This window comes from Mercenaria mercenaria, chromosome 19 (assembly GCF_021730395.1).
Source record: "Mercenaria mercenaria strain notata chromosome 19, MADL_Memer_1, whole genome shotgun sequence".
Classification (NCBI taxonomy): domain Eukaryota; kingdom Metazoa; phylum Mollusca; class Bivalvia; order Venerida; family Veneridae; genus Mercenaria; species Mercenaria mercenaria.
The window spans coordinates 2,055,208-2,127,296 of record NC_069379.1 but is presented as its reverse complement, the minus strand read 5'-3'; the positions used below and the strand labels follow the sequence as shown (position 1 = coordinate 2,127,296).

The 72,089-nt window shown below is 35.6% G+C and overlaps 1 protein-coding gene across 1 annotated transcript; it reads left to right on the top strand.

Annotated features, from left to right (window-relative positions):
- The first annotated feature begins 38,567 nt into the window (after nucleotides 1-38,567).
- LOC123544261 (neurogenic locus notch homolog protein 1-like) lies at nucleotides 38,568-63,037 on the top strand. The gene is made up of 13 exons (XM_053531484.1): nucleotides 38,568-38,636; nucleotides 38,927-39,006; nucleotides 39,547-39,618; nucleotides 40,863-41,016; nucleotides 41,854-41,948; nucleotides 42,764-42,838; nucleotides 43,480-43,564; nucleotides 45,257-45,502; nucleotides 46,640-46,699; nucleotides 49,397-49,531; nucleotides 54,146-54,157; nucleotides 61,464-61,581; nucleotides 62,619-63,037. Exons 1-13 carry the CDS (start codon nucleotides 38,591-38,593, stop codon nucleotides 62,785-62,787), a joined length of 1,347 nt encoding a protein of 448 aa, XP_053387459.1. The 5' UTR covers nucleotides 38,568-38,590; the 3' UTR covers nucleotides 62,788-63,037.
- The last annotated feature ends 9,052 nt before the right edge of the window (nucleotides 63,038-72,089 follow it).

Here is a 72,089-nt window from a genome sequence, read left to right as displayed (position 1 = left end):
CAGTACACACTGTAAACACCTCTCACAACTGCAAAGGTGTGTACATTATCCACACATTTTTTTTTAAAGCAGCTGGCCGAGGTGATTGAAAAAAGAATGAGAACTAACGCTTTATGCAGAGGAAAGCACCCATTTTCTGTCTTCGAGGCTCTTTATCTTACGTAAATCTACCAAGTACGAAGAAAAATTTAGAAGAAAAAAATAGCAAAAGGTTCCCTTTAACCGGACGTTTCCTCCGTATGTTCGGTATCCAATAACCACGTAGGTCATAGATTTATATCTTCTTTATATTTAGCACTATATAACATGTCTCTTTGTAAGAGGTAAATAAAAGCAAGGTTGTGTAAAATAAACCGATAGGGTTAACTTAAGACGTATTAAAACGGCTGCACTTAATCTGATTTTAAAAGGTACATGTGTACTTGATTATTTTTTCTCTCAGATGTCATAGCATGGGTTTTATCAAACTTTTTTCGAGCCTGTTAAAGAGAAGAAATGAAATTATCATTCCTAACCTGGCCTTGTAGCCGACTTAAGTGGAATTCTACTTAAGTGCTTCAATGGGTATTAGTATTCAGTTTAATTAGACTTGCTTATTTAAAAAATTGCAGGATGAGCTGTTAGTATAAATGAATTGTCGGGCGTCCTTCGCGTTACCGTTTACAGATATAGTAGAGCACAAACGATAACAATTCCGCACCCAAACTTTCTTAAGTGGACTTTAATCACGATCAAAATACACTAAGTATACACTCATCGACTATATATTTATCATCAAACGTACCTGTTGTTGCACAGTTACTTCACCTTATGCAGTTTACATTATGTAACTAACGGGTTTTTAGTTACTTTTGTAGGGTTTAACGTCGCACCGGCATAATTATAGGTCATATGACGACTTTCCAGCTTTGATGGTGGAGAAATACCCGAGGTGCCCCACCGTGCATTATTTCATCACGAGCGGGCACCTGGGTGAACAACCAACCTTCCGAAAGTCGGTTAGTTATAATACTCGTGTATATGGTTGCATGTTTCTGCCGGCCACCTTTTCATTTATTTATGTAAACAGATTTCTCTAAAAATGCCACATACCCAATTAAAGCGATAAAACTCTTTATCTACTGTATGTTTCTCCCCTGGCGGCAAAAGGACTACAATAACCTTTACATCGTAAAGTCCATCAATATATCTAATTAATTTATTTGTATGCTAATGAACAAAGATATAAATACGTTTTGAATAATTAATAGTCTTGTTAATTCTGTTAGTAGTATTTTGGAAATTTTATCAGAAAGAATTTATACTGAACTTCATATGACCGTTTTCTTACACCATTTCCACAATATTTAAATCATTTCGTCTTTTCATAATTTATTAAGTGTATATTAGTATCTACATGTACCTTTGTAGGAAAAACCATTGTATTTTTTTTATTGTTGTTGGATATTGTTTTACATTTGATATGTATATATGTCGCCCGGAATTATTCATGCTTTTAAGACAAGCGAGGTATCAAATTTATATCTATTTATAGATATAACGTCTATGAGTGATATAGCGCCGTGTTCCTTTTATTCAATAGATGCATACGTTCAATTTGCGTAGAAATAAGGAGATTGAAAGGAAAGGAAATTATGTCTTAAGTTACTTTATTTTCTTTGAGTTCTTAAGCGACCAAGGAAAGCCAAGACGTAGTATAATAGTACGTGTATATTATTACATACTGCCAAATTATTATATTTTTTGCACGAAATTTCCGTGGTTTTGTTACGTGGATATATGTATTTTGTAGATGTAAAAAAGCGAAAAATTATATTTGTTCGTTCGATTTTAATTTCATGGATTTACTCGGGCACAAAATTCATGACGATTTATCCTACATGCAGTACATTACTGCATAAACGGCTTAGATAAAAATAGTAGGGAACTCTCTTGAAACGTACACATTAATATGATCGTGCTAATATTTTTGACGGTGAAGATCGTAGTGATATCTATGATTGCAATCCTCCTAACGAAATCTGCCTACAACATATACCTGGAACGACCCATAAATGGTGAGTTTGCCTTCATTATTTTCACATATCAAACATCTTTAAATTGTAACATTTGTCCGTTTGTGAGTATGTGTGTGCGCGTGAGCGTGAGCGTGCGTTTATGTGTACATGTTTGTGTTTTCTTTCAAAATTGTAGTAAAATTGTTCGTCTGTATAAGGCTGACATTTGCATAAGATTGTAAAATATTTTTTTCCTGCTTGAAATCCTCGACATTCGCTTCGAGAGCCAGAGAACTACCACTGGATTTTAGAGGAGTCCATCAAATTAGGTGATTTTCCGTCTTCGATTTGCAAGAAAACAACCAATAATACATTGTATTTTACGTATCATTTTACAGGCGTCAAGAGGATACTGGTAGATTTGTTTTTTATCTGAACTGCTTTCATTTTTGGGTCAAAAATCAATATTCAGTTTCAGAGTTCTATAAAATATCCATTTTTTCATGAATATATTGCCTTAATACTTACCTGATTTTTTATAAGAATAATGAAAATAACACAAATTAAATAAATTAATTAAAACGCCATTAAGGCGATAGTAATAATAATATGAATACCTTCTACTCGCCCATAGTTCGGTTGAATTTTTTTCTAAATGGCCATTGCAACCAAGTTTGGCATAGAATGTATATATGACATTGAAAAAATTGGGGTGAAAAGAAAATTCACATTTTGGTAAAATGCATAATGAATGTGAATTTTCTGCATTATTTCAAAAGCGTCGCAACAGTTTACAACTTTGTTCACAATAGTTTTCATTATTTATAAGACCATCGTGCAAAAATCTTATGTAATTCATTTTGTACCACGAATCACTTCCACTATGTATGGATTTTGGAGAAATCTGTGGGTTATTCCTCCGTTTTAAGTATTTCTTCAGTAAGGCATTTAGGTCTTTATCAAATTCTACCGATATGAATACTGTTTCATTATAATATTCTAGCATTTATGCAAACATCACTTCAATGAATTAATCAACGTGCAAGGATACAGTGTCAAGTTCCTTTATAAGAAAGCAAATACATACTTTAAGTATTTTTTAGAAAGAAAAACACCACAAAGTTGCATAGGCCTATAGTGTACTTAGCGGTCGAGAAATATAAAAAAACTTTATTCTATTTATAGAAACAAATGGATGTGAAAATAGTCCGTGTATGAACGGCAACTGTAGCAGCACGGACGGTGGATACACATGCACCTGTGACGACGGATGGACTGGTTATAACTGTTCCAAAGGTATGAATATATCAATCGAATGCTAGTTTAAATAAAAGCGATCTCTGTTTCACCGTTACCTTAGTGACATACGCCAAATTCTTTTATTTTTACATCTCTATTAACGATGACGAGAAAGTTGGTTACTTATTCCTTATTCCATTTTTTTAATAAGGAATAAGTAATTAGGCACCTTTTGTTATTTATTCCTTATTCAAATGCGGATAAGTAACAGACGCATTAACACCAGAAAAAGTCTCATCTCCTACAAAAACGTGTTCTGAACACATCTCATATCTATTTTGCCAAGCAATGATCAAAGTCGAATAAGGAATAAGTAACTGGAAAGAGATTGTTGCAAGTTTCTTCAAAATGGTTTTATTTTAATAATGACTTAATAATGAATTCTTTTAACCCTTATCATGCTGGACGCGACTGATTCTGCCTTTGCAACCAGTGTAGAATATGATCAGCCTGCACATCCGTGCAATCTGATCATGATCTAAACTGTTCGCCATTTAGTCGGTATCATTTTGGTAAACACCCCTTTTAACAGTTAATTATACAGTCTAAATTGAAAGGGGGACAAGTTCATTATAGAAATTTAGCAGATTAAAGGTTAATCACATATTAAATGTTTATATCTACAGGCATTCGTGTTATTGTTTTTGTCGTCTTTTTTAAGGCATTGACAGTTGTGAGTTTGATCCGTGTATCAACGGAAATTGTAGCATCCTTCTTACCGGATACACGTGTCACTGTGAGACAGGATGGACCGGAAATAACTGTTCCTATGGTAATACACATTTCCAGTCCCTCATTACTTCATTATTGTGTAAATATTCAAGAAGAAAACCTCATTTTTTTTCTGAATTTGCTAAAAATATCAAGATATACAGCATTATGCTAACTTTGTAGGTGGGTGCTTTCTTTTAATGTTGCTTTTCCTGGTGGACCTTTGTCCTTGTTTTTTTTAATTAGTTAATTAGTTACACTATTTTAATTGTAACAAGTATTTGAAACATATCTACATTTTCTGTGTTATAAGATTAACAACCTATCATTAATATGACGCAGGTATCTAGTTCCCTTACAGTATGTTTATGGTACAGTTGCAATATGCTCCGCCTATTTATATTGGCAAATCAAATGAAAGTACCATAATTAAAGACTGACAGACTTTTCAGGACTCCTGTTTCAACAAGCTAATGTTTTAAAAATTGTTCAATTCAAAACAACACCTATATCCAGGCATCGTTTTGTAGACAGAAAAATGAGTGTAAGTCCGACCCATGTGAACATGGAACATGCAACAACCTGGTTAATGCATATTTATGCCATTGTTATCCTGAATGGACTGGGCTAAACTGTTCCATTCGTAAGTGACATAATTGGTTAGGTCATTTAATAATAATGTATGTTGCTATAAACAATCATTTTTCTCTCCTTGATAATAGTTTAGTAATTCTGGCTTTATGTTTATTGAAATTATTTTATATGTAAACACTTATTAATTTATCGTTACTTCATTATCTAAATTAAAACAACTATTTCTTGTATAACTTCGTCCGAGGATGTAAAACATAGTAAGGAGGTAAGTCTTAAAACGCAACAGTGTGATTGGTTGATTCTGAACGTTAAAATTGACCAATGATAATGCTGCATTCTGAGCGCAAAATGTAAAACTGTCCAATGAAAAAGCTTTAATCTGAACGTAAATTTAATTTGACCAATGACATGGCTGATTTCTGAGCACTGACCAAAGACAAGGGTGCATTCTGAGAGCAAAATGTTATTTAACCAATGGAAAGGTTGTATTCTGAGCGCAAGATTAGACTGACCAATTACAAGGCTGTATTTTTAGCACAAACTGTAAATTTGAACAATTACAAGGCTGCATTTTTAGCACAAACTATAAATTTGAACAATCGCAAGGCGACTTGTCGAGATACCCATATTGATTATGTTGAAGAATTAACACGTCACACTATGTACAAGGTAACCGTAGATTTTTAGAATTGTTGTTTTCTAGCATTATTCAGATCATGTTGCAACTTTTAAACTTTTAATATTGGAGGAAAACTTCAGGTATCCCTTTGCCGTATATTTCTAACAAAGGAGTATCAGGGTAGAACCACCGTCTTGCAGATGGCATTTACATAAATAAGGAGTCGGCGGCCTTAATCACTCGACCACAGAGGCCTCTTGGAGTTTCTGAAATCTTCCGATATTCACATAAAAAGATATATATGCATATAAATGAATTTATTCCTGTAAATATCAACACAACCTTTAATTTATTCCTTTATTTTTCAGAAATCAACAATTGTGAAATGAATCCATGTCTTCACGGAAATTGCAGTAACCTAGTTAATTCTTACACCTGTAACTGCCATTCAGGATGGACAGGGTATAATTGCTCCGAAGGTTTGCATTTGAGAAATGAATTCATTTTTACACAGTTCATGCAAAAAGAACTACAACATAATAATTGTCACACTAGCGCAATTCATGGATTTGCCGATCACATTTTGCTGTTCGTTTTCCTCCGAAAAACTCAAGAAATCATTTCATATGTTTACATTTACTTTCTGTTCTATTTGTTGACATTATTTTTCTACATTGCACATATTGTATTTAACATTAGAATCAGCTTTCCAGTCATTCTTTCCTTGGACAAATAACGATAAAACCATAACTGCAAAGTCCTATGTCGAAGGAAGGTGGATGCTGCAGGATATTGGAGAAATCATCCAGTGGACCAGGATACAGAATATAATTACTGTCAAGGAGCGTCTAGTAAAGTGCCTAGGAAAATGGTTCCGGGACTCGCTCAATGATAAGCAGAGCATACAAGACAGCATGACTCAGATGGAAGACTGGCTGAAGCAAGTTGACAAGTGTGGATTGCCAGGAGAATTCAAAGCCAGGCTATACCAGCTCGGCATCCTACCACGCTTACTGTGGCCATTTTTGGTCTACAGTGTACCGTCATCAAAAGTGGAAGCAATAGAGAGAGGACCATAAATTCCTTTCTCAGAAGATGGATGGGCGTGCCCAAGAGCTTTACCAGTCCAGGACTGTATTGTACGGGGAGCAAGTTGCAGGTGCCATTGAAGTCCTTAACAGAGGAGTACAAGGTCACAAAGGCCCGCGAAGATATTATGTTCCGGGACAGTGGGGGTGAGAAGGTTCGAGATGCAGGTGTCAATGTCAACACTGGAAGAAAATGAAAAGCTGACAAGGCAGTGAGTGAAGCAGAGGCCCGTCTCCGGCACAGTGACATCGTTTGAAGTGTCGCACAAGGAAAACTGGGGTTCGGGTACATCACACGCTCACGATGGAGCAAAGCCAGTGAGAAGGAACGACGTACCCTAGTGCAGGATGAAGTCCGCCGAATGGAAGAAGGAGGCCAAGCTCACCAAAGCTGTAACCCTCAAGAAGTAAGGAAAATAGATGAACTGGGAGAGAATACAGCAAAGAAAACTGACATGGAATGAAATCTGGATCATGGAAGGCGACAGGCTTAGTTTTCTTCCCAAGCCCGACAAACCTAAAGACTTGTGGCCTACCCGAGAGTCCAGACTGTAAACTCTTTGGCAGACCAGCGAACCAAGAGCACGTACTGAGTTCGTGCTGGACAGCCCTATCAGATGGCAGATACAGATGGCGCCACGACAAGGATTTGTCATCCATAGCAGAGCACTTGCCAAGGCGTGCACAGTAAACGGTTAATAAAGACCCATCATCCATTTCCGTCAGAGTTAGACAAGAGGGAAGAGGAACCAAGAGTACTAGTGGGATCCTAGGCACTGCCAGTGACTGGAAACTGGAAGCAGACCCGAAGAAACAGCTTAAGTTCCAACATGAGATCATGTAACCAACCTGAGACGAGACGTGGTACTATGGTTAGCTTCAACGAAGCAGTCGTCATGCTGGAACTGACAGTACCATGGGAAGAAAAGATTTAGGAAAGCTTTGAAAGAAAGCTCACAAAGTATCAGGCCATCACAGCTGCATTGAGAGAGGTTGGAGGTCATGATGTTTTCCTGTGGAGGTTGGCTGCCGTGGATTTCCGGCACAATCACTGTGGCGCACATTCAGTAGACCGGACAGTCACGAAAGAGAGCGCTATCGGCTATCGCCCGAGAGACTGAAGCCGCCTCATTGTGGATCTGGCGGAAGAGGGAGGAACTGTGGATTGGTGGCCAAGCATAGACAAGAGACAGACATCCACCGAAACTTTGCAGATGAGACAGAGGTAGCAGAAGCTTACTATCTCCAGGCTGGAAACTGATCTCTTCCGGTCGGCGCACCATAGGAAGACGTTGTTGGTAAGCGCCGAAACGTCCGATGCATATTTATTTATTTATCTGGGTTTTACGGCGCACCAACACAGTATAGGTTATTTGGCGCCAAACAGGACTACAAATTTTGGTTTCACATCTCATTTACATCCCACCTGATGATAGAGATGGTAGAAGGCACCAGTGCTGTATGTCACAACTATACTTACGTCTGGATAACGCACGCTTTTCTTGGTAAAACAACATATACAATGTGCTATAACACGAAACAGATATGTGTTAAAATGAGTATTATGTCGATAAGTTTTACGTTTTAACTTACTCTATTCGCCATTGAATGCGCATATATAAAATGGTGTTTAACACAACCAGATCTTGTTGAAACACATTTACTCATCTGTTGAAATACCACCTGAAAACAACATTAACATTAACATTAGTTATACTAGAATGATTAAAATAACTTACAAGATCATAGTTAACATTATTTTGACGTTATCTATAAGACTATAAGTCTATAAGACTCAATCACATCTCTAAGGGGAAATAATATATAAATATGAGTAATCGACTGACCACCAATTTTTAGAATAATGCATACTACCAACATTACAAATCGTGTTACGTGTATATTTCAGAGATTGATGAATGTCTTACAATACCGTGTACCCATGGCAACTGTACTGATCTTAAAAACGCGTATACTTGCCAGTGTGAAGCTGGCTGGACAGGACTCAGCTGTTCTGAAGGTTCTATGTTTAATCATTATTTGCTTTTGCTTTTATAGCAAACTTGATTTTAAAATTTCAGTCTGTTCTTCTTTTTGGAGATTTTGCATGAATAGCTAGAATCATACAGTTTAATGTAGCTCTAAAGAAGACATATTTACTTCCATGAGCTGACACTTAATTTTGCATTCAAGTAGAGTCTCCAAACAAAGAATCTTACAGTCATACCAATCCTCATAACGTGGCTACGTAACACCAAGAAAAACACAAAAGGTTTCCGGTTTCTCATGTTCCAATGATAAATCATCTACATGTATTCATTTAGGGGTTTTAGATACTTTGAAGGATTTTTTTCTGGTGTCTTTTCATTTTGTTTGTCTTACTGTATCGTTTATGCGAAACTAAAATAAGCATACATATAAATCGTTGTTGATGCGTGCATGAATCTGCTACACTCGCACGAGGAATTTTATGTGAAACAATTTTACTTTGTTCCAGCAAACATGTTGTTTTTGTTGAATTTGAAGAGGAACAGATACAGTAAACAGCAAAGACAAAGAAATGACACAGTGTGCCCATCTCAATACAGATGAAAGCAATATAACGCGACATTGTTTTCTAATTCATTGGATACATGTATAACCTGAATATCATATGGATTGGTCAAAGAACTAACAATATTGGTTTTGTATTAAACATTTACAGATATAGATGAATGTGAAGCGAACCCCTGTATCCATGGTACCTGTAACAACTTGCATAACGCTTATTCGTGTCATTGTTCCCTCGGATGGTTGGGATTAAACTGTTCCCAAGGTAACTGTAGCAACTTGCATAACGCTTATTCGTGTCATTGTTCCATCGGACGGATGGGATTTAACTGTTCCCAAGGTAACTGTAACAACTTGCATAACGCTTATTCGTGTCCTTGTTCCCTCGGACGGATGGGATTTAACTGTTCCCAAGGTAACTGTAGCAACTTGCATAACGCTTATTCGTGTCATTGTTCCCTTGGACGGATGGGATTAAACTGTCCCAAGGTAACTGTAACAACTTGCATAACGCTTATTCGTGTCATTGTTCCCTCGGATGGTTGGGATTAAACTGTTCCCAAGGTAACTGTAACAACTTGCATAACGCTTATTCGTGTCATTGTTCCCTCGGATGGTTGGGATTTAACTGTTCCCAAGGTAACTGTAACAACTTGCATAACGCTTATTCGTGTCATTGTTCCCTCGGACGGATGGGATTTAACTGTTCCCAAGGTAACTGTAGCAACTTGCATAACGCTTATTCGTGTCATTGTTCCCTCAGACGGATGGGATTTAACTGTTCCCAAGGTAACTGTAGCAATTTGCATAACGCTTATTCGTGTCAGAGCTCCATCGGATGAATGGGACTTAACTGTTCCCAAGGTAACTAAAGCACCTTGCAAAACGCTTATTGTATCACTGATCCCTCGGGTAGATGATTTTTAGCTTTTTTCCAAAGGTAATTTAACTCATATTCGTGTCATTGTTCCCTTGGATGGATGATATTTAATGTTCCAAAGGTAACTACAGCAAATTGCATAACGCTTATTCGTGTCATTGATTCCTAGGGTGGATGACATTCAACTGCTCCCGAGGTAACTGTAGCAATTCGCATTACGCTTATTAGTGTCATTGATCCCTCGGATCGATAGGATTTAACTGTTCCGAAGGTAACTGTAGCAACGTGCATAACGCTTATTCGTGTCATTGATCCCTAGGGTGGATGATATTCAACTGCTCCCAAGGTAACTGTAGCAATTCGCATTACGCTTATTAGTGTCATTGATCCCTCGGATCGATAGGATTTAACTGTTCCGAAGGTAACTGTAGCAACGTGCATAACGCTTATTTGTGCCATTGATCCCTCGGATCGATTGGATTTAGGGACATCCGTGGCCGAGTGGTTAAGGTTGCTGACTTCAGGTCACTTGTATCTCATCGATCTGCGTTCCAGCTTCACACGGGGCGTATAATTTTTCATGTGAAAAAGCCATTCAGCTGGCTTACGGAAGGTTGGTGGTTCTACCCAGGTGCCGCTCGTGATGCAGTAATACACGGAAGGGGTCCTTGGGTCTTCCTCAACCATCAAAGTTGAAAAGTCGCCATATGATCTATAACGTTAAATCCAACATATAAATAAATAAATCGATGGGATTTAACTTTTCCCAAGGTAACTGTAGCAACTTGCATAACGCTTATTCGTGCCATTGTTCCCTCGGATCGATGGGATTTAAGTGTTCCCAAGGTAAATGTAGCAACTTGCATCAATCTTATTCATGTCATAGCTCCCTCTGATGGAAGGGATTCAACTGTTCCCGAGGTAAATGTAGCAAATTGCATAAATCTTATTCATGTCAGAGTTCCCTCTGATGGATGGGATTTAACAGTTCCCGAGGTAAATGTAGCAACTTGCATAACGCTTATTCGTGTCAAAGTTCCATCTGATGGATGGGATTAGACTGTTCCCAAGGTAAATGTAGCAAATTGCATAAATCTTATTCATGTTATAGTTTCCTCTGGTGGATGGGATTTAACTGTTCCCGAGGTAAATTTAGCAAATTGCATAACGCTTATTCGTGTCAAAGTTCCCTCTGATGGATGGGATTTAACTGTTCCCGAGGTAAATGTAGCAAATTGCATAATTCTTATTCATGTCATAGTTCCCTCTGATGGATGGGATTTAACAGTTCCCGAGGTAAATGTAGCAACTTGCATAACGCTGATTCGTGTCAGAGCTCCATCGGATGGATGGGATTTAACTGTTCCCGAGATAAATGTAGCAAATTGCATAAATCTTATTCATGTTATAGTTTCCTCTGATGGATGGGATTTAACTGTTCCCGAGGTAAATGTAGCAAATTGCATAACGCTTATTCGTGTCAAAGTTTCCTCTGATGGATGGGATTTAACTGTTCCCGAGGTAAATATAGCAAATTGCATAAATCTTATTCATGTCATAGTTCCCTCTGATAGATGGGATTTAACTGTTCCCGAGGTAAATGTAGCAACTTGCATAACGCTTATTCGTGTCAGAGCTCCATCGGATGGATGGGATTTAACTGTTCCCGAGGTAAATGTAGCAAATTGCATAAATCTTATTCCTGTCATAGTTCCCTCTGATGGATGGGATTTAACTGTTCCCGAGGTAAATGTAGCAACTTGCATAACGCTTATTCGTGTCAAAGTTCCCTCTGATGGATGGGATTCAACTGTTCCCGAGGTAAATGTAGCAACTTGCATAACGCTTATTCGTGTCATAGTTACCTCTGATGGATGGGATTTAACTGTTCCCGAGGTAAATGTAGCAAATTGCATAAATCTTATTCATGTCATAGTTCCCTCTGATGGATGGGATTTAACTGTTCCCGAGGTAAATGTAGCAACTTGCATAACGCTTATTCGTGTCAGGGCTCCATCTGATGGATGGGATTTAACTGTTCCCGAGGTAAATGTAGCAAATTGCATAAATCTTATTCATGTTATAGTTTCCTCTGATGGATGGGATTTAACTGTTCCCGAGGTAAATGTAGCAACTTGCATAACGCTTATTCGTGTCAAAGTTCCCTCTGATGGATGGGATTTAACTGTTCCCGAGGTAAATGTAGCAAATTGCATAAATCTTATTCATGTCATAGTTTCCTCTGATGGATGGGATTTAACTGTTCCCGAGTAAATGTAGCAACTTGCATAACGCTTATTCGTGTCAGAGCTCCATCGGATGGATGGGATTTAACTGTTCCCGAGGTAAATGTAGCAAATTGCATAAATCTTATTCATGTCATAGTTCCCTCTGATGGATGGGATTTAACTGTTCCCGAATAAATGTAGCAACTTGCATAACGCTTATTGGTGTCAAAGTTCCCTCTGATTAATGTGATTTTACTGTTCCCGAGGTAAATGTAGCAACTTGCATAACGCTTATTCGTGTCAAAGTCCCTCTGATTGATGGGATTTAACTGTTCCCGAGGTAAATGTAGCAACGTGCATAAATCTTATTCATGTCATAGTTCCCTCTGATGGATGGGATTTTACTGTACCCGAGGTAAATGTAGCAACTTGCATAACGCTTATTCGTGTCAAAGTTCCCTCTGATTGATGGGATTTAACTGTTCCCGAGGTAAATGTAGCAAATTGCACAAATCTTATTCATGTTATAGTTTCCTCTGATGGATGGGATTTAACTGTTCCCAAGGTAAATGTAGCAAATTGCATAACGCTTATTCGTGTCAAATTTCCCTCTGATGGATGGGATTTAACTGTTCCCGAGGTAAATGTAGCAAATTGCATAAATCTTATTCATGTCATAGTTCCCTCTGATGGATGGGTTTTAACTGTTCCCGAGGTAAATGTAGCAACTTGCATAACGCTTATTCGTGTCAGAGCTCCATCGGATGGATGGGATTTAACTGTTCCCGAGGTAAATGTAGCAAATTGCATGAATCTTATTCATGTTATAGTTTCCTCTGATGGATGGGATTTAACTGTTCCCGAGGTAAATGTAGCAAATTGCATGACGCTTATTCGTGTCAAAGTTCCCTCTGATGGATGGGATTTAAATGTTCCCGAGGTAAATGTAGCAAATTGCATAAATCTTATTCATGTCATAGTTCCCTCTGATGGATGGGATTTAACTGTTCCCGAGGTAAATGTAGCAACTTGCATAACGCTTATTCGTGTCAGAGCTCCATCGGATGGATGGGGTTTAACTGTTCCCGAGGTAAATGTAGCAAATTGCATAACGCTTATCCGTGTCATAGTTCCCTCTGATGGATGGGATTTAACTGTTCCCGAGTTAAATGTAGCAACTTGCATAACGCTTATTCGTGTCAGAGCTCCATCGGATGGATGGGGTTTAACTGTTCCCGAGGTAAATGAAGCAAATTTCATAAATCTTATTCATGTCATAGTTCCCTCTGATGGATGGGATTTAACTGTTCCCAAGGTAAATGTAGCAAATTGCATATATCTTATTCATGTCATAGTTTCCTCTGATGGATGGGATTTAACTGTTCCCGAGGTAAATGTAGCAACTTGCATAACGCTTATTCGTGTCAAAGCTCCATCGGATGGATTGGATTTAACTGTTCCCGAGGTAAATGTAGCAAATTGCATAAATCTTATTCATGTTATAGTTTCCTCTGATGGATGAGATTTAACTGTTCCCAAGGTAAATGTAGCAAATTGCATAACGCTTATTCGTGTCAAAGTTCCCTCTGATGGATGGGATTTAACTGTTCCCGAGGTAAATGTAGCAAATTGCATAAATCTTATTCATGTCATAGTTCCCTCTGATGGATGGGATTTAACTGTTCCCGAGGTAAATGTAGCAACTTGCATAACGCTGATTCGTGTCAGAGCTCCATCGGATGGATGGGATTTAACTGTTCCCGATGTAAATGTAGCAAATTGCATAAATCTTATTCATGTCATAGGTCCCTTTGAAAGATGGGATTTAACTGTTCCCGAGGTAAATGTAGCAACTTGCATAACTCTTATTCATGCTATTGCTCCCTCGGATCGATGGAATTTGATTGTTCCCAAGGTAACTACAGCAGTTCACACGAGAGGACCTCCTATTTTATATCTTTTCCACATTTCATATATTTTATGCAATTTTATTATGCATATTTCAGAGGTAACAAATGTGGCCATAAACAAGGCTACAGCAATGTCTAGTGTATACGAAGGGAACCCTACCTTATATGGTTCAGATAAAGGTGTAGATGGAAACAACAACCAACAAATGTATCCAGACTTTTCATGCTTCAGAAACTCGGAGAATGCGGAAAGCGACCCCTGGTGGCGAGTTGATCTAGGTGGAGTTTATAACATCCAAACTGTGAAATTATACAATCGTCTTGATTGTTGCAGTAGGTTCAACGCTTGTTTGTTAATAAAAACTTTAAGGGCATAAAATACATAATTCATAATAAATCCAAACACTCAGATTACATTGTATAAAAATGAATATACTCATATTTGTGTTAACATTTTTGGCATCTGTGGTCGAAACCCGATCGGAATAAATAAATCCTCAGCAGGAAGACAGAAACCAATCTGGATGGATTACGAAATGTCGGTAGTTCAACCTAGTTTCCTGAAATAATATCTTGTTGGAATCCTTAGATCTTCTTTTAACATTAAACATGAAGTTACTGTTAACCTATATTAGATCGGTTTAATTTGATTCCCAATAAAACTTTAACTATTAACCTTTAGCCTGCTGGTGGCAAATTAATTTGCCTCTGCGACCAGTGCAGACCAAGACCAGCCTGCACGTCCGAGTCGGCTGATCATGTTCTGCATTGTTCGCTTTTCAGTCAGTAACTTTTCAGTAATAATAATATGCAGTACTGTCCAAACACAATGATGGACCAATCCATTTTAGAAATTTAGCAAAGTAAAGGTTAATATCGAATGCATTATATCTATTTCAGGCGATCGGGCAAAAGATATTACTTTGACACTCGGCACATCCTTGGAAAATATGAGTTTTGCTGGTTTCGTGAATGGTCAGATTGCTGATACTGAGCATTTTATCTTACTGGACAATGTGAAAGCTCGATATGTGCAGGTTTCAATGAATGGTACAGACCATTTTCATCTTTGCGAGGTTGAAGTATTTGGCATTCCTGGTTAAACTGTGACAGATTTTCAACATGACAATAATGCGAACTGTCTTTAAAGTTGAACCCTATTTTACCTTCTTTGTTTTGAATAATGTAGGTTGTGTAAAAAAACGATCTTTTAAACTTTCAGAATATACTTAGAATATTCGGCAAATAAAAAGATGTAGTGAAGTGCATGATATTTTGCTGGACTGATTTGAATATTGTCAGCACTATGCAAAACAAAACAAGGATAAATATCAAACAGAAAATGCCACGTTTCAAAAACCGCAGTTTCTCTCATATGAAAATCACTGCACGCAGATGTGCACACTACAAAGACACACACTCGTATACAAAGCAAGTCTTCATAATGGATATCGATGGAAAATCACAATTCTGACGAAATTTTAGCGATTACAGAAATTGTTCTTTAATGTAAAATTTAATAAAACAGTTATGCATAAAACATTGCCTTTTATATGGTTTATTAAAATATTTAGGTAGCAGTAGCTATTGAGATATTTGTGCATAATCTAAAAAATCCGATTTTTTTTTCAAGCGGTCCTGACGGCATTACATATTTTACGTGTCAACAATTTTGTTATCATCTTTTTATCTTTATAACTGTAAAGTCAAAAAGAATTACATTTATTTACATGATGACTTTCTTTTCCGTATGCCGGGTCCAGGTTTTTATTCTAAACCATACGGAGAAATGACGTTACGTCAAGACGTTTATCAAACGTGAGAATTACCTTAAGCAAGAAAAAATTATGCGAACTGTCTAATAATATGTTAAATTCAAATGACCTCGGCATTTCTCGCATTTGATTTAACAAATGTTAATTATACACAAAAATATTAATAGACTGAAGCATAAAATGACAAATAAATGCAAGGAAAAATAGCCTTGTTAAAAGTAAAAGTATAAAACAGCTATCAGGCAATTTAAGATGAGACATGATCAGTGTAGCAAATGGCTACATTGAACTGCTCATGGGTTGGAAGGTGGACAACAGCAGTAGGGAGATAATTCCAGTGATATACTGTTCTGGGGAAGAAAGAATACTTTAAGTAATATGTAGATGTTGTGAATATCTTGTAACTAAGGTAGATGATATTTTGTTGGAGGTCATTTATATATGTAAAAAAGAGCAGGGTCCAAGGACGGACCCCTGAGGAACAGGTATGGCATCTCAACTAGTGCCATTAAGGACAACTGATTGGATTCGGTTATCAAGGAAACTTTTAATCCACTTTAGAATTTGACCACTGACTCCATAACTGTGCATTTTCAGTAAGACGTTCTCATGGCTGACCTTATGGAAAGACTTACTGAAATCTAATAGTATGAGATCGACTTGTTTCTTATCATAGACTGAGATTATCAGGTCATTTATCAACATTACTGGTTTAGTAACACATGACCTTTTTTCACGAAACCGATGTTGTAGGTGGTTGAGGTTACTGTGGCTGGTGAAATGTTTTACAACTGAGGGGGAAACATCTAATCAAAACTGCAATATTTATCTTAAATTTCCTTTGTGTTCATAGTGTTTATCTTAATTTTCAAGTTTGTCTAGGAGTATTCCACTGCTTTGTAGTTATTGCCTGTAAAAATTGAAATGTTGAAATTATATTTAGTACATTCTGTTATATTTAGTACATTCTGTCATGCTTTTAAAAGTTCCAAAATGACTAGAATAATACTAGTATTCTTCATTTTTTTGTCAATCAAGTTAACATATACTTCTTAAAGCCGTCTGCTACTCAGTACAGTAAGACGTGTGGTCTAACGATCAGCGGTGTATTCTATCTATCGGGCAGTCTTTTAGTTCTCCGTGACTATTTGAAAACGTAATTTTGTGTCATGAAATCATTAGTGCCTCCACATTGTATATCTCAGTGGGGAATGGAAGCTTGCGTCCCTGCTATTGAAGGAATGGTTTTACGGGTACAAATCGGAAATATTTGTTGGTAATGCACAGCCGTTAATGACAGAAAATACTGTTGAAAAAACCGTTTTTAAACCGCAATGAAAACGAAACTTCTTAAAGCTCGGTTTGCTAACACTAACAGATCGCACTAACTGAACAGAGTTGTGTGTTTCATTGAAATTTCATCTTCAATAATAGTAACATAGAATGTGTTATATATATTATAGGCAATCTCTTTAGTTTACAGGAGAAACTACCTTAAAAGTAGAGGATTTTTTGTCATGGTAACATTCATTATTTTAAAAGAGCTGGTCCTGCCAAACAATTTGGTACCTATGAAAAACGTCAAGGGGCGGGGATATGGAAGACGTTGCTGCCCCCTGCCTATCTGAAAGTCCGAATGTGTCACATTTTACTGTAAATTGTTGAAATATTTGTTGTATGCATACAGCAACGCTTCGAGGAAAATGAAAATGAAAATATGCATGTTTGACATATTCAGAACCTTTTTAAATCTGTTTCCGCTAATTTTGTAAGAATCGAATATTTTACAATACAATCTAGATTGTATTCTCCCTTTTTACATTTCACCCTAGTCACTTCTCATTCTAAGACAAAAATTAAATACTTCGTTCAAACTTTTTTAACAATGTAAATGTTAGTCTTTAACATTTTCAATAAGGTCGACTATAATTTATTCATAATTGTTGACAACTCATTAACTTTGTTTTATTCAGTATTGAAAAAAAAACTTCCTGTCTTAAAATGTTGAAAGCTTCCTAATTCAAATCATAATACATATGCGAACCCATGCGTTTCACCACTCTATCTCTCACGTGTAAAGGAATTCAGTTTGCCCTGTTGGCTAATAACTTTGTCTAAAAATTGTTTTCTTCTTATTGCATTTAAGCAAATTACAGATTAAATGTGTGTTTAGAAAGAAAATATAAATCGCAGTCAGCGTCACTGCAGTATTCTTATGCCTTACTCTACAAACGAACTATGCCAATGATCAGTTGACGAGTCTTTCCTATTAATTTAACAGACCAAATGTTTTAAGTGCGAACCCATATAGACAATCAATGTATGTGTGTATAAGAGTGAATTCCACTGTTTTCTTTTAACTGTATCTGTATCTCATTGACTCATTTTTATCAGATAAGGCAAGAACGACACTATCAAATCCCAAGAACCCGCTAAATTATATTTTTTTTGTATATTTCATATGCAAATAAATTTGTTCAAGAGGGATGGAACTATTAGTCCCTGATATAGAGGAAAACATGTAGGCCGTTATAACATTTTTCTTTCAAAATGGCTTTACAAACTGCAACAGATAAACACATAATTTGTAGGAGCACCGCCCGCCGATATCTGTATCTTTAGTTTATGTTCATGTAGTGGAAATGCAAGCTAACATCCACGCCCACTACCCTTGGTTGGGCAGATTTTAACATTTTAACATCTAACAAGTAATAAAATACCATTTAGAGACATTTACAGATGTGTTCTTCCGACGGTTTACATGGAACATGGTCCCATGTTATAATACAAGGCTAACCCTAAAGGAGAAATATGGGGCTTAATCAAACATGTTAGAATTTCGAGAGGGGATCAGAGGTTATGGAGCCTGCATATCACAGAAACTGAAAAGGCTAAAATGCAGGCACCATATCAAAATGGTGATTAAACAATACGACGAAAGCTACAGTATTAGAACGACGAAAGCCGAATGTTCAAGCTAAAACATTAAACAGGAATAATAAAATATAAATGTTGAACTGAACGATCTGAAAAGATCGCATTATAACAGCTCTTATAGAATGAACGTGGAGACTTCTTACAGCTACCACACGGCACACATGTACAACGCATTTGTTATAATGAAATAGAAAAAGAGGAAATACCACAGGTCTACAAACAGGATAAAAGTGCCAGTATTACAAGCGCAGTTTGATTGAGCCTGTTCCTGGATAGTAGTGGAAATCAGAGAAATTATAAATGGGTTTAATGGCTGCAATTCAATCTCTTTTGAACATTTAAAAAAAATGAAATTTCGAATCGGATTAGTCCTGTAATAAGAAGTTATCATATCAAAATGTATGTTGTAGTGTTTTAAAACCGTGATATTGTAAAATTTCAAAACAGTTCAACAACGTTTTAACTTCATACTTGCATTAGCAATTTATAGACTACGGTTAGTCCACACATTATTCATTGGGAGCATGCAAATCCAGCAATGGTATGGTTTTAGAAATTTTATGTGACCTGGAAAAGTCCAGTCCAAAGTTTACTGTTTTTCTGTTTTCCTAAAATCAATTCTTCACTGACTTTCAAATGCTTTGAAAAACATAACTACTAGTATTATAATATTTCTAAATATTTGTTTTATAGACCTGCTCCAGTCTTACCTTTCAACCTTAAATTGTCACTTAAAAAGCATGAAAATCCTGAAAAGCCTGTCAAAATAGAGTCTATTTAATATAAAATTCAATATAAAATACCTGTGGTTTTGCGTGCTAAAGTGTTGCGCGTGGCCGTTAACAGTGGGCGCGTTCGGCATACATACTCAAGCTAACCCGAGTCACCCTGGGTATTACTCGATTATAATTCGTGTAACCCGGGCGATAGTAGTTGTGTCACCCGAATTCTACCCACCTCCTGAAGCTGGGAAAGGCGGGTGATCGTATCCGAATGCATTAACACTTTAAACATGGCGTCGTTGGTAGACTGGTAAAATTTTGGGTGCAATTACTGTCAAGGTTTTATCTCAATAACCACAGATGTTATTAAATTGAAACTTCAAACAAGCCTTTCCTCTCATCAGACCTACGAAGATAATCAAGTTAGATAACTCCTTATTAAATCTAATGTAAATTATGGGTCTCATTTATAGACATATTGCTTTGAAACCTATTAGTACTTTTTAAGGTCATTAACTAACCGCAGATGATCAAGTCCCATTACTCTTATATGTATTTTGACAAAATTATGCCCCTATTGGACTTAGAAAATACAGTTTTAGGTTTTACATGCAAGTTAGTATATCCAATATAACTAATGCAGATGTTTGGTCAAAACTTTACACATTTCTTCGGGTCTATAAAATAAGGTCATTTCAACATATCAAAAGCCTCATAACTCTTATTTGAGTCAGACCCCTTTTGGGGTTAAAGTTTTGCATGCAAGTTATTTTTTTAAACTCATGCAGATACTGGGTTTAAACTTCACACATTTCTTCCATGTTGTAAAGGACATGGCTTCAACTTTCATAACTCTTACTTGAACTTTGGCCAAGTAATGCCTTACTGTTTAAACTTAGAAAAAGCTGGTTAAAGTTTTGCATGCAAGTTACTATCTCGGAAATTAATGCAGATATTGGATTGAAACTTCCATACATGTCTCCAGTGATGTAAAGGAAGGTCAAAGCATCAATTCTCATAACCTTAATTTTGGACAAGTTATGCCCTCTTTCTTGTGCATAGATATTGTTGTGTTTGCATGCAAGTTACTATCTCCAAAACTAATAGGGGCATCGGGTTAACATTTCTCACATGTCTTCAAGGTTGTAAAGTAAGGTAAAAGCATCAAGTTCCAGAACACTTACTTTAATTTTGGCAAAGTTATGTCCCTTTTTGTAGTAAGAAAATGAGGGTTAAAATTTTACCATTAAGTTGCTCTTATCAAAACTAAGGACTGTACTAGGTTGAAAACTTCTTATATCTATTCAGGGTTTTAAAGCGAAATCATAGAATAAAGTCAAATAATCATTGAATCATTATTTCAGTTCTAGAATCGAAAATCATTCATATTGACAATTGCTTCTTACAGCAACATCCATGTCAAGCATATTTCGAGGGTTCTCGACCCGATTCTTAAAGCTTGTAAGTTTTCTTTCTAGGTTCACAAGGGACAGCTTTGAGAAAAACATCTAGGCTTAGGACACATAATGAGTGATAAGGACAAATAATCCACAAAAGAAGCCACACATTGATGTTGAAGTTATAAGTAAAAGAAATCAACCTCCCTCCTTGCCGACAAACCTTCTTTCCACAGACACATGTGGTACTGTTGTCTAGTTAGCTCAGTAGTTGATGCACTGTTCTGCCGGTCCATAGGTCACGGGTTTGATCCGGTTAGCGAAGAAATTCCTTCCATGGCCATTTGCAATCTATCTCAATTCATATGAATGTAGAGCTGTCAGTTCCTTATGAAAGTGTGCTGGTAAGTCACTTAGGTTGCTAAGCTTGCCAGAGAGAGAGAGAGAAAATGTATTACCATTAGTGACTGTCAGTCATATATGGCAATACGATTGTTGGAAATAGTGTTGAACCCAACTGAACAACATCAAGAACTGGTACTTGGTGTTTTAAAAGTCAAACTAGCATTTAGCACATTTCATGGCTGTACTACGTACAAAGTTTGAAAAAAAAGCATACTGTTTGTTATGTGCTGTTTGTGAGCATGGTGAATTCAATTAAGTCATTTTAAACAAAGACATTTTCATTAAAGAAGAAATTAATTAGCAAGGGGGAATAGAGACAGCAGAGTTCAGCTTATTCATTTTCGTAATGTATTGCTTCAATGGACATGACTAAGTGATATCAACGTCCCTGGCTAAAGGGTAAAGGTTGTGTATTCGATCACCTGTCAAGATATACAAAATAGTTGAAAATGGTAAATGTATCAGCAACTGTCCCTGGCATTCAGCTCAAATGTGGAAAATGGATTCTCTCACACCTGCGTGGCAATGGTTACCGTCCAATATTATGCCCATAGGTCTTGGCAAACAGTGCAGTTTGAACACCGCAAAACAGATCATGTGATCAGGATCTCCACTGTTTCCTTAAATGAATTTTAGTCACAACAATGAAAAAAAAAAAAAAAAAAGAAATAATTATACCAAACACCCTTTCAATTTGAAATGGTTTGGGGTAGTAGAGTCATGTGTAGACATAAGAGGATTAATATAAGTTGTAACTCTTGCTTCAGAAATAATTTAAAGTATAAATTAACATAAAATAGAAATTTCTAGTCTATTAAACATTATGAACTGAACATTTATTTCAAGTGTTACTTGATACCAGAATCTGAAAAGTCGATTGGTAATAATCCAGTCTGATTTTTCACTCTGACAGAAGTCGTACCGGTTCATCCCTTATAACGATACCAGACTGTCTATCCTCACTATGGTCATCAAACATATCTATTTTAGGTTCTTCACAAAAATCATTTATTTCATTGTCATTGAAAATTCAAACATTATTTAAGATACACGCAGCGGCAATGTAATCAACTAACAACACTATGTCGCATACATAAATATATAGTCCACTAATTCAACATAATTTCTGATATGAGGGATACTGTCTCGTCTGATCAGCTGTTTATTTTGGAAAATGAAGTCATTATGTGTCAAGAGTAGCAACCATTCTTTATTATTGTTACAGCTCAGAAGCTTTTGAACTGTTAGCATATAGGTAACGTCCTCCATCATTTTCAGTTACTCGATAAAGCGTTCGGACTACAATTGTTACTCGTGTCACTCAGGTGAACTCGGGTGATCTGGCCAGAGTTAAACGGGTTTGTATGCCGAATGCGCCAAGTTACTGTTACCTGTTGTAATCATGGGTTGCATACACACAATAGGATTTGAATAGCCGCGGAGCAGGGCTTTAATAGAGAATAGTTTGTTTGAATGCACACACATGTCCATGCAAAACAGTCTTTTTGTTTCGTTTTATTAAGTTAGAAGTTAACTCTACATGTTAAAATTCCAAGAAAATTTCAAAAATGATCTTTTAATACTAGTATGTATTTTTATCAAAATTTGTCGTATTGAGGTAACACTTGTATCATTTTTTAAGCATATTTGCTTAAATAAATAATAATAAAAAAAAACTGTACCACAAATTATCAAATTTTAGAAAAATCGCTTCTTTCAAATATTCATAAACATAATTCCCCTTCACATATCTTTATTCAGTTTATGAAGCTCGATGTTCTTACTTCTATTTTAACAAACTGACCTATGGCCCCGTGTTCACCAAAACATCTTCTGTCTCAGCTGAGTTTGATAATCAAAATTTATTTGTCATTTATATCTAAATAGCATGTTTAAAACTGATTTTTAAGTTAATAACTACTTTCAAGTGGCTATTCCGTACGGATGGTCAGTCTAAGTTGGTATTTAACCTTGGAGGGAGTTTAAGTATATTTGATATTAAAATTTCAAACTGAAACTCCGCTGAGACCGAAAATTGTTTTGTGACCACGGGGCCTGTTTGTTTTTGTAAATCTGACTCACTTTCATTAGGATATAGTTTCAATGTTTGATTGATCTCCACTGTGGTCGCAGCTTTTGAATCCCGGTAAGATTTCCTGTGAAATAGAATAATCGACTTCCCCATGTATACGTGATTAATGCATCATTTATGTATTGGTGTTTATAAAGATATTGGACTCCTCTCTGTATAGGTAGTAAATCAATCATTTGTGAAAGTAACCCTGGCAACACGACAATATTTCTGCGAATTCAAGATGTTTCTTTTTAGTCAGTCATTTTTTGAAGTCTCAGGTGATAATCTTGTATGATAAAGTTACAACAATAAATTGAAATCACACATGACTTATTTCTATGTATCCTGTTAAAACAGCTTTTGAAATAAAACTGTGTCTTAACATACATAAGAATTCTTTCAGGGTTTTAATTCTTTTTTGCACGGTTGCAACGATGGATAAATAATGCGAAACAAAGAACCGTATATATTCGCTTATTAGACGCAATATTAGGAGTCATATTTCCAGTTCAAAGAGTGGTGAGCGTCTTATAAGCATGTACTACAAGAGATTGTTGGATGAATCGTATTAGCGAGTGCGTCTTATAAGTTAACATATACGGAATGCTCTTAAAAAGCTATTAATCGTTTTGAGTGACAAGCCAGATATGTTGTGAATACAGACTTCATTTCCAATATCATACTGAAATGCTTTTCGATGTTGTTTACATATTTTTGTGATCGATTATTTTCGATGACATGATGCATATTTAAAACAGAATTTTGTTTCAATAATGGTAAATGATATTTCTCTAGTGACAGTCGTACACAAAAATGCAATTTCAGCTGACAATGTCAGCGATTTAATGTACGATTCCCAACTTGTTTCGCACAGAGATTTCTTTGAGATTACCTGATTGTCTTCCAAGACTGGTCAAATTATATGGGTTCGACTGAAAGCATTTCCACCAGAGGGCTTCACTTTTCGATTAATTTATGAAGTGGATACCTAAACATTTGTCTTTTCAGAAACAATCTTCCGGTCAGCTATCTACATGATTTATCATCTTTGGCAAAGGATCAAAGGATACAGATTATTCAGCGAAAATGGCCACCAGAGCCAAACGCACAAATTTGAATTAAAACAATTATCACACAGATGTTCCTTAGAAGACGCTCTAGCAAGATTTTTCAAAGTACTATGAAGTGCTGTGTGGCGGCAGTAAATCGTCGCCCCGACTTCCTATCAGTGTTGTTATATTTTCTGGTCCTTCGGGACCATTGATTACATTGATTACAACTCATTTAGATTTGAAGATTGAATACTGGTTAAGCCGGTGCTAGGGGGCGTGGGCAGTGTTGCATTTAACATTACTGCTCATGAACAGACTCAATCAAACTGGGTCTGCAATTTTCATTGTTTGCCTTGTTCTCGGTGCTTCCGAGAGAACCTATTTTCCAGATTGTATGACAAGCATGACCATGGTTAATAGATCTAATTGAAAAGCATTTATGTACTGTTATGATGCATATGAAATTTGGTGTTATAGATTTAGCAAAAACTTTAACGATTTAAGAATTGAAGAATTTTATTCCATTGTATAAATGAAGGTTACATATACATAAAAGGGTATGCTCAGTTTGCTTGAATAAAGTTGAGAATGAATTGCATCTAATTATGAACTGTGAATTATAAGATGCCATCCGCTATGACCTATTTCTGAAGGCCAATGAGGTTTAACATAGCTTTAACATGTCTGAAAAAGAAAGTTTTATTTTCATCTTTAGGCAATTGGTTCGTTATACTGCCAACACCTGAATTTTATTCCTTACAATAAGAACTAATTTTAATTCTTGAAGCTTTTAATATTTTATAAGTGTAATACTTTATATAATTTCTGATAGGAGTAATTGACCTCCTCTTTATAGGAAGTATCTACACATTGTATGAGCAACATTGTTAATATATGTCTTAAGTGTTGATCTGAATATATATAAAACATGACGTAAGGTTTTAAAAGTTTGTCATCAAATTACATTTTAGAGGAATTTTACTGTAATTGAAATTTTCTTTGAATACAACATTCAAATACAACTTAATTCAAAATAATACCTCATTTAAGAAGTTTTGGACATGATCGCGCGTGTGCACGCACAGTTATAATCGTCTGCATTTTGCGCACAACAATAACTTCAAACGGAAGTTAAGTATTCTTCCAAATTCGTGACGTCACCGCACGTTAACATGACGTATTTTAGCGTAAGAGTGTCTTAACAGGAAAAGCATACTAGAATATAAGATAAAACCGTATTCGGGTTAATTAAATTCTCATTTTACGATAATGAAATATATATCATTCAAAAGATAAATTCATTGAGAGTTAGAAAACGCTTGCACCTAAAGTTTCATATAAAGGATTCTATGAAATAAAAAGAAATGTTTTACTATACGTACCTATTACACTTACAAATTTCATTTTGAAAAAAAGGAGAAAAAAATGATGGTAATATAAATCGTAACGTGGGTCAGTAAAAGTTCAAAATTCATTGTAAAACTAGTATGCGATGAAATAAATGTTGAAAATTAATAAACTTTTTGCACGTAAGGATTCTTATTTTTAGTAGATCTGCTATTTAGTAAATTGTGTACAAGTCCTTATTATCCCTCTATATAAAATCTAACCGCTATCAATTATTGCTAATACTCCAGTCACACATAGGGCGCGGATAACTACGTCCAGCCACGGACAGAAACGTAGTAATCCGTATCGATCTGTACCTGAGCCGTACCTTAAAGTAGTAATCCGTGTCAATCCGTACGGCTCAGGTACAGATCGATACGGATAACTACGTTTTTATCCGTATGTAGACGTAGCTATTCGCGCCGTATGTATGACTGGGGTATTAGAGGAATATTCTTCGGAACGACACAAAAATATCTCATCTTTTATTGCAAGGCTTTGGTTAATGGTTTTGAAAAGGTGTAACTATCACTAAATCAAATTTCTAACAACAGGACCGGAGCATCACGGGTTACGCAATATTCTAACAACAGGACCGGAGTATCACGAGTTACGCAATATTCTAACAACAGGACCGGAGCATCACGGGTTACGCAATATTCCAACAACAGGACCGGAGCATCACCGGTTATGCAATATACTAACAACGGGACCAAAGCATCACGGGTTACGCAATATTCTAACAACAGGACCGGAACATCACGAGTTAAGCAATATTCTAACAACGGGACCGGAGCATCACGGGTTATGCAATATTCTAACAACAAGACCGGAGCATCACGGTTTACGCAATATTCTTACAACGGGACCGGAGTATCATTGGTTACGCAATATTCTAACAACAGGACCGGAGCATCACGGGTTTCGCTATATTCTAACAACAGGACCGGAGCATCACGGGTTACGCAATATTCTAAAAACAGGCCGGAGCATCACGGGTTACGCAATATTCTAACAACAGGACCGGAGCATCACGGGTTACGCAATATTCTAACAACAGGACCGGAGCATCACGGGTTACGCAATATTCTAACAACAGGACCGGAGCATCACGACTTACGCAATATTCTAACATAAGGACCGGAGCATCACGGATTATGCAATATTCTAACAACAAGACCGGAGCATCACGGGTTACGCAATATTCTAACAACGGGACCGGAGCATCACGGGTTACGCAATATTCTAACAACGGGACCGGAGCATCACGGATTATGCAATATTCTAACAACAGTTACGAAATATTCTAACAACGGGACCGGAGTATCACGGGTTACGCAAGATTCTAACAACGGGACCGGAGTATCACGGGTTACGCAATATTCTAACAACATGACCGGAGCATCACAGGTTAAGCAATGTTTTAACAACGGGACCGGAGCATCACGGGTTACGTAATATTCTAGGGTTTATTCGTTTATTAAAGTCTCGTCATTGTACAACATTGCATTATACATTTTATACAATTCCTACCATAAAAGTACAATGTCATTCAATAATTGAATTATAATAGACTGTTTACCATGTAAAATAACAAGTCTTACACCCACATCTTGACACAAATGTACAAAACTAAAAGTTTAGAGACAATAATAATTCAGGAATAATAATAATTTTCTGAGTGTAGTTATGCCTGAAATTTTCATGAAATTAAAACCTGTGAATGGTTATTTCTTTATTAAAAATATGCACATAATTAAGAAATGATTTCATCTACAATAAAAGATTAATAATTGTCTCTAGGCAGACTTAAAAACTAAATATTAAGACTTATTTATAAACCTGCTTAGCAATATGTACATATTAAATATAAACAGTTTAAAACCAGCCTATCTAATAAATATATAAATGTTCATGTCTTCGTCTTAAAATATTAAAGCAGGTTTTGGCTAGTATACGAATATGATTTTGACTAGAAAACAAGTACTGAAATTGGTCAGAGTTAGACAACCTTGAACAACTTTCATTGATGAGCATATGTGACCGGAGCATCACAGGTTACGCAATATTCTAACAACAGGACCGGAGTATCACGGATTACGCAATATTATAACAACAGGACCGGAGAATCATGAGTTACACAATATTCTAACAACAGGACCGGAGCATCACAGGTTACGCAATATTCCAACAACGGGACCGTAGCATCACTAACAACAGGACCGAAGCATCATGGGTTACACAATATTCTAACAACAGGACCCGAGTATCACAGGTTACGCAATATTCTAAAAACAGGACCGAGGCATCACGGGTTACGCAATATTCTAACAACAGGACCGGAATATCACGGGTTACGCAATATTCTAACAACAGGACCGGAATATCATTGGTTACGCAATATTCTAACAACAGCACCGGAGCATCACGGGCTACGCAATACTCTAACAACAGGACCGAAGTATCACGGGTTACGCAATATTTTAACAACGGGACCGGAACATCACGGGTTACGCAATATCTTTACAACAGGACCGGAGTATCACGGGTTACGCAATATTCTAACAACAGGACCGGAGCATCACTGGTTATGCAATATCTTTACAACAGGACTGGCGTATCACGGTTTACACAATATTCTAATTACAGGCCCAGAGCATCACGGGTTACGCAATAGTCTAACAACAGGACCAGAGCGTCACGGGTTATGCAATATTCTAACAACAGGACCGAATCATCACGGATTACGCACGACTATATCATACACATCAATGCGCATTGTTTCAACTCTTTTGTTAAATACACCAAAGAGAGAACTTATATATCTTAGCATAATGTACCTGCATTCATTGAACCTCCATGCATACAATACTGGGTTAACAACACACATAAATAACATACAAATAATGGAGATGTGAGTGTTCTTTAAACCATCTTTTTTCAAGTTTAGAACAGACAGAGAAATAAGTAACGGTATATGCACGAGTTGAAACACGATGACAATGCATGTGATATGTTTTGTTGATTCAAAGGCACGTGAACTAGAAATCGTGTTCCAATTTCAGCGAATATCCTCCACTAATTGCATTTGTTTCTTTACTATGAAAAATGTAGCAATATAACAAACCATGTTTGTGACAAGGCATATCGCAAGAATCCAGACGATTTGAGATAAATCTCGTGTGTTCTTTACAAAGTCAAAAGCCTCCTGTTTAAGCAATGGAACTAGCACGTATCTCACCAACAACTTGACACAAATGATGGTACTAATAGAGGAAACCACAAAAATTGTAATGTTTCTTTTGTTCGCTTTCCTTGAATACAGGTACGGCTGATATAAACAGAATACCCGTTCGAGGGACAGAACTGTTACAGCGAGCCATGAAATGACGACAAAGATTCTGCCAATTACGGTAAAAGTAGCCGTTGAAATGTCATTTCCACGTCTCAGGAAGAATGCTAAGATACAGTTAGAAAGATATAGTGAGTCGCATAATAAGGTTATACACGTCAATAACTTTGCTGCGAATGGAATTCGGTTTGTTTTTATAATGGCAGCACAAGTGATAATGTCACAGAGGAGCGCCACAAATGCAAATGTTAGAAACAGAGCTCTTGAAGTATTTCCAAAGGCACGTCCAGCAAATACATTAGAAGCTTCCGTTGTAGTACAATTTTCAGATTGCTCCATCAATTTAAAGAAACTATCCACTTAATACTCCTTTATTACAAATGAATAATTCATTTTAAGAAGTCTCTTGGTGATACGAAGACTTGTGTAAGCACGAATATGAAGAATATTAGAGAGACAAGGTTTATATACCAAAACAGTTTAGTTGTTTACTTTGAATAAGGTTGGTGTCATTTTAGCAACGAAGCTTAACATCAAATGGAACGAATACATATATATTAAATGTAAGAAATCATTAGAACGTTTTTTGTTTTTTTAATAAGCCGACAGAGAGGCAAATAATTAACTGTGGATACCGCACCTGTCTATCGGAAAGCTATATACAAAGTTCCTTTATAAATATACTTCATACAGAAGCAAATCGCCTGTAATAAGATGTATTCCCAAAGGACACACAAAAAAAAACACCAAATTTCATACTTTATAGATAACTAAGTTTGGTAAGAAAGGTAAATTGATTATTTGGACAGCTATTGCTTCGGTCAGATTTAATATAACTAATTGGAAAATATTTGCTTTTGTCTGGCGATACATTCTGTTGAAAGGTGCCATTTAGATACATGTAACATTGCAATTAATGGTTTACCTATTTGTAACCTAAATGAAGCTACTCTCACTGCTCATACGCAAGTCACCTAGCAACGGGATAAGAAATGACGTTTTCTGTTGTAATAGAAACATTTAGTTGGCCCACAATGTCACTGGCTAGCAAATGGTATTCAACAACAAAGATTCATATCAAAAACCACAAAAAGTAATGTTGCGGTCATGTCCAATGCTAAATTTCATTCGAATAAACGTTTGTCTGTTAAAACACTCTTACGCTAGAATGACGTCACGTTAACGTGCGGTGACATCAATGTCACTGTTGCGACAAAGAAAGAGCGCCACTATATTTTATCTACTGTTTAAGGGCATATTAGAATCGAAATAATTTATAGCAAATCCGTGTTTAAACACTATTCATAAACTCGGGCGGTAATACGTCGTACAAATAATTTCACTCGGAGTGCCCTTATGAAAGTATGGAGCTCGACCTATAACCGCCAGTCGTGCAAAAATAGTGTTAAAACACTCTTTTGCTATAAATTATTTCTTAAATGAGGACTTCTCAAGTGCAAAATTATAAGGTGAAAATGCAACCAGTGTGTCAAAGTACAGACTTTGTATGTGGTTTCAGCAAGAAATTGAACATAAAAAGTATAGAAAAAAATGGCATTCTTAGCAACACCGACAACTTAATAAAATCCTGAAAACTATTTCAATCCACCATTATGCAACCACCATTTGACTCTATCTCGCTGTTATGGAATTGCATACCTGTTGCATAAGTTGATACCTGAAAATAATTCCTTTAATGTTCATATTACTGACAAACTTGCATTCAATATTTTGTGTGCATTGAACTTTTATTCCGCCCCCCCCCCCCCCACCTCCCCCACGCAAACGATTACATACGTCATCTCATGGTTGTTTTGCGTGCTAAAATATCACATATTACATAAATTTGATATCATCTGCAGTCACTCCTCGTCACAGTAAAACATCCATGGTTTTTTGTCTGATATCAAATTAAATTTGCTAAGCGTTTGATAGTAATTCAAATTTTTTATTTAAAAAAAAAATATTTGTAAGTGTTTGTCCTTAAAAATGTCCGGCCTGTTATCATGAAAAAAGATTCAAAATCAATTAAAAAGTTATGTCCTAAATTGATAATATAGTAAATGATCGAAGGTCAGTTGCGAAGTGTTTTTATATTAATGTGAATGACTTGTGCTTAAGAGCAAAGTGTTTGAGTTTCAGAAAGATCAATCAAGGAATAAAAATGTTATAAGCACGGCTGAACTTTATGACAGACGGACATAACAAAAGCAGTTTGTCCGCCTGATCATTTGAACTCGGGGCATATAGATACTGGTTAAAGGTGAACATTTTCTGAATTAAGTACAACTCTGTTGGATGAAGCAATTTCAAGACAAGAGGAAACTGTCGTTCTAAAGATAAAATAACAAAAATTGTTGAGTATTTTCTTGTCAATGTTACACTAGGTCCGCCACATAAGTATTAGTGGAGGAAAGCTTTCAATCGCGTATTTAGGTGCCTTCGACTGTATCCAGCTTGGGGACTTGTAAATACTTTATTGCATTCCAGATGTGTTTTAGAAAGAAACATCAGCTTAACTATAGGAGACAACAAAAGACTAGCATGTTTATGTATATCCAACTGTGAATTTCAAAGGTCGAACTTCGAATACTCCGAACACGAATATAGGGACAAATGTCGATTGCTACAATATTTTACTACATTTGCAACCAGTGTAGATCATGATCAGCACTGTTAACTATTCAGTCAATATCTGTTTGGTAAGCACCCCTTTTAACAGCTACTGGGACTGTCCAGATTTAAAGACGGACAGTCAAGTTAATTCTAGAAATTTAGTAGGATAAGGGTTAAAGCAAAATAAGCGGGAAAGTCGGAACAAGTTTACTGAATGTTTATTTTCTATTTATTTCTTATCGTTATTGGATGTAAACAAGATTGTAAACTTAAGCGAAGTTTTCGTTCATATAATTAAAAAAATTCTAAGTTAATTAATACAAAATGCCATTTATTGAGTGTTTTCGTAATGGTAGACAATGATGGTGATTCCCTTATTGTGCAGATATTTATGACACGAACTGGATTACACTGCATGCTTGCGTCAGTATTGATTGATCAGCAAATTAGGGACAAGGAAAGTGCAGAATAGAGAATTAGAGTTTCATAGCCAAATTTTAAGACTTTAATCCGTACAAAAACTTTTGTCTTTTTCGCATATTACCTAAAGGTAGTAATAGTAGCACACCAATGTGTACGCAAAATATATCTTTTCTTTTTTGTTTTAACGGTTCTTATGAAGTTGACATGATGATTTCTTAGTGTAAAAATTGAAATGATAAAACCAGTTCCAAAACCAAAGAATAAAACAACAAAAGTCAATCCAGAGTAAACATTCCGTGAGATCTGACACACTGCATATAGACTAAAGCATGCGTTCAAAAGCATTCTGTTCAACTTGAAAGACAAAAACTGCTATAGTGTATTCCTGTTGTATTTATATTGCAAATATATTTTTATATATTTTTACGCGGTAAAAAATATTCATAATTGAAAATCGCAAACAGTAACAAAGGCGGGGGATGGGATTTTGTCAGCATTGGTCAAATTGACTAGTGGGTGTGACTAGGGGCTGTGGCTTACACTCTGGGGTAATTTGCACGATTTATTATAGACCAAATAAAAAGGATATATAAACGATGCATAAAACGGTGCTTTTCTTTCAAAGCAACTTTAAGTATTTGTTCTTTGTATAATGTATTTTGAATGAATATGCCGTAAACATAATAATATATGCCCGTCTTATATAAACACACTAGAGGCCAGTTTGATTCACACTATATTCACATTTCGTGATATATCTTTTCTTGTTTTCTTTTTTTTATGCATTATATACACACTTGAAGACATATGGAAAATGTGTTGAAAATACCGACACGTTTCTATATTGCAGTTGTGATCAAAGGGTCTATAGACAAAGAGAGAGAGATATATATATAAAAGAAGTCCATTTCACTACTTATGATATGATTGGCACTATTATATTTATGAAAGAAAGAAGAGACCAACAAAATATCTTGTTTTAATTTTATTTATTCATATAAGAGAAAACGTAGTGCCTCTCTCTCTCTCTCTCTCTCTCTCTCCACTCTCTCTCTCTCTCTCTGTATATTTGTGTGTAAATAACTTGAAAAATTACTTAATCCGCCTATATTATTATGCGTTTCAATGAAAAAAAATGTCTGTGCCTGCAATTAAAGCTGATGTGTACAGGTGGTACTACCTCTGAAGAATGACCTACAAGAAATTACAACCAATTTAATTTCCTTTTTTTTTTGTTTTTGGTCTTTTTTATATTTTTGTTTTGTTTTCAATGTACACCGCTTTCATTTCTTACCTTAGAGATAATACTAGTGAAGTTTACTTTGCATAACAATTAAAGAGGGGGGTCCCAGTTAGGTGTCTGCGCAAAATGTTTTTTGATTTTATTTATACTTTGTGGTAATATACCTACATGTATTAAGTTTCATTAACAAGTATTACTGTTACCAGTTTTGACTTACTTCTATAGATATTCACATTTAAAGTGGGTGGGGTAATCTAACATGTGACCAGCCAGGAACACAATTTCTGTTATTTTTTAAAAAATGGTTCAAACATTTTACCTGAAACATTCATGATAAAATAACTATGCAATGGACATTCACACAAGATGTTACATTTTAAATTGCACTGAATACTTTTTTCATCACAGAGCCACAAAGTGGTCTAATCAAATTTACTGATTTTCAATGGACGAACTTCACCCAAAAGCTAAAACATTTTTTACTAGTTGAGATATTAAGGTGTTATTTTCAGCAGATATTGTAAACTAAATAAACATAAAAATGACAGTATATCAGTATACTCTGATTAAAACTGGAAGAGTGGGACACTCTCAAACTGGGTAAAAGTGGGTCGGGTAAATAAATATTCGAAGCAACACTACAGAAATTGTGCAGTTGTTACAAATTGGCCTCAGATTGTCTATTACTATCTTCATTGTGCCCCCATGAGTGGTGGGGGCATATAGATTTGGTCTTGTCCGTGTGTCCGTCCGTCCATCCGTCCGTGCGTCCGCCCGAAGCTCGTGACGCGCCTAGCTCAAAAAGTATTTGATATAAATTGATGAAACATTGTAAGAGTCTTTATCATGATATGAACTTGCGCACCTTCTATTTTTCGTCTGGCTCCGCCCCCTAATTTTAGAGTTACTGCCCTTGAAATAGTAAAAATTGCACATTTTCACCTTGTGACACGCCTAGCTCAAAAAGTATTTGATATAAATTGATGACATCTTGCATGAGTCTTTCTAATAATATGAACTTGCACATCTCCTATTTTTCGTCTGGCTCCGTTCCCTGTTTCTAGAGTTATGGCCCCTGAAATAGTAAAAATGCACATTTTCACCTTGTGACACGCCTAGCTCAAAAAGTATTTGATATAAATTGATGACATCTTGCATGAGTCTTTCTAATAATATGAACTTGCACATCTCCTATTTTTCGTCTGGCTCCGTTCCCTGTTTCTAGAGTTATGGCCCCTGAAATAGTAAAAATGCACATTTTCACCTTGTGACACGCCTAGCTCAAAAAGTACTTGATATAAATTGATGACATCTTGCATGAGTCTTTCTAATAATATGAACTTGCACATCTCCTATTTTTCGTCTGGCTCCATTCCCTGTTTCTAGAGTTATGGCCCCTGAAATAGTAAAAATGCACATTTTCACCTTGTGACACGCCTAGCTCAAAAAGTATTTGATATAAATTGATGACATCTTGCATGAGTCTTTCTAATAATATGAACTTGCACATCTCCTATTTTTCGTCTGGCTCCGTTCCCTGTTTCTAGAGTTATGGCCCCTGAAATAGTAAAAATGCACATTTTCACCTTGTGACACGCCTAGCTCAAAAAGTACTTGATATAGATTCATGAAACCTTGCATGACTCTTAATCATGATATGAACTTGCGCATCTCCTACTTTTAATCTGCGTCCGCGCCCTATTTCTAGAGTTATGGCCCCTGAAATAGTAAAAAATGCACAGTTTCACCTTGTGACACGCCTAGCTCAAAAAGTACTTGATATAAATTGATGAGTGTTTATCATGATATGAACTTATGCAACTACCCCATGTGTTCTAAAGACACATTCTAGTTTTATTAAATACAGACTTGGCTGATAAATTTTAACAAAAAAAAATCTCTTTAATAAGACTTTATACATGTGTGCCATGGAAAAATCAATGCAGAAAATTTAATGTTAATTTGAACAATAGCTTTCCTCAAAATATACTGCCTGAGGCAAAACCTTTTGTTAAATACTTTGAGGTTTCAGGATTAATTTGGTTTGTCTACATGTCATGTTTAAGGTCCATGCTTTTTCCATGACACACATGTATAAAGTGGGAAATTTTTTGTTAAAATTTATCAATCAATGCTGTATTTAATAAAATTAAGATAGTAATAGACAATATGAGGCCATTGCTTAACAACTGCACATTTTTTTGTAGTGTTGCTTCGAATATTTATTTACCCCACCCACTTTTTCCCAGTTTAAGAGTCTACCACTCTTCTGATATTAATCAGAGTGTACTGATATACTGTCATTTTAATGTTTATTTAGTTTACAATAACTGCTGAAAATAACACCTTAATATCTCAACTAATAAAAAATGTTTTAGCTTTTTGGTAAAGTTCGTCCATTGAAAATCAGTAAATTTGATTAGACCACTTTGTGGCTCTGTGATGAAAAAAGTATTCAGTACAATTTAAAATGCAACATCTTGTTTGAATGTCCATTGCTTAGTTATTTTATCATGAATGTTTCAGGTAAAAAGTTCTAACCATTTTTAAAAAAAATAACAGAAATTGTATTCCTGGCTGATCACATGTCAGATTACCCCACCCACTTTAAATGTGAATATCTATAGAAGTAAGTCAAAACTGGTAACAGTAACACTTGTTAATGAAACTTAATACATGTAGGTATATTACCACAAAGTATAAATAAAATCAAAAAACATTTTGCGCAGACACCTAACTGGGACCCCCCCACCCCCCCCCCCCCCCCCCCCCCCCCCCCCCTTTCGCATATATAACAAGACCCTTTTCTTAAATAAAACGATACACAATGTATACGCGTTTAAGATCATGTGACATTCAAATGGCTTGTATATGTCGATATGGGACGTTTTTCTTATCTCATGAACCTCTAGCTTATCTTCGTGGCATGCTTAACTAATTATTTATACTTAACCTTGCCGCATAGACAGGTACGATTTTAGACTCTTACATAAAGTTAGAAACATTTGTTTTTTTTAAAAACGGCTGGTTTCAGAATCCATGTGGCAGTTTTTATCTCACTTTGTTTTTGTTTATCAAGACTTTAAACACATTGAGAATGTATGGCTTGATACTTAATTATTTATCTCATGGTTTAACTCAGAATTACTCTATTACTGTAACTAAAAGTTATGTCAGCTTTTTGGTTGTTGTTATTGTTGTTGTTTGTTTGTTTTGTTTGTTTATTGTTTTTATGCAAACAACTACAAAAGCATATATTTTTTACGCATTGAGAATAAACAGGGAACAGATTTATATAAATACAGATGTGTTGCCATTAAATAAAATGTGTAAAAAAAGATCCTTTGGAAGCAAAGAATGCAACCAAGAAAACTAACAGCAGACTCGGTTTGACTGAGTCTGTTCATGACAGGAAATGAAATATGCAAAATCCCTCACGCTCCGTAGCACCGGCTTAAGTGGAACTCTATAAGACATATGTTGAATTAACTCCATGATCCCAAAGGACCAGAAAATATAACAACACATTAACCGAATTCGATGTTAGTAAAATATTGATATATACCTTAATTGTTAAGTTTTTTTTATCATACTTCTCTAGAAATTCTTGAAACTTAAATTGAACTATCTGTTTGTTATTTTGAATTTTGTACCAAATTTACAGGGAGTTTTAATGCTTTATACTTTATGATTTATATTCATTTGTTACGCTCGTACTTACATCAATTTGTCTTAGTCAGTATGGTGCCTTTTCCGAAATACTTTGATTCCATGCGCCTCCCAGTTGAAGACATATGCCCATGCTACAAGCTTAAGAGAAAACGTTGGCTTAAATGTGTTATCAAGCCTTCAAATAAGACCAAAATAATACAACTATAAACCAAACGGCCGTGTCGGTGCAAGATGTTATGCATCAAAGTTTAAAATCTCACCCGCCACCTTTTCTACCCCTTACACTTTCTTCCCCCTCTATCTATATTTTGCATAAAATTAAAATGTTCTTGTTGGATTTTTGAGGCAACCAGTCTATAGTTATTTTTCCGTTACAGGTTCTTTTTGTTGTGGACCTACTTTGCAAATTCTTGGCTTTGAGGCTGTGTTTGTAGTGCATTGTGCTTTCCGATGAATTTACGTAGCCTAACCTATTATATTTTGAATATTATTTTTATGGACATGCATTTCTCGGTTTTATAAATATTATTACTACTGTAATTATTGCGTCTAGATTATCACTACTAGAAAATAATGTTCTGTGTTAATGTTGTGATATGTAACTGTTACTCATGATGTGCAATGTGATGGTACTCAATATGCATATGAGAAACATGTCCGACTGTTTTAAACAAACGAAAAGTGATGAAAAAAGTGCATATTTCTCTCGTAATTATTTATCACCGGCATTTTCGTACGTGCGCGATCTCGCACAGGGTAAAAATATTTCCGTGATTTTTATTTTTTACGTGATTTACGCAATATTTTACGATTGTGGGAACACCGATAGATACAGGTACAGCAGGGTTATTGTAACAGAAGCTCGATCTGGGATGCTGTATTTACTTCTATTGGATTTTTGCCAGATCGGATCTCACGAGGCGCGCAAGCGCCGAGTGTGATCCGACCTTGCAAAATCCACGAGAGCCGAATTCAAAATTCCAGTTCTAGCTACTGTTACAATGACCCTTCTATTATATACCTCTATCTTTATGATTGTTCTTTTATAATTGAACGAAATTTTCAATGTTTATCATTATTAAAAGGGAACTTATTGAAGTGTTTTATGTGCGCTGTTTATAGAACTGTGTCAGGTCATGCATATTAATGAATGTAGTTCGGCAGCATACAATACAGAAGGAACAATACGGATTATAAAATGTACAATACAGATTTTTTTTCTGCCTGTTCATATTTAATTATGAAATACAAACCGATATTTTACAGAATTTATATAGGTATATAATAAATGTTTATATTTAGACAAACTTTCTGACAGAAAGTAAAAGGCATATGTAAGCATTTAAAGGTAACTACTACGCAAAAATCGGGACAAAGCGTTCATTTTCCAATCTGCTTACTATTTAAAAAAAGCACATATTTTTATTTTTTTCTCATTAATACATTTTCTAAAAACTTTTTCCGTCAATACATTTGAAAAAGTGCCCTACTTTTACATAAAGCATTGATATATACTTTCGAAAAATAAGCATTAGAAAACTTAATAAATGGGCTAGACAAACGTCGCACTGATGAAGTTATGTTATAATATGTTGGACTAGACAGCAAGCAGTATACAATGCATTATACTTACAGACCATTTGAGCGAGAGAACAATATGCTAACTATAGTTGTGACAGTACTGTCTTGGCAGATTGTTCAAGGTCAGTAGGACATAACTTTGCTTTATCTAATTGTATATTTATAGTTGTTTGCAGCATTTGTAAAAATGCAAGTTGTTGGAACAATTTTCAAATCAATGGACTTGATGTTATCATCATGTATTCTTAGACAACTCATCGATAAAAGATACAGTACAACTCACAAGAAATAGTATGCAAACCATCGTAACGTTATATCTCATTTGCTGCTTGTAGGACAGTCTTTTGATGACTATAGTGGTGTAATATGGTGTAATATAAATAGAAATTTCAATTTGTGTATTTCATTTCAGCTGGATTGCAATGTCTGAAATGCACAGATGCCATACTGCCAATTAACTGTGAAACAGTAATTACATGCGGATCCCACGAAGTTAGTCTTGATTTGCTCATAAATCAAGCAAATTACATGGCTGCCTTTAATATAATAGAATAATCTATCACTGGTTCTATCTTCAGACGGACGCATCCATTTCGACATTAACTGTGTATCTTAACTTTATGATATTTCGTTAAATATCTTTTTTCTGAACCAAGAAATAGAATGTGAGGAGCAAAGACTATCTTTTTGATTTTATTAGAATCTTACAAAAACAATATATAATCACAATTCGTTAACTGTAATTAACAACACGTTATTAATCGGGCATGGGTGCCAGATTAATTTTGTGGGCTTAGGTAGAATTACATGAAATGCCTTACTAGGGTGCAAGAAATCATTTCCATGTAAGAGACAGCGGAAAAGTTGAACTACATCTCAGGTAGTATTCCTTCAAATACTTTATAACTAGGCTCGTTATTACAACTAATAACATCCGCAGGCTTTCTTGAAAAAAAAATTGAATTTACCACCATTTTATATAATTATGATATTTTAAAAATTCTATATCTTACGTAAAAATAATATTTTCAGAATTGCTTTGTTGACGCTAAAGTTACACCAGCAGGGGAGATTCGGTATGACCTTGGCTGCAGAGACATACTGGTAAAACATTTCTCACATCTTTAGATACCAGCGTGATCTCTCTATCTGTGCTATGATATCGGCAGTTGGCAGACACATAACGTACGCTATGTAAAACGCCTTTGAACGTGGTTATCATGAAAAGGGCACTATATAAATCTGGTATAACATATATTCACTATGATCTGATTTGTGGGAACATACTTTTGACAATGATCTTCGATCGTTGTCAAGATCCCAACAAAAGAATGTTCCGTGATACCACGTTTATCTAAAGACTGTTACTGGAAGCTTTAATTGAATATTCGTAATGGAGCATCCACAACAAGATTAAGTGAGTAACAGAATAAATCTTGCTTTCCAACACATATGAACAGATAACTCAAAAAGCTAACACACCAATCAGAACATAATTTACAAAAAGTAAATGAACCTTTTTTTGAAATGGAAATTCGAATTAAAAATCCTACATGTCCATAGCTGTGTAACATATCTCATAATGCGTATTAGAAAGGTCGAAGTTCACTTAAGCCTTTTACGGCGTACATGAATATGAAAATTTCTGAACAGAAAAATTAAAACATTGTTGGCTTTCAGAACAAATTTCAATATCTTATTTTTTTTTTTTTTTGAAACCGACTTATTATCTTATTATTTTATTCAGAACATGCTACTGAATGTTGCTGAAATCATTTTTTTCAGCATGGATCTTTGAGAAAATAAATAAATATTTTTGTCACAGTCAGGTCATTTGGGAATAATTTTAGACATGAGGCTGAGGGGTGGGGGGAGGGTGCGTGAGAGGTGTTGCACATTTCATTACCTCTCATGAACAGACTCAGTCAAACCGTGTCTGCTATTATTTCTTCTTGGTTGCATTGTTTGTTTCCAAAGGATCTTTTTACAGATTTTATGAGCACAGTCAAGAACCATAAAAATGTTTAACCATAACTCACAGAATGTATCATTTTAGTTGTGGTCGACAGCTGTGTCAATACTGAAAGTTCAGATGTGTTTAAAACTCAGTTGCCGAATGAAGGTTTCCAAACCTGTTATGTGAAAAATGTTTTCATTTACGTCAGATATTTTCTTCCATGATGAACAAACATACAGTTTGATAAAACAATAGTTGTTGACGAAAGGTAACTTGGAAATTGCTCTTTTATTGTTTACGACATTTTTTTGCAAAAGTGAACATTCTCCTTTCTCGCATTCGTTTTAAGTCATTTCTGTCTTAGAAAATATGTTTTGATTATATTGCGCAGCAATGTAATACATCCCATACCAGTAAACGAGATATCCTTCCTGTAACTGAGATGAAAAACCTGTCGGTATTGAAGAGAACATCAAACGATTCGTTGACATGTAGCGAGTGTTGTAGCAATGACTTTTGTAACAGCGCAGGATGTGGTAAAACTGGTAAGTTTTTACGGTGCCCCTAAAGTGACACGTTACGCACTTTTTTTCCACTTAGGTAATGTGAGACTTTTTTTATTTCGTTTAAACGAAATCATTTCGTTTTAACGAAATAACTATTTCGTTTAAACGAAATAACTAATTCGTTTAAACGAAATGATTTCGTTTAAACGAAATAAAAAAGTCTCACATTACCTAAGTGGAAAAAAAGTACGTAACATGTCACTTTAGGGGCACCGTAAGTTTTCAAATTAAATCGCTTTTTCTGGTTTGTGTACTCCACTACCTGTTTAACGTGGGTGAACTGTTATTTACTGGTGTCATTGTTATCAAGGTATGATTGTTTTTACACGATGGAATATTGATTTATAAACGTATATGCACTTACCGTATATTTTCGCTTATAAGATGCACTCGCTTACAAGACGCTGGACATGCAATCTTGATTTCTTTTTCTTTTAATTCCCCTGTAGTACGCACTTATAAGTTGCTCCCAACTCCCTGAACTGGAATTACGACTCCTAAAATGTGTCTTAAAAGCGAAAATGTACGGTACAAATATCACATTATAACAATATAAGTGACCAGTGTTGTGAGGCAGCGTTCCCATAATCATTGTCAGGTCATAAATTTTGTTTTATTCAATAACCCGTAATAAAGTGCCGTATTTTGAAACAGAAGCTGAAACATTTACCAATCAAATATTTTAAGGTACTGTACATGCATTTATATGCTATGAATCCAAACTGATAAAAATATTTTTAACGGCACTCTTTCTTCAACAGTGTATTAAATTTGGAAAGTGCTCGACTTTTAATCATCATAAACTTATTGCTAAAGGTTATCCTTCGCCCAGAGGTCCACTGTGTTTCAATTGTCCACAACAAAGTACACCATCTGACTGTAGTAAAATCACAATGTGCGGACAGGACGAGGTTAGTAGAATTTTTGTTTTCCATAGCAACAGAATTCAAAGTGTATCTTCTGCAATTTGACCCCATAAACTCATGTTAAGACACTTTTGAAAAGATGAATAAAATGAGCATATACGTATGCTTAGCAATATTTTAGACTTCGTTCCCATTATCAATGTAACTTTTATTGCTTTTATCTTGGTTCCCATTATTAATGTAACTTTTATTGCTTTTATGTAACCTGGATTATGCGACCAGTGAATAATGTATAAACTGTCGAACAATTAATATCAGGATTTGCAGAATGAAGTAATTTGGTTTGTTGGCAGAAAAATAGAGAAAGTAAGTCTTTGATGAAGGATAAGGTTATATGTTCTTCTTTAATCTGAACAGAAATGCACAACTTGGTGAAGTGTTTGATCCAATATATCTTTATTTATCTTGTTGTTTTGAAGGATAGTCTACACAGGTGTATTACAGTTTTTAAATGAATTAACCCATTCTTGAATATCATCACTTGTAATCCAGTTTGGAAGGAAAAGGATACCTAACAGTAACTGACTTATGTGTAACTCTTTTTCCAACAATTTAGGGAAGGTTTATGGTAGAAGTTCATACTTAATGCCTCCAATACTACACAAAAATTCTAGCTCATTTGAAGTTACAAGGTTATCATTATGTGATACAGGTCATGTATGCTTTCGACGATTTGGAGAATAATCGTGTTAAAGCAAGGCGCCTTACCACTGCTTGTGTTTCTTTAATGTTATTTGTAGTTTTCAGTTTTAGAACTAACTATATCGAAGGACGTGTAATAGTATGTTTGATCATTTTAGGCGTGCATGCTTCTCAGAACATCAGATCCAGTCACACATAGATTCAGATATCAAACAAAGTGCGAAAACGAGAAGGTATTCAATAATTATTGTATTTGATTTTCTTTAAGGGGATATACAGGTAGAGAGTAAAGGAAACATAATAATAGTTAACCTTTACCCTGCTAATATATTTTAAAATGGACTGGACCATTATTCAATTTGGGCAGTGCCACTTATTATCCAAAGGGGTGTTCACTTAAAATGGACTGACTGCATAACAACCAGTGCAGACAATGATCAGCCTGTACGGATGTACAGACTGATCTATCTTGGTCTGCACTGGTCGCAAAGATAGATTCACTAGCCGACAGCTGGCTAAAGTTTAAATTATTATAGAAATTACATATACTATTGACATGTTTAATTATACTATTAAGTACCATCAAATCTTAGTTTGGCATCATGGGTGCGTGCTGTTCAATTTTTGTTTACCTTGCCTTCTCTACGTATTTCAGGTTAACATAACACCTTAAATATACTGTAAAATGTCATATAATACAATGTCTCTTATAATGTTTCTATTTGTACTACAAATAATAGAGTTTCGTTATCAGATACATGATTTGACGATTTTTCACATGGACACAACTGAATTAGCATGGTATGATGTTGCCCATTTGATCAAACATTATGCGTTGAAATGCTAACCTTATCTACCATAATATATACGACAGACTTGCAATGACGAAATGTCGAAATATAGACCAGTGTCCTCGACATTGGTTGGAAAAAGGAAGAAAAAGGAATCATTACCAATAAGTAAGTCTTTTCATTCTTGTTTCTTTTATCTCCCGTTTTGAAAATAGCATAATAAAATAATATTTGTACCGAGCAACCTCAGTCCGCGAGACAAACGTTACGAGTCAAGTTTAACGAAGACAATGCTATAACTTAATCTTAACAATATTGCGTATTTCAAATTGGTTATGCAATTACAAGTTCCATTTACCTATGATACTCTATGCCATTTCGGGCCCAAAGTTGGCGTTACTTCACTCGAGAAAGATACATCAATTTACATATTTTGAAAAAAATTTATTTCCATGTGTATGTAAAATTATTGCTGCAAATGAAAAAAAAGTAACTTATTAGTTCGGTGTATATAAAGGACATGTTGCAACTAAATAATTACAAATCAAACTGCATTCATTTAAAGGCGAAATTCATTTTTTCGTTCTCCATATGTTAACTTTTGACTTGTATGTGCATAAATTGCAAATTGAAACTTTTAGATGTAAAGTTAATACTCTGATAATTCTCATTTTATATTCTTTATGCACTTTCGTACTGTAGCCCTTGAACAATTTGCCTGTGACCTAGTAGTGTTTCCAAGTTTCTAAAATAATTGACATGTTATTACACTTGTTCGATTTCCCATGACTTGGGTGTATCCATGCTTGTGAACAACATATATCTTGACATGTAAATGAGAGCATGTTTTATATCTTGGGTAGCCCTAGGGTCAGGGCATAAGAGGTCACTAGTTAATTGAAAAGAAGATTATATCTTGATCATGTCTGAAAGGCCTGAGACTCTATCACAAATACACATTCCCGTTTTATATTATGCTCGTATATGTATATGTTCTTTCGACCACGTGATACGAATTTCAAATACTAGGGTAAATCCTAGTTTACAAGCCATCTCATATAAGAACGGTTAATGGTTACTTAAAACGTTAAGAAAAATACGGGTACCATGTAAAGTGTTTGATATTCTGCCAAATTAAATATGACGTTAATATTCTATTTTGTCATAACGAGAATGGCACTGAAGCCGTCGAGAAACTCGTTATCGTACGTAGTTGTTTAAATTTGAGAGAAAATGCGTTACCATGGAAACACGAGCAGACTCCTACGGATAACTGAAAAGTGTAAATATCCATACGTTTCTTCTTCATTCAATAGAAAATACTTTTTGAGGGTCAAAATTTGCTCTAAACCTAGATGAAATTTGTATTTGAAGGGAAAGAGATAAACTTGAGACTGTAGCAGCTAAAACATACATTACATTGCTACGGTTCAATTGATTTGAATCTATCATAGTGATAAGGTAAACTACTCCCTGCCTGCTAAATTCCTAAAATGGACTGGTCCATCATTTTATTCGGGCAGTACCATTCATTATTTGAAGGGGTGTTTACTGAAAATGTACTGACTGAATAGCGAACAGTGCAGATCATGATTAGCCTGTACGGATGTGCAGCTTGATCTTGGTCTGCACTAGTCACTAAGGCAGAATAACTTACCGTCAGCAGGCTAAAGGTTAAACGAGCCTGTAAGTATTTTGCCTGCTTACCGTATATCTGAAATTATTTTGAGGAAATTGGCCTATGGTTGGGCTTTTGATGTCGCATTTTATCAATAGTTTGAATCTTTTCTAAAAAAGACAAAATTTCTAAAATTTCTTCATAAGTGTTACTTGTACATTGAGAACATCAAATTCTTTAAGGTGGCACTTGCGTTATTCAATGCTGTAAAGAAGACTTGTGCAACAACATCTGCAGAAATACCTCAGTGGGGGCATTCAGCAGCATCAACACTACCACAAGTTCACAATCTTCAGTTGCAATTACATCACCAGCACCAGCGGATCCATGTTTATCAAATCCTTGTCAGAGCGGGAAATGTTCTCCTTACAATGATACGTATAGATGTACGTGCGATTATGGTGTACACGGACGTAATTGTGACACAGGTATGTTTATTCTGAGTGATATTCTTGAACTTATCAGATACATTTTACCACATTAAGTACACGAAAGACAGACACGGTACGTGCGATTATGGTGTGTACGGACGTAATTGTGACAAAGGTATGTTTGTTCTGAGTGATATTCTTGGACTTATCAGATACATTTTACCACGTTAAGTAGCAGAAAGACAGACACGGTACGTGCGATCATGGTGTGTACGGGCGTAATTGTGACAAAGGTATGTTTGTTCTGAGTAATATCCTTTATCCTTGGACTTATCAGATACATTTTACCACGTTAAGTAGCAGAAAGACAGACACGGGACGTGCTATTATGGTGTGTACGGACGTAATTGTGACAAACGTGTTTGTTCTGAGTGATATTCTTGGACTTATCAGATACATTTTACCACGTTAAGTAGCAGAAAGACAGACACTGTACGTGCGATTATGGTGTGTACGAGCGTAATTGTGACAAAAGTATGTTTGTTCTGAGTGATATTCTTGAACTCATCAGATACATTTTACCATGTTAAGTAGCAGAAAGACAGACACGGTTGTGGGTAAGTATCTATATACATTGTATAACTTTGTAGACTGATTGAAAATCATTCCTAAATATTGTAATTGAATTCAGATAAAAATTGTTATAAATAACATTTTCCACAAAATTATACAGCACATTTTCTTTATTATTATTATTATACCAGATTTATATAACGCCCTTTTCATGATAACCACGTTCAAAGACGCTTTACATATAGCAAACGCAGGACAGAGTGAGATAAAGCCTCCAGAACAGATAGAGAGAAATACTTTTAGGTACAGGCCTGTCCGGCCAACTTAGCCTAGCTCTTTGCGAATAGACCGTCTGGTTCTTTCACGCGTCTAGTGTATAGCCCCGATACACGCGAAGCCGTCTTTCCTGGGAAGAACCAGTACAGGCCTCTTGGTTAGGTGGGAAACACTCAAGAGCATTACCACCAGACTAGAAGTTATGTATGGATTTAAACATTATATGTAACGAAGTTGCTTTTGCTTTTGTAGATGTAGTTTTTTACCTGCCTTAAATATATAACATCCGTTCATAAACTGCCATGTGTATATGTATATTTTGTAAGATATCATATTTTACAACAGCATCTGCAACTCTACCGATGTCAACAACACATGCAAGCCCTACGACTCGTGAAAGTAAAAGTAAGTTAACATTCATACACAGTTTATTTACGCTAACTTCGTAACAAGTTAAAAACAAACTTCTGCGGATTTTGGGATACCATGTTTTGTTTAATCAAAAACAGCAGTATTTCAATAAATAGATCAGTTGTACATTGTAAATTAATACATTTCTAAAAATCAGTCAGAGAAAATAGAACAAGAGCTATCGAAGGACAGCAACGCTCGACTATTCAACAGCCTTGACAGATGAATAAATGAAAGTTGAAAAAAGGGAATCATTTTGTGAAATTGCAAAACAGTGTTATGGAACCTGTAAAATGCACATCAGGTCATGACAGTGGACAATGGTGTGAAGTTTCAATCCATTCCCTTTAGTGGGTACTGAGATGCCAGCTTACATACAAGAACTTTACCAAAAACTGCTAAGTCGAAAAAGGGGCATAATTTTGTAATAAAATACAAAGTAGAGTTGTGTAACCTGTGCACTGCATGTCAGATCATGACAGTGAACAAGTGTGTGATGTTTCAATCCATTCCCATCAGCGGGTACTAAGATAACAGCTTACATGTAAAACCTTAACCAAAAATTTCTAAGTCGAAAAAGGGGCATAATTTTGTAAAAAAATAAATAGAGTTATGGAACATGCAGTGTAAGTTTATCCCAGTGAATAAGTGTGTGAAGTTTCAAACCATTCCAATAAGACATTTTTCCCCGGGAGTTTGAAGACAAGTTGGTGGTATTCCCATGGGAACAAATTGTGCACCCCTTGTCGCAGATTTGTTTTTATATTGTTATGAAAGAGACTTTATGTTGAACCTTTCTCCAGATACGCAGGCAGATATTATAACTGCATTTAACAATACATCACGCTATCTGGATGAAATTCTTAATATGGATAATCCGATTTTTTTGGTCATTTGGTGGGTACTATTTATCCTAGGGAACTTCAGTTAAATAAAACTAACAATTTGGGTACTACAGCTTCTGTTTTAGTTTTACATTTTTAGTTTTACATACCAAAATTCAAGACAAGATGGCTGATTTTGATTTTAGCATTGTAAATTTCCCCCATTCCATTTCGATGAGGCTGTATCTCAGGCTGCATCTTATGGGGTATATATTTCACAATTATTTCGGTTTTCCAGAGCGTGTAATCATTTTGAGGATTTAATGAACGTAATCAATATCTTACAAATAAACTTCTTCTGCAAGGCTACCGTTATTACAAATTGCGTAAATATTTTTCTAAATTTTAATTCTGATTTAGTTTTAAAATTCAGTAGTAATTTAAAGACAATTCTACGAGAAGGTATTTCAAAACCCGGATTTTCTGGGGAAATGATGTGGTTTACAAACTTTGTAATATTTTGGGTCATGGTAATTTTCCAACTAAATTTTAAAACGTTTTATAAAAAGAGGTTACGACCCAACTGTATTGAGACACACCGCATGTTTAGTATTCAGTCCGTTTATAGTAGGACGCTACACTTCCCTCTTTACTTGTATCTGACTGAAGAGAGGGGAGACTCTGTTAAATCCCACAAGGCCTGAACTGTTTTTATTCCTGTCTTCTGGCCTGTTTCGTCGGGCCTTTAAGGGTGTTTTTCTTGATGCTCTGTCTTCTACAAAGGCAACGAGTACATGCGTTTTGGTTCTCCATGTTTGCTTTTTATATAATAATACAGGAGCATATTTTGTGTTTAAACATGCTCTTGTTTCCATTGTGTGTGTTAAGAGATTCATCTGGCGACGGTATTTTTATACTGTCCTGTTACTTTGGAATATGGTTGGTGTAAAAGTGAGGTCGGTGCGCATCATAACCGGTTAAAGCTACCCAGTGGTATTTTTCCCACCGACCATTCCAATGCAGTGCCCAACTGTATTCCTTCATTTGTACGTTTTGTCCTCGTGTTTGCTTTGTATGCAAGTGTGTGTGTGTGTATTGGTAGTGTGCACATCTGCGTGCTGTGAGTTTCGTTTTTGGGAGGCTGTGTTTTTGGAACGTTGCATTACCTGTTTGATATTTATTCTTCTTTTTATCTGCTGATGCCATTTCTCTTTTTCAACGGTGTAACTGGAAATTTCATCCGTGGTGTTATATCAAGAATGTGTTACTAATTTTCGCAACTAAGTATCCTTTCTAAGTGGAATTTCAATTTCCTGACGCGAGAATTAAGAACGACATGCGATAATTAAGACCAAAATGAAAATGGTGCAGGCTCAGTTTGATTGAAACCTCGCGAGAGTGATAAATTGTCGTATATATGTAACCTTTTAGACAAGGCGACAATGCGATAATTATTTCATTTTCACGTGTTTGATACGGCACGAAATGATTTCGTACACTACGGAAAAGGAGGGTTTAACGTAGCAACATAGTGTATCTTACGTTAAACTGTTTCCATCAGCTTTTATTTTTGTGCTAAGTTTTGTTCGCCTGCGAATTCTAGAAAAAAAACAACAATTTCTTCTATCATATAATGACATCCTATCTTTTCAAACTGATGTTTAAATGTGTATATTCATTAGGATAGTTGTAACATTGTTCTATTCAACATAACGCTTACTATGAAGTTAGACGATGACAGCAGAAGGTGAATGATTAAAACCCTAGGGAACACAGCATTAAAAATGCAGGTTGAAAAGGGGTACATTCTGTTGCATTCTGCTTTTAAACGAAGACGACGTTTAAAATAAAAATATTTGTTTTATAGATACTTCAAAGTCGGCATGTGTAGACAAACTGGATACTTGTGGTCTACTGGATCTCAGTTACTACTGCTACGGAACGTACGTTGAATTTGCATTAGAAAACTGTATGCGATCTTGCAATTTCTGCAGCGGTGTTGGTAAGAACTGAAAATATACGTAAAACATGAGATATTGAAAACGTCAAATATTTGAAATATAATTTGAACGTATTAGTCAGTTAACATGTTATCATGTATCTCGTGTCACAATGTAAGGTTTTCATGATTATTTCAGTCGTCATTTACATAAAAGTACACATTCCATAAACCGTCACTAAAAGAGTTTGGTGTACAGTTCAATTTGAGGTAGCATGAACATAATTTGATCATGTTAGAAATCTTTCTGTAACGATCAAAGTTTCGATAAACGGATGAATGCGTCGCAGCTATAAATTCCTAACCACTGTATTTGGAATATTTTAGGATACAATTCGTCTTTAAGGTAGTTCTGCACGTTCGGATCGATTTTTTTTTACATTGTAGGATTTGACTAAACTTCAAAATATACTTAGAAACTTCAACAAATAAAAATGATATATTCTTGTGCTGGATGTTTAGCTAGACTAAAAAATTTGGACCTCACGCATTTTTTCGTAATTGGAGTCTATAGGAAAAACATAATTTTCATAACATTTTCGAGAACTGAAAATTTTCTAAAATGTAGAATTTATGAAACTTCTCACAGTTGTAAATTAACACATGGCCTGTAATGTGGTGAAATAAAATCTATAGAACCATGTGCTTTTTCTAGACATGATTAAAGTGAACTGCACATTTCACGCTAATTTATTGTTAATTTTTAACTTGTCAGATATTTTAATGTCATATTTTAACTTTAGAAAGATAATACCATTGCCACTGTAACAAAGTTACTCACAGGTTGCCATTAATTCATAAAATGATTTTCATTTCCGTACGCCGAACCCAGGCTTTATTCTATGTTTTCCGGATATATGACCTTACGCCCACACTTCCAGTTTATCAAACGTGCAGAACTACCTTAAAAGAACAAGGTTGAAATAGTAGAAGCTGATATACTAACATGATATTTCCAAACATGTACTTATCTGTCCCGAAGTAAGCGGTAATCCAGGCATGTATAACCACATCACGATCAGTTAACTAGAAAAACTAGAAATAACTGTTAAAACATATATCATTTTAGTTAAAGATGTTTTTCACAATTATTTCTAGCGGACAGAATTTTCTATAACTTTGCATATTTATAGATTGATGTATGACTAGTTAAAATAAAAAATAAAAATGATAGGTACCCGTGCTTCTTTTTTCAATATTCAAAGTTTATTAAGAACACCAAATCGGTATTTTTGTCTGAAGAAACAACACATACATGTCATAATAAAACTACTGCAAACAACTATTTACTTAAAATTTCACTCTGATGTTACTGTTTATGCATAACAATTAATGAAATCACTATAACTATGCATAAAATGTCAACATATAGATATATTAACTCAGAAAAATTACTCTTGACAGATGTCGAAAGTATTTGAAACTGAGAAAAACACGAAGTATTTCTTAATGATATGAAAAATCTAGCGGACAGAATTTTACAAAATTTTATATTATGTAAGCTAGAACTAAGACAAAAAATTCTAAACCAAAAAAATAATATCAACCCGTGCTTGTTTTCAAGAAAAATTAAAAAATATTCACTCCGCCCACAAAAGTATTTTTTCATTACCCCACCCACCTAAAAATTATGAACATTTTTTTTTCTTATACAACAAATTGCACAATGTTATGATCAGTTTCATAACTATTTTTCTTACTCACATGCGGTATAATGCTCCTTTAAGGCTGCATGCCTCTAGGTCAAATACGTTTTGAGATACGTGCTACACAAGCTTCCACATGCCATTTACGTATATATTTGACCACGTCAAGGGACATAAATCTGTTTTTACTGAGTGAAACCTCAAATAAAAGCACTGGTGCACAACTTCGCATGCTGAATTTAATTCTTGTATGGTTTCATGACTCTTGGCGCATATACTTTTGAGGTACATGCGACCCTTTATGTACATTTTGACTGTCAAGGGCCATAACTCTGGTCTTACTACGTGAAATGCGGGATTGGGCACAAAAAGTATACCGGTAACAATATTTTCAGCAAGTCACATTTGAACTTGAAGGAGATAGATCTACGTTAAGATTTTCTGGAATTTTATGTGACATGGAGTCGGCAGAATCATTACTGGACGAAATAGTTTACTTTGGCTGTCCAGAATGTATTCGATTCGAGCATTTCCTACGACTACTCCTCTAATAAAATACCATCACTTTTAAAGGTAAAATATACACGACCTATATTGACAGTACATAAGATATTTTTTGCGCGAGTGCGCTGCATGTCCGACAATTATGCACTTTCGGCGGCGAATTCTGAACTTTACAGTGGTTATCGCTCGCTGCGCGATTGAGCTGCGCATAAAATATTGTGATGAACTCCTTTAAGACAGTCAACTCTTCCACAGCATGGATAATATTAAAAAACAACTCCCTCACAGCAAGGCTAAAATAAAACTACAAAAGCTTTAATAGTACGCTAAAAATAAAGCAGCTAACGCATACACAACATGACTAAATAAAACCGCATATGCTTTAATAGCACTGCTAAAATAAAACCGCATATACATGTACTTTCATAGCACGGCTAAAATAAAACCACAGACGTTTTCATAGCACGGCTAAAATAAAACAGCCAACGCTTACACAACATGGCTAATATATCAACTAATACGCTTTAAAAGCATGGCTAAAATAAAACTGCACATTCTCTAATAGCATGGCTAAAGGAAAAAGAAATAGCTGCTTTCATAGCATGGCCAAAATGCAACAGCCAGTCCTTACACAACACGGCTAAAGAAAAACCACATATGCTTTCATAGCACGGCTAAACTTTAACCTTACATGCTTTAATAGCACGGCTAAAATAAAACCGCATATAGCACGTCTAAAATAAATAAGCCGACGCTTACATAGCACGGCTAGAATAAAACTCCATACACTTTAATAGCAAAACTGAAATAAAACCTCATACGCTTTCATAGCTCGGCTTTATAAAACAGCCGACACTTACACAGCATGGCTAAAATAAAACCTCATTCGTTTTAATAGCATAGCTAAAACAATGCCACATACGCTTTCATATAATTCAGAGTTTAATCGATGTAACTAAATCAATTGAACACCGATCTTTCTTTCATTTAAACACTGAGTAATTTTCAACACGTAACATATTTAATTCATCACGTTTTCATATATTGAAAACAAATTAAAGTAATCGCCGATTATTTCTTTGCTTTTGAATCAAATGATCATTGTGATTATAGCTCGTGTCAAAATAAACGCGCGTCGCAAATAGATAAACAAAAGAACATGTTGACAACTTGCCATGGGCGGTTTTGAATTAACAACATATGTCACTTTTAAACCGGCAAATATTTTGCTGTTAGGTTTTCGGATGTCAACTTAAGGGTTCAAATATAAAAGGTCCTTCAAAAATCGTCCGGTTTTCAGAATTCTAAAGTTCCTGTTTTCAGAAGTTAAAAAATATCTAGAAATAAGAAACGAAATAAAAACGGGATTCTGGTTTTTAAAAGGTCCTGTTTTCGGAAGTTCCACTGTAGTCACTAGAATGGTCATTCTGTGGTCAAGAAATGGTAGAAGAATCACTCAAATAATCCATCTCAGCGTTAGAAACTGTGGTTAAAAGCAATACGATATTACAAGTTTTATTACATTCTGTATAATGCTTTTTAAGTTCATAAGCATGTAAAATTCAATACAAACATTTTTATAACTAACGTTACAAGATTTGAATTACTAATTTAATTAATGAGGAAGCTTTATAAAGTTACTGATTTCAAAATACGATTTATTACCTCAATCATTCCACGCTGATCATCAATACACGAAACATCTCTTAACAGCGCTACTTCAAAAATAAATGATGAAATAATTTTAATTTGCTGCCAAGTGAAGTTTTATCCAAAGTTCGTTTGTCACTCGGATATTTATTCTCACAAAGCAAACGTTAGACCTGGGTTAAATCTATCGACATATCATAACGACGCTTGACAGAAAAAATAAATAACCTTTTCCTAGAAGATCTGATTCAATAAATTCCTTTCCAAGTGCACATTCCTTGATTTAAGTGCAGAAATCTAGAATATTTCACAAGTGCTCTGGATGACTTAGCTTCCATTTCCTTGACTGGTTCCGTTCTAAAAACTTCTTGCCGTAATTTCTAATTTACATTTTTGGTCCTGGACCCAAGTTCCTAATAAAAGCTCGTGTAAAAAATCGTTGAGACTCAGCTGTTGCCTAAATATGTCTTCAGTCGTTGTCGGCGTCGTCTTACGCCCTTGCACGGTAAGGAGGATACGGAGGGAAAACAGGATCATAAATGGCGAGTTCTGGTGCATTTTAGGGGTACTGAATCGCATCTCAAGTCGCCAGTATTTTCTTACCATTTATACATGACTATAAGCAAAATAAACTCTTATCATAATTGATAATCTGTAACGCAATACAAAAAAAAAAAAACGTATGAACAATAATAATTCATGTAACATTCAATAAACGTATTGAAGCTCAAGTAGTTTCACTTAACAGTTTTAAACATTCTCAAATCAGTTCAATGTGAATATGTAAAGTATACAATTTGGTTCAAACGTTTTTCAGACAAGGTGGAACGTAAGTATATTTTTAATCTCCTTAAACTCACTAGTAGTGTGGTGGCAGGCATGACTAATATCAGTTTCAACACAGTAACAATTTAAGAGAACATAGCGCGAGAAGCTGGTTTCATATCTCTCAACAATTGGTAACATCAGAAATAGTAACATTGGCAGCACTGTCACAGCTATTTCCATTATGACCTTTTATGGTTAGGAGTATCCATTATGAGTACGATAAAAAAACTTCATTTCTTTGTTTGAAATATCAATATTTGAGTAAAAACAATTTCTACAATTAATTTCTTACATCTTAGCGATGTGATAAATCGTAATACTTGCCTCTTTCGTTAAAGAAAAACTTTGACTTAGCTTCCGTTTCCTTGACTGATTCCGTTCTAAAAACTTCTTGCCGTAATTTCTAATTTACATTTTTGGTCCTGGACCCAAGTTCCTAATAAAAGCTCGTGTAAAAAATCGTTGAGACTCAGCTGTTGCCTAAATATGTCTTCAGTCGTTGTCGGCGTCGTTTTGAAAAACAATAGCGTAAAATGTACGACAAGACTTTATTTCGTAACTGTCTTAATGAAGCAAAGTTAAATATACCCTTAAAGTTTGTCCTTTGTTTTCCATGAAGGTATGATAATAGACCATTAAGCATATACGAACAAAACATTGATTTTGTTTATAAAAGACATCTTTTAATTTGGGTGTAATTCTCGACGAAGTGTTAATAGGTATGCGAAAAGATATGTAAGAAATAACAAGTATCAAAATTAGGTTTATCGTAGAATAACCCGAGTTTTGGAGTTCTTATGCGTATGAATATATCACGAAAACCGAAGAACTGAGTGATATATTTCTACGCGTAAGAGCGACAAACGAGGGTTATGCTACGACAAATCTTATTTAGATACTTACTATTTCGATTCTAACACGACTTACTTAAATAAATATTAGACGCGAATCAGAGGAGTATTTTCATAAAACGCAAATTACAACTGCGTGCTACGCCGCAGCATTTGTCTTTAAAAAAATCATTCATAAATCTTTACACGCAGTGTATAAATGGAATGACCAAATCACGGTGCACGATAGTCAAAGGTCGGTTTACTGCAGAATAACCGGAAATAGATTTTCATTCACAAGTATGTAGATTATTTGCTGGCGGTTGTATTTAAATAATTCATATCTGCCCAAGTAAGTATCTACATACAATGTATTACTCTGGGGACCGATTAAAATTTTTACCTAAATAATGTACAACAAATTGTTATAAATCAGGGGCGTCGGAAGGTGTTTGATATTGGGGCCGCGAAAGGGGTATCCAGGGCGATCTGAATTATACGCATATGAAAGGGGGTGGGCGTGGGAGGGGGTGTCCCCCTCTTTCCGGTGGGGGTATGGAGGACACCCATAAAATTGTTAAAATATTGACTTCATTTGGTGCAGTCTGGCTGCATTTTAGGGTTGTAATTTGACAAAAAGTTATACGCACATGCGTATTGTGCGTAATGGTAGTTACGCCACCGTTACGCCCTATGCCCTTGCACGGTAAGGAGGATACGGAGGGAAAACAGGATCATAAATGGCGAGTTCTGGTGCATTTTAGGGGTACTGAATCGCATCTCAAGTCGCCAGTATTTTCTTACCATTTATACATGACTATAAGCAAAATAAACTCTTATCATAATTAATAATCTGTAACGCAATATAAAAAATACGTATGTGTTGTTGTTTTTTTTTTATTTAGTATACTGAACAATAATAATTTATGTAACATTCAATAGACGTATTGAAAATCAAGTAGTTTCACTTAACAGTTTTAAACATTCTCAAATCAGTTCAATGTGAATATGTAAAGTATACAATTTGGTTCAAACGTTCAGACAAGGTGGAACGTAAGTATATTTTTAATCTCCTTAAACTCACTAGTAGTGTGGTGGCAGGCATGACTAATATCAGTTTCAACACAGTAACAATTTAAGAGAACATAGCGCGAGAAGCTGGTTTCATATCTCTCAACAATTTGGTAACATCAGAAAGAGTAACATTGGCAACACTGTCACAGCTATTTCCATTATGACCTTTTATGGTTAGGAGTATCCATTATGAGTACGATAAAAAAAAACTTCATTTCTTTGTTTGAAATATCAATATTTGAGTAAAAACAATTTCTACAATTAATTTCTTACATCTTAGCGATGTGATAAATCGTAATACTTGCCTCTTTCATTAAAGAAAAACTTGCTAATTATTTTTCATAATTTTTCTAAAACTAATCTGGACAGCGTGTACGCGTATTGTTTAACACAAAGCAAAATTTAATATAACATAAACATGAATATTGGGTCCGCGGATCTGCGGCTCCAACTTATAAGTTTACAAAAAATTGTACATAATCGTGGGGAAATGGTATAGGGTCCAGAGTGGTGGGTGGGGGAGAAAGTGAAGGAAAAATATTACAGGATTGAATATCAAATGCAATGCTACGTTTCTTATTCACAGTTACATAGTGCATTAGAGTTAAAGCAACGTTTGACATTGGATTATGTAATATAGAAATAGCGTGTTCTATGGAGAGTGATATGAGCTTTCTGTACGTCATGAATCACACCATATAGTTCCAAAAAATCTGATATGACAGAAGCGTTAACGAGCTCTGCATACAACACCTCTCCTCACCTCCTCTTCTCCACTTTACCTCAACTCTCCTCCTCCAATCCTCCCTTCTCATACAACCTCTTCTCTCATACACATCACTATCCTATCTAATAATCATATTGACAACAGCAAATAGCCACATGGTAGAAATTTACCTAGCTCCGTAAAATGCTTAATGAAACGGTTGAACAAGTGAATAAGAGCACTGGGTATGTAAAAAAACTAAATCGAGCACCGAACAATCACTTTTATGCGAAACATTTTGAGCAAACAATCCAAAAACGAAGAAACTAACAAATGGTGAATATAAACCAGAATACTATTTCAATGGCGAAGGAAACTTGCAGTTAGAAAAGACTTGAAGTATTTTGGTCCAATCATAACAGAAAAGAAGAATGTCAAATAGAGAATATTAATAAAGATGAGGACGATAAAGAATTGGATGATGATGAATGAATGTTGTTAGAACGATTGACGTGCTTTTACTTTTTCCTTGCTAAAATGGGTTCCAATGAAGTCTATGATCATAAACAGCAAAACTGGGTACCATATATCCCGAACCCAGAGAAATGGTACCAACATTTTAAAGACTTAAGGGATGGATACGAACGCCCTGATCATAAGGGTTGTTACATCGTGGATAGTGGTGCTCTTCTTAGAAAAATGGCCGAGCTAAAAGAGGAACAAGAAAGGGAAGCAATACAACAAGAATAAAAAAGGGAAGAACACGTAGAAAAACTAGTAAAACCAAAGCGATCTGAAGCGACATAGGGATGAAATGCACACAACTATAAGTCATCATTTGGACATTCTAAAAGAAATACCACGAAAGCATAACACAAAATACTATGGATTGGAACACCTATAGATTTTAAAATGAATATCATTGTTCATTGATGGTACTGTTGTAATAACTATTTTTCTTTATTATTATGTACAACGCCATTGAATATATCATTTATAAAAAAAGGCGTTTAATCAAATTGTTCAGTTTCAGTTTTGTGATTGCATATGTCATGTTTTTGTTATTTTCCTACATATCTGCAATATGTCACATGTTTAATTGTAAAGCGCCTTTGAACGTATATAACATATGAAAAGGGCGCTCAACAAATCTGGTATTATAATGATAATAATAATAAATAGTAATAATAATAACTATGAACTTGAGGGGATGTTAAAAATGTATCTTGTGACAATATGTGCTGCGGATCGCATTCAGATACATAGAGGATGTTACGTCATTTCAAATATAGTCAAGGATCAGGAAACATTGGGTGGCCTTTTATTTTCCTAAGAGAGGACTCGACTAATCTTTCGATTCACTGGGTAATAGACTACATTTTGACTAATTGCTAAAGAAGCCTCACTGGATGAACTTCAGTCAGATACAGGGTACAGATTCAGACATAAGCGGGCTGTATTGCATATATTACATCATGAATCGATTTTCTGGACGAAAATGAAGGACATTTTAAAACCGTTTGATGTACAATGCAAGACGTTGAATGATGACTTTATTTTTTCGTATTTTAGTTGATACATGTAGTCTGTATTAGTAATACAAGCTTTCGCAATAATAGTGTACAGAAAAATATACTGTTGTTATTTATTTATAATCCGTATATTTGAATTAAATGTAATAAAATGTAAACTGAAGCTTTAGTTGAGGTGGCGGTGGAAGTTGTGAAGATGTTTTAATGCAGTAGCTCGTAACGCTTTCTGTCATAGTATGTATGTTGAGGTTATTTACCCTCGCCACCGGTTGAAACCATATGGGCGAGCATATCTGCAATTATTCCCTCCTCCTTCGTATCATCGTCTTTTCTTCTCTCCCATTAGTTGTACTACGTATTTGTGGACTACAATTATGTGGTGCATTCTTGTGTTGAAATCTGCGTTGTTATGTTGTATCTGCGTTGTTATATTGAAGTCTGCGTTATTATCTTTCTACAATTTGGACATTCATTTGCTGCTACATTCAACGTCTGGTCATCCGGTCTGCATCCTGTCGTTATGATCTGTAGTATGCCTCGGTAATCCGCATCATCAGTCGTCTTTAGTACCCCTCTCGAGTCCCTGTTGAGTCGACAAGCCCACCTACTTCTGGTCCCGTCCGGGTATCCGTCGAGAGCCATACTTGACAACAACAAGAAGTATGACCGGTGTCAGATCCGGTAAGTTGGTAAGTTGGTTAAAAGCAATGTAAAAACAAGATAAAATCATGCTGTCGACGTAGATATCCATAAGTCCCAGTTGGGTGCAAACTCTTCTGGTTCTCAAGTCGTGGCGCAGCTCATCATGTAGACTATCGACGAATATGTTGTACACATCGGCAGGATGCATTCCGGATGATTATTGTTCCCTCTTTACGGCCACACTCCCCGGTTTTAGTCATGTGACGCTAACTAGGTCGACAATATACAGACAATATACATGACCCAGTTAGCGCCATATGTGCCCTCTCCACGACGTGCAAGCACCGTCTTCTGTCATAGTCAAAATGACTTTTGACTTATATGTGTGTGAATCATGAGTGACCAATGAGAATGTGTCGTATCACTTACCAATTAGAACACTGCAATTTTTTATATTGGCCAATCAGAATGTTCCTTTGACTCTATTTATTATACTTCGCCCTGTGAATTTATTCACTACCATTTTGGATATCAAAGTGTAAGGATCTGGTAAGAGATTTTACTTCCGCTTTTACACCGTGAGTTGATAGACGTTTTCAAACCATTTGTTAGGATACCAAACACGGGTATATTACGATAAGCCAGTAGAAAAGAAATCAACAATTCAGGCATGAGTAAAAGTATTCCCTTTGGGATGCTATCCATTGATAATTCTCGTTAAGCGCTTTCTTTTGACACCAAGATCAACAAAATCGGTTTATAAATAAGGCAGATATGGCATTTTCAAACTTTAAGTCGTCAATTTTGAATTTAGCGCCAAATTATGACGTCACAAATGTGTGCACTACCATTTTCACACTTGAATATCTCTGAAACGATAAGAGATAGGCATGTAGAAGTATATATATTTTTAATCTACGTGACGAAACCTTTCAAATGGTGCGCATTACAAGTGCGAAATGCAAAGTTTTAGAAAAGGTTTTAAAATCGCTTTTACGTCATAAATCGATAACGGTTGAAAATTGAAACAAGAATGGGGGTGGGGGTGTAAATGAAAGATTTTTATTAAGTCTACCACATGACATTAACATCTCAATATTAATGAATAGAAACTGTGACACGAAATGGGAAAACCCGTTTGTCAATATTAATTGTACTGTTACCTATCAAAATGCCTCTCGATTTTCCAGAATGGTCAAAATAGTTTTTCCACAACCTATCTTTACTCACGATATCTTTCGAAAGACCTACAAAAGTAGTCACAAAACTTATCAAATTTCAATCCGTTACCATTGTTGCTGTTGTTGTTGAAAATACTTATGTCAATATTGGCCAGATCCTTTAAAACACTATCTTAAGCTAATCTCAAGTCAAAAATATTAACGTATAAATGGAACTGGACCATTTAGCACATTAAACTTTAAAAGGGTCATTTGAAATTCTACTTTAAAAGAGACGAATTGTGGATAACGTAAACAAAATAACGCGAGACATTAGGGCGACTTTCAAGGGACTGAACTTGACAGCTGAATAGGCTATTGTTAAAGTATTCGGTCTTAAATAAATACACGCCGGATATTGTGGTGACGTTAAAGGGATTAACTTTGACATATTTACTTTTTATTATCCGTCCATCCGTCGTTAAATAAACACACGCTAGACATTGTGACAATGATCTGGTTTGATGCATTCGTGACATAACCTAAATACAGCGTAAACGTAGGTCCGAACATGCGCATTTAGGATTAATACACTTATTATGGGAGTTATTTTGTCAGTGGAAGACAAGGAGGAAACATCGTCAACACAAAATAATCTTTTATTTTCTGCTAACGGCTTCTTTTATCTATCTTAAGTAATGCTTAATGCTTTTGTTTCTCATTAAAAATATGACAAATGTTTCGTTTTAAATTATTATTTTTTGTTCTTTGTTTACCATAAAATGTAATAATTCATTTCGGCCATGGATAAATCTATATGATTACAATTGATAATTAAATATAATTCTTATATAGGTGTATTTGATTTCTCTGTAATTTAATGAGAAATTTTATAAATATTTTGTTTTAAGTTATTATTTATCTGTTCTTTGCTTACCATAAAATGTACTTAATCATTTAGGTCATGGATAAATCAATATGATTAGCTTTGTTAATTAAATATAATTCATAAAACGTTCTGATTTCCCTGCAGTATCTTGTTCTTATGTTCACGGAGCATACAAGTCAGCTCTGTATACTTCCGGGAGACATTTTCTATATGTAGAACATTATAAAAATAAACCGCTGATGTCATTCTAAAAAGATTCAAAATGGCCGCCACGCATGTGTACTGAGTTCATTTTATATGCAAATGAGTTACTATTTATAAAATCCAATATGACCGCCGCACACCTGCTGTGTCGTCATTCTCACGCATGCGCAGTTTTAACCCCAAACAGACCACTATACTTCTGATAGCTCCTGAAAAGCTAACGTGTATCTATAAGACAAATGCAATTATGATTTATTTTCTGTTTCGTAGGTGCGTTTTGTGAATACAAGGATCAGTTTTATAAACAAAATCAAACATGGTCAGACGGATGTATTAGAAATTGTACATGTACAGACGCCGTAAAAGGAATGTATACGTGCCAAAGCGTGTAAGTTGGTCACTTCCTCTTCCATTTTTTCCATTAGTAGTGTTTTTATATGAGCTTTGCAGTCAAGAAAAATGAATGACGAGTCTTGCATGTCCTGATATTTTACTTGTAATGTATTCAACGAGTGGAAGGAGTTGCATGAATATTGTGTACATGGATAGTTTGTGCATAGTAACGAAGGTGAAAGAAGTTAAACACATTGGTGAGTTTTATACGAAGTAAATAGAAAATTGTTATAAGATCCTGTTGGAACGCAACATATTAATAGAAGATTCGGTCCATTCATAAGAGATAATGAAATGTGCAACACACCTCACGCACCCATTGCACCTGCTTAAACGGAATTTTATTACAGTAATCATGAATATTCTCCATGATCCAAACAAAATAGAAAATATACAACACTGAGTCCAATAAAGGAAAGCTTTTTTTACTGTATAAGTTTCATATGGTGATTGTGTTGACATTAATTGCTTTGTTATTAATTATGATACGCGTGTATTTCCTGAATCACAACCAGTCTGTCCTATACTTCAGTGTTATATCTTTTCTGTTCAAATGGTAATCATTGCAATGAATGCATTTTTGGTCAAACTTACGGTAACGGCTTTGAACTCAAAATTCTCCTAAATTTATTAGTTCAAAAATAGTTAAAGTTTATACTATTTCTAAAATTCATCACTCAAATTTAACTCTTGATCAACAAAATTTATACCTGAGACTACGCCTAAATTGTTTTATAACCACTTTATTATAAATAGATTGTGCAAAGAAATGAGAGACGAAATGTCCTTGAAATCGTTTTTGATCTGTTTGTGTTGATTTTTAAAATATTTTGCGCTTGCGTGGAATCTCAGCAGATCCATGGTGGAAAACTGCCATTTGAGATATGCGCGGTTATTTCCAACTTTCGGCTTTGTGTCGAAAATAAATAAGAAGAGATTATTAAATGTTAAATATAGCGTTCATTCATACCAGCCTCTTTGCATTGTTAACGACCGCCCATAAGATATCTAAGATTATAACAATTATTTCAGGTGTTTGGACTTTAGCGCGTTACCAAGTATCTGTCATTTGGAAGATACTAATATAAAGCCATATTATACGTCATTTTCGTGCTGCAAACAGCCCAGGTGTCCTAGTGGTATCACCATCAACATTCCAAAGGCATACAGGAACCTATATCCAGGATACACATATGTTTAACTAAACATACATACATTTCCTTTGTTATGTTAATTGTTAATCATGAATTGGAGTTTAAAAATGTATGTATTTCCGTAAACATTGAAATAAAAACAAATTGTGTTAATGGCTGAAAAACGAATTTTATTAGTTAATTAACATAATTGTTGAGTCAAGTGATCACAATTTATAAAGGTACGACATTAAAGGTATTATGAGATACATACTCCAGACTGCTACAGTTGGCCTAGTGTGTTGAGGTTAATATACTACAGACTGCCACAGTGGGGCTAGTGTGTGGAGGTTAACATACTACAGACTGTTACAGTGGGCCTAATGTATGGGGGTTAACACACTACAGACTGCTACAGTGGGCCTTGTGTGTGGAGGTTAACATACTACAGACTGCTACACTGGGCCTAGTGTGTGGAGGTTAACATACTACATATTGCTACAGTGTCCCTAGTGTGTGGAGTTTAACATACTACAGACTGCTACAATGGACCTAGTCTGTTGATGTTAACATACTACCGACTGCAACAGTGGGCCTAGTGTGTGGAGGTTAACATACTACAGACTGTTACAGTGGGCCTAATGTATGGGGGTTAACACACTACAGACTGCTACAGTGGGCCTAGTGTGTGGAGGTTAACATACTACCGACTGCAACAGTGGGCCTAGTGTGTGGAGGTTAACATACTACAGATTGCTACAGTGGGCTTAGTGTGTCGGGGTTAACATACTGCAGACTGCAACAGTGGGTCTAGTGTGTGGAGGTTAACATACTACTGACTGCTACAGTAGGCCTTGTGTGTTGAGATTTACATACCACAAACTGCTACAGTTGGCCTAGTGTGTGGAGGTCAACATACCACACACTGCTACAGTGGGCCTAGTGTGTGGAGGTTAACACACTACCGACTGCAACAGTGGGCCTAGTGTGTGGAGGTTAACATACTACCGACTGCAACAGTGGGCCTAGTGTGTTGAGGTTAAAATACTACCGACTGCTACAGTGACCATAGTGTGGGTGTTAACATACCACAGACTGCAACAGTGGGTCTAGTGTGTGGAGGTTAACATACTACAGACTGATACAGTAGGCCTAATGTGTGGAGGTTAACATACTACAGACTGCAACAGTTGGTCTAGTATGTGGAGGTTAACATACTACAGACTGATACAGTAGGCCTAGTGTGTGGAGGTTAACATACTACAAACTGGTACAGTGAGCCTAGTATGTGGTGGTTAACATACTAACGACTGCAACAGTGGTCCTAGTGTGTTCAGGTTAACATAATACCGACTGCTACAGTGTCCCTAGTGTGTTGAAGTTAATATACTACAGACTGCTACAGTTGACCTAGTGTGTGGAGGTTAACATACTAAAGACTGCTACAGTGTCCCTAGTGTGTGGAGGTTAACATACTACAGACTGCTACAGTGGACCTAGTGTGTTGAGGTTAACATACTACAGACTGCTGCAGTGGGCATAGTGTGTGGAGGCCTACACACTACAGACTGCTACGGTGGGCCTAGTGTGTGGAGGTTAACATACTACAGACTGCCACGTTGGGCCTAGTGTGTGGCGGTTAACATACTAAAGACTGCTACAGTGTCCCTAGTGTGTGGAGGTTAACATACTACAGACTGCTGCAGTGTCCCTAGTGTGTGGAGGTTAACATACTGCAGACTGCTGCAGCGGGCCTAGTGTGTGGAGGTTAGCATACTGCAGACTGCTACAGTGGGCCTGGTGTGTGGAGTTTAACATACTGCAGACTGCTACAGTGGGCCTAGGGTGTGGAGGTTAACATACTGCAGACTGCTACAGTGGGCCTGGTGTGTGGAGGTTAACATACTACAGACTGCTACAGTGGGCCTGGTGTGTGGAGGTTAACATACTACAGACTGCTACAGTGGGCCTGGTGTGTGGAGGTTAACATACTACAGACTGCTACAGTGGGCCTGGTGTGTGGAGGTTAACATACTGCAGACTGCTACAGTGGGCCTGGTGTGTGGAGGTTAACATACTGCAGACTGCTACAGTGGGCCTGGTGTGTGGAGGTTAACATACTGCAGACTGCTACAGTGGGCCTAGTGTGTGGAGGTTAACATACTGCAGACTGCTACAGTGGGCCTAGTGTGTGGAGGTTAACATACTGCAGACTGCTACAGTGGGCCTGGTGTGTGGAGGTTAACAACATACTGCAGACTGCTACAGTGGGCCTGGTGTGTGGAGGTTAACAACATACTGCAGACTGCTACAGTGGGCCTGGTGTGTGGAGGTTAACATACTGCAGACTGCTGCAGTGGGCCTAGTGTGTGGAGGTTAACATACTGCAGACTGCTGCAGCGGGCCTGGTGTGTGGAGGTTAACATACTGCAGACTGCTACAGCGGGCCTGGTGTGTGGAGGTTAACATACTGCAGACTGCTACAGCGGGCCTGGTGTGTGGAGGTTAACATACTGCAGACTGCTACAGCGGGCCTAGTGTGTGGAGGTTAACATACTGCAGACTGCTGCAGCGGGCCTAGTGTGTGGAGGTTAACATACTGCAGACTGCTGCAGCGGGCCTAGTGTGTGGAGGTTTACATACTGCAGACTGCTGCAGCGGGCCTAGTGTGTGGAGGTTTACATACTGCAGACTGCTGCAGCGGGCCTAGTGTGTGGAGGTTAACATACTGCAGACTGCTGCAGCGGGCCTAGTGTGTGGAGGTTAACATACTACAGACTGCTACAGTGGACCTAGTGTGTGGAGGTTAACATACTGCAGACTGCTACAGTGGGCCTGGTGTGTGGAGGTTAAAATCAAAACAAATGTACATGTACGGTGTTACTTACAGCATAATGATTTTAACTGAATATATGATGTTGACATCATAAATGACATTTTTGGAAATGTTTCTTTAAGCACGCCAATAATTTGAAGCAATTTAACCTTTAGCCTGCTAGCGGCAAGTGATTCTGCCTTTACGACCAGTGGAAACCAAGATCAGCCTTCACGTCATTGCAGGCTGATCATGGTCTGCACTGTTCACTATTCAGTCAATAAATTTTCAGTGAACACCCCTTGGAATAATAAATGTTATTGCCCAAATTGAATGATGGACAAGTCCATTTTAGAAACTTAGAAAGCTAAGTGTTCAAATTCAGTGTTAATAAGTTTGATCACACGAATGTCAAAAGTGAAGTTTTATACAGATTTGCATTTACAGTTACATCTAGTGTTCCAAACATACTGTTGGCTAGGGTTTGTTTGCCCTCCGGATAGGTAGCTAATAGGTGAACATTCAAGTCTGGAGTTTAAAAAATGAACCTTTAAATAATAGTATACTATACTAGTATACTTAGTATGGATCATTCTTCACTGTTTTATACTATTCAGAACTTACAGTTGTTTTTTTTATCTTTTTATTATTGTCTTTTACTGTAGAAATAACTCAAATCGATAACAAGATATGTAACAGTCCTCAATGTATATCTTATATAATATACAATATATAATGTATAATGTAAATGTTCATAACACGTTTATTTTAAGTTAGAGTTTGTTGCAGTTTTTGCTCATATATCTTTACTTGTGCCATTTTGTATTCCACGAATATGGGCTGAATACCACTTAAACAGGCTGGTTTTATTCATATAAAATCCCATAACTTAATAACATTAATTCGACGTTTTCTAGCATATCAGATTTCCAGTAACATATTCCCATAAAGAATCATACAGAGAAAGAAGCAGTGTCATTTTTTATATGAGCCGCACCATGAGAAAACCAACATAGTGGCTTTGCGACCGGCATGGATCGAGAATCCATGCTGTTCGCTCACGGTTTCTCTAATTGTTATAGGCTTTGAAAGCGAACAGCATGGACACAAATGCGCTATGTTGGTTTTCTCATTGCGCGACTCAAATATAAAAAAAATACACATCATGAAATGCAGCCCTCTGAATTTAATTCTTTCCGCTTCTTTTGATATCCTTTTCGAGACATAAAGTTTTTACGGTGCCATCTTTAACTATCAAGAGTGTAACAGATACACACTATATTATAAAAGAAAACACGATGCTATTAAGAAAGGGCACGGTGAAAGGAAAACTCTCTATATTTGGACTTCTTGTGCATAGACCTGCGTAGGCTAACATTTAGTAGTGATCAACCTATAGTAAATGCAGCGATTTATGTATAACGCAATCACCATGTGTTCGACAAAGTTATAAAATTGTCCATCTCCAAGAAACAAACCAGTCCGATATCAAACTATAATTATATGTACACTAGAATCTTTTGACTTTAAACAAATAGAAGCAAAAGTAATAAATCAAATAACTGGACAGCATATGAGCTGCGCCACGGGAAACCCAACATAGTGGCTTTGCGACCAGCATGGATCAGAACAAGCCTGCGCATCCGCGCAGTCTGGTCAGATCCATGCTGTTCGCTTTATAGCCATGCAATTAGAGAACCTTTAGTGAACAGCACGGACCTGACCAGACTCGCGATGGGCAGTGGTCTGGATCATGCTGTCACAAAGCCACTATGTTGGTTTCTCATGGCACGCTCATATATTTAAGAATGTCGGAGCTGCTCGACGACGAATTTCAGACTATCATTTTGCATGATGTCGTAAGATACTATTTTAAATGATATATTATATAAATATCATATGGCAGCGTGTGTGACATGATTTGTCAACCGAAGGAAGAATGTCACCGAGCGAAAGCGAGTGGTGACATTCTGTTCGAGGTTGACAATATCAATGTCACACACGCTGCCATATGGTATTTATTTTATTATACCGAACAACACTAAGCACATAAAAAAGTTTTTAAAATGTTTTTAATTCATGGAAGTTCTGTTATAGAAACTTTAAAGAATACCATTTGACTGAAATCTATGTCTATCAAAAGGGAAATAATAAATATACAACATAAAGTGATCTGTCAGTATAAAACAATATCTTTTTTGAAAACAAAAGTAGATAAAACTGAATTCTCGTTCATAAACATATGTCTTGTTTTGAAAGAAAATTTATTTCATGTTTAGTTTAAACCCACGACCCACAGTTCACATTGTCACTGTCTGAGTTTGAAATCGCAGCAGTTTGAGATGTCTTACATGCTGATGATTTTTTTGTGCAAGCCGAATAAAAATGTTGTAAGTTCAAACTCATGCAGTTACAATGTGACCAAAGAGAATACATCTGAAGTCTCAACATAAACTTCGTTGGGGAAGTTGTATGCTAGATTTCACTGGTTCAGTTAATTGACTCTTGATAACATAACTTAGATAGTACTAAAATGGTATTATGGCTGTGTCAAACAATAAACAACCAACATCTGTCAGAATGGGTGTTCTAAAGTTAATTCTAATATGCCTGTCTCTATTACAACACACTTACGCTAGACTGACGTCACGTTAACGTGCGGTGACATAAAAGTTTTTCTGATTTACCTTTTTTAGATTAAAGGCATATTAGAATCGAAACAGTTTATAACAAAGCCGTGTTTTAACACTATTTATACACTCGTGCCGTAATACGCCGTACAAATGATTTCATTCGGGGTGCGCCGTCGTGATAGTATTGCGTTCGACGTATAAACCGCCCCTCGTGCATAGATAGTGTTAAAACACTCGTTTAATATAATTTTAATTCTTAGTTATTATTATTATTATTATTATTATTATTATCAAACATTCACTCAATGAAAATCAATTTATTTCCTCTCCACTGCGCACATTTTCATAGTCTAGTGGGGAACAATTTCCACCCAGTAGACCCTTTTCCCATTCCGTGGTTACATGCATAGTTATCTGCACATTGTCATCCAAAACGAGGCACAGACTGCTGGTTGGGCATATTAATATATTGTAATAATCGTTCTTTCTAAAAAAAAATATCTGACAAAATTGAAGTTCTTTCTCGGTATAATTTTTTTAAAGACTTCTTCACACATTTCCTGCCGGTTGGTTCCATAATGAAATGAATGAAAACTTCATTTCTATATATACATATTAATTATATTATAACCGAAAGTAAAAGCTTAAAACTCGCACTAAAGAGCTTATACAAACAATGAGAAGATGTTATTGATTAAATGATTAAAAAGACAATCAGCGCTCTATAATGTAATTTGGTATTATATACATAATGATTCAATTAACTCTTTTTTGTGCTCGAATATGATAAAGATCTTGACAGCATGTGGGTCGGTCCTTATTCATTGACATCAGGTTGGTTTTCTGATTACTGTGACCAATTTGCAAGTATTTAACTAAGCAGGAAAATGTCTCCAGACGTATGCCTCTTTTAAAAGTACTTTCATTCCTAAGTAATTATAATATTAACTAAATAGTAGAAGTCAATAAGGCGATTAATCTAGTCTAGGCGATGCGTTGTAGAAGAAAATTCAAGCAGTGTATAAAACAGCCAAAATATGAAAAAAGCTATGTTTAGATGCATCTGCACTTAGAAAATTGTAACATACTAATAAAATATCAAATTATTAACTTCAGTAATATTTCGAATGAAAAACTCAAGGCAAGTCTAAAACTATTTGATTGACGAGAAACACATTTACATTGTTGTTAATTAAAACCATACCGCTTTTCAAATGGATACAAGATCACATAAAATCGAAACTGGTAATCTTCTTTTGATCTGTTATATTTTAGAGTGTCATTTAAAGATTCCGTATCACGTTATATAGTCAGATAACTGCTTGCATTTAGATTGCTAACAACCTAGAATATCTGGCATTTATGCGAAACAAAAAAATAAAACTTTCTTTCTTTTACATTCTCGCACGACTAACCACGTAGGCACAACAATATTTTACTTGCAACTGTATAGAAGTAAATAGTTTTGTCGGTTAAAGTGAGGGGATCAGTTGAGAATAAACCCACTGGTCTTCCTTGCTGAATAAAAATGGACATGTCGGTTGAAAAGCTACTAAATGCTAGTTATAATTCGATATCTTTGCATTTATTGAAAAGTGATATTTCAACTTGATTTTACTTTAATTCAAATTGCAGTCACTGAGTTAAAACTTAATGTCAGAAACCCGAAACCTGGTTCCAAAAATCGAGGATAACTAGAACAGTAGTAATTTACTGCGAAATCTGGTAAATACAAAACTGAGCATAAGTATTAAAAATAATAAAAAGAAAACGGAAAAAGCGTTGTACAAAATATCTTATAACTATTACTAATTATAGACACAAATTTATAGCAGCTGAAAAGGCCGTGACGGACTGAAAGCATTTCAGCCCCTTTTCCTCGTAAAATCTTGAATTTTAATTAGTCTAAAGAATAGAGGAATTCAAGCTTTGAATATCAACTACCTATTTTGAAAAATAACAGTGATTTGTGTACTGTGTCGCACATATGTAATTTAGATCTATCAATTTTGACCAAATTAAAAATAAACATTAAAGACTTCTTTTTATTGACTCTTAAGGAAATTAAGAACAATGACTTTTCTGTAGGAATGGTAAATTATTTTGTCAAGCAACATTCTATCGCTTTATTACCATTATCACTTAGTTCTGACCAGGCAGTCTGCGCCTCGTTTTGAAAATGCCCGATTTGGCGAGAAATCCCGAGAATGCTAAATTCGCCGAATGGGAAACTGGTCTATTCTGCTTCTGTTACATAATGAACGCTGATATTGGATTAGAGGGTGGACACTTATATAGTAGTGGATCTAGCACTCTAAGAAGTATGCAAATTTAAAGAAAATAATATGAAATAAGGCAAAGCCTCAAAGCGAGCTCAAAGAAATCAGGTTTAGCTAAAATTATATGCATCACTTATATGTAACAAAGAAACTATTCACTACTCAAAAGAATTCGCGAGAACCTATCCACGAAAATAAAGAGTCTACGGTGTCACCCCGGTATAGAAGTACTTCCGGGTCGTTGTATCCTAAGAAGTAGTTCTTTGAAATTTTGAAGTTCCCAATTTAACGCTATCCCTACTTTGACATGTTAAATTCCAAATGTATTTATTGAAACTGTGTACATTATTTGTCATTTCTGATGTCTTTGACAGTTGTTTTATGTGTTTTTTTTTTCATGACTACATTTCTGTGCGGAAGGATTAAAAATTACACCAGACTGGTGGCCACGACAGATGCCAGTGGGAAATTTAAACATGGACTAGATACTTTGATGTGTAGCAAAAAAGTTCAACGTTGATGGTGGTGTTTGTCTGTGATATATTGACTGGGATAGTATTACTCTTCAGAAATACAGAGCTGTCAATGCTGCAATTTTGTTGTGAAATTCACAATCCATGTCCAAAAGTGCTTGTTTTACTATACAGCAAAGAAGGAGAAATTGTACCAGGCCGACACCCTACGTTTAGTGCCAGCATACCTGTAACAGCGAATATCATAAAATTTATGGGAAGCCGGTGTCACGGTGACGGCATTACTCATTACCTGTTTGCCGCGTTCCTTTGGCTTTATGCTTATAAATGACATGTTTTCAATTTCCTGGCCGATGCTTGATCTTATAAATGAAAATAATTTTTTTTTGTCAAACAACTGGAAATCTTTCTTGCATTATCTTTGAGTGATGACTTATTTTCAGCAATCGAATAAAGTTCTGTATACACTGCGGAGAGAAGCATTTCTTGTAAGCCCCTGTCCGCTATGAGTGCGCTTTTTAAATCACTTCGAGAAACTTTTCAAATCTCTAAAGAATGGATAAGCTTAATATCTATATCTTAAAATAACGTGTTGTTTCGTGTCGCACTATGTAATTTGTTTTTTTTGAATTATAACATAAAGACTTTTATATGATTTTTGAACAATTTTTCTGTAGGAAGTATGACTTTTTTGTAAAGAAAATTCAAATCGTTATGTCCATTAACTTAGGACAGGCAGTCTGGCCTCGTTTTGACAGCAGTGCATGATTTGGCAAGACCTGAAATGAAATTGGCCAGGAAATTTATCTGTTCTGTTGACAAATGAAATGTATTGGATTAGGGGACAATTAATGATGTAGATGATCTAGGTCTTTTAAATTTTCAAATTTAAAGAAAAATATTTTGTACAAACTCAATGTCATTCGAATTTTAGCTAAAATTTGCATTTTAATAAAATGAAACTATTCCTGTTGCTTACTTCCAACGAAAATTAAAATTGTTCACCTTTGTAGTATTCGGGCTTTTAAGAAGTAGTTTTTGTTTTAGTTCCCATAATTACGCTATCCTATTAGAATTTTAAATTCCATATGTTTTTATACGTGAATATTTGACAATTCTGAGTCTGTACATTGTTAATGCTTTTTATTCTGGACTCATTATTGTAGGTAA

What these genes read in the sequence shown, in the direction of transcription:
- LOC123544261 (XM_053531484.1), top strand. Translation starts at nt 38,591, where the DNA reads ATGCTAACTATAGTTGTGACAGTACTGTCTTGGCAGATTGTTCAAG. An exon ending in GTCTTGGCAGATTGTTCAAG is followed by an intron (nt 38,637 to 38,926) that starts GTCAGTAGGACA and finishes ATTTCATTTCAG; the next exon opens with CTGGATTGCAATGTCTGAAA. An exon ending in ATGTATACGTGCCAAAGCGT is followed by an intron (nt 61,582 to 62,618) that starts GTAAGTTGGTCA and finishes CAATTATTTCAG; the next exon opens with GTGTTTGGACTTTAGCGCGT.